The sequence below is a fragment of the Telopea speciosissima genome, chromosome 9, assembly GCF_018873765.1.
Source record: "Telopea speciosissima isolate NSW1024214 ecotype Mountain lineage chromosome 9, Tspe_v1, whole genome shotgun sequence".
NCBI lineage: Eukaryota > Viridiplantae > Streptophyta > Magnoliopsida > Proteales > Proteaceae > Telopea > Telopea speciosissima.
The window spans coordinates 18,220,237-18,292,325 of NC_057924.1; the positions used below are offsets into that span (position 1 = coordinate 18,220,237).

Consider the following 72,089-nt stretch of genomic DNA (forward strand, 5'->3'; position numbering starts at 1 on the left):
ACTTATCACCACAATGAAACCTCAGTTATCACGAGGGAGTCTACGCCGGTAGAAGCCATCAGATCACCAGTGGCAGACCCCGATAGCCATCACTATCCCTGACCTGGCCTCTCTCCCCCATAGGCAACAGGTGCTCAGACTATCCAACACATAGCCCCTGTTGGTAAGGGTCGTTGCATAAGGGAATAAGAATCCTAGCCGCAAATATACTACATGCAAGTCCTATCGTCCCAAGAGGTATTTCGGGTGTATCAACGTCCCATTTCATATAGTACCCGGGTACCACTATGGCACGGCGCATACAAATCAGGATGGCAGATAACAAGTTTTATAATTAAATTCTGGGGTTTCGATACCAGTACACCCGATTCCGTAATCCGATACAATAGTGAGAACATTATCACATCACTTTCATAATAGTTCACATTTGAGATAAATAATGCAATGCACAAAATGCTTATAATTCGTATAATAGCATGATAATGATTGCTTAATATATATATTCAAGCCCAAATAAATCACCCGGCATGGTTGACATGAATCTCACCGGTGCACCAACTATCCATCGAGTTGAGTAGCCTAAGAATGCAAGAGTAAACATCAAAAGATGTACAGAGGGGTGCCATGTTATGCCCCCAAAGTTAAAATTAAGTTTCAACCAAAACAGCACCGACGGACTCGCAGACGGAAGCAACAGGGTGAGTCCATCCCTGACTCCGTTCAGGCCAAAAGGTTAAAACACGAGGGACGGATCCACGGATGAAACTTCCACTTGGATCCGTTCCTGCATCCATTCGAACCCTGAGACATACCCGAGAGCGAACGGAACCATGGACGGAAGCGCCTTATGAATCCGTCCATGCATCCGTTCGATCCCTGAGACATTCCTGAGCTGGAACGAAACCTCGGATGGAGGCAACAGAGTAAATCCATTCCTGCATCCATTCGAATCGAGTCACTGGGATACACTGGATGGACTAACAGACAGAACCACGACGGTGACTCTGTTTGTGCATCCGTTAGAGTTCTTTTTTGAGATTTCTTAGGATTTTTCCTCTAGCTTGGAACCTGGAGTTCACATGGCACTCAGGGTCATGGAGGGGGTGTCCTAGGTCTCCCTAGGGTCACTACAACCTAGGCTTACCTCATGGATCCAAGATCACATAAGGATTTGGCTCCATTTGGTCCAAGGGTAAGGTTTGGTGGTTTAAAACCAAGGAATCAGCAGCAATGGCTGAAATGGTTGATAGGAGTCTACATTAAGGATTGGTCTTCACCATTAGAGCCCCATTTAAGGGTTAAGCCTCACCTTGAGTCTCAAATGGAACCCTAGGTTAGCTCAAGCTCAAGGAATCTACTTCAAATCAAGAATGGGAATGGAGAAGAGGGAGGTACCAAGAGTTAGAGCTTACCTTGGTGAGTGGAGCTCCAATCCCAGCCCTAGCCAGCCTTGAAGATTCACCATCTTTTTCCTCCTTCTTCCCTTTTTCTTCTTTTCTTCAAGCCTTGATCGAACAATAGGAGAAGGGAAGGTAGGGCAGCCAACCCTTTTGGCATGTCTTCCATCTTCTTCCCTTCCCCTCTCATTCCTCTTCCTATTTCTTCTTCTTCTTCTTCCTTCTTCCTTGTCTCTTCTCCTCCACGGTTTGGCTTGGAAAGGAAGAGATAGGAGACTATAAGGCTATGCCTTATCTTTTAAGGACCAAAAGAGGCCTTAGGGCCTGTTTGCCTAAGTGTCCATAAGACACAAAATAATCTTATAGGTTAAATTGAACCTTAGGACCCGTTTGGCTAAGGTCACCACCTAATTAGTCTATTAGTTAGGACATGTTTGGGTCTGCCCTAGGTCTTATATAGGGCATATTAGTTCTAGGATTTGTTTGGTTCAAGCTAAAATAAAAGAACTCATTATTTATTTAAGTTTAGTATTGTGGGCCCACTTTCATGGCCCAACTTGCCAAGTGAAGGTAAGGGTGGGGGTCTATCTTATTTAAAGGTCTAATTGTGGTGTCTGGGACACGGGGACGTGGGTCCCACACTAAAATACTTTAAAAGGGAAAGAAATAGTACGGACGGATCCACGAAAGGAACCAGTCTAGTGAGCCCGTTCGTGACTCCGTTGCTGCTATCAGGGCCCAAACCTGAAGGAAAGTTGCGGGGCTTTAACCCGTACTCTCAGAACTTCGAGGGGACACTTATAATAGTAATTTAAAGTTCGATGTCACAGGTGTTGACCATTGCCATCATGGCATTACCTGTTGGTAAAAGTCTAATTTGATCAGACTATTAGGATATATTTTGGGTACGGGTGTAACAATTATTCTGTTGTATAGGGAATATTATATTTTGTAGACGACATCTTGAAGAACTTGAAAAGGAGTTAAGTCATAAAGTACGGGAACAAGCTAGACTAAATGTGCATGTAGATCATTTCCATATTCGTTAAAGAATCAGGTAAGTGTAATAATAATTGCTTCAAAATGAACTTAATAAATACTTATAAGTAACAATTATCTCAATAACAAGTAAATTTTGAATTGAGTAGATTGAGAATCTATGCCAACGTGGAGAGGTGGTACCTAACAATATTAAATGGCTGGCTAATGGTCCAAGTTGGGAATAAAAAAGATACAGTGGTAATATTATTAATGGCATACGATTTCACACAAAGGATCATGAAACCAATCGAAGAACTCAGAACAGCGGAGTCTCAGTATCAGCAATAACTCATAGTGTCTCTAGTCATAAAGATCCACGACCTATTGAAGGAAACGTTACTTATTATGGCGTGTTGAAGGAAGTCATTGAGATAGAATCTGTGGAAAATCTCAAAGTTGTGCTATTTCGTTATGATTGGGCTGATATTGAGAAGGGAATGATTAAAGATGACCTTGGCTTTTCACTCGTCAACTTTAATCATTTGATGCATTCTTGCAAAAAAGAGATGGATGATCTATTTGTCTTTCTTTCACAAGCAGGGCAAGTGTTTTATGTGCTAGACCCCTTAAAACTAATTGGTTTGTTGCTCTAAAATCATCGATGTGTGATAATTATGATATGGAGTGTGATGCCATTGAAGACAATTTTTTCAAACATACCAACAATTGTCTCTTCTAAATAATCACAATATGGGATGACAAGTGGTTGCAGATGATGCCAATCTTAGTTGAACAAGGATAGATGTGGAGGGAACAATAATTGACACCCCATTGGAACTGATCAATATGAACCAAATTGTTAATTAGAATATTCTAATGTATATATTTTGATTTATATTTTCCCATTAAGGTAAGTTGTTTATTGTGCACAACCTTTTATTTATTTGGTAAGTAACATTTATAAAATTGTAGCTCTTACATATAGAGTATTGTATTATCTTTGCATGTTTTTGTAAATGGATTGCATTCCTTCTTCAAGCTCTGGAACTACGAGTGAGGATGTCATTGATTTTTTTTTTGCTAAAGGTTAGCAAGGAATATATTGATACGAAAAAGGAAAAAAGTAACTATTTAATGTCCAGGCGTACCATGACGAATACAAAAACAATGCGAAGGCCTCATGAACCTTCTGGAAAAGGAATCAAGGGAATTGCCCGCTACTCAAATCTAAATCGAGATCTCCCTAGAGCATCTTCCAACAAGAAAGCATTAACTATGGATGCAAAATTAGACATTACAGGCACTGAAACACCACTTGAAGCAGTAGCCCTAGCCAGATGATCAACAATCAGATTAGCCTCTCGATAACAGTTATCACCACATGGGAGGAATTCACCATTGAATTTTTGAAGAAATTCTTCCCAACGCATAAGACTAACAAAATTAGGAATAATATCCTACAGTTTAGGCAAAAACCCAATGAATCCTTGTCCAAGCTCATGGAAAGATTCATAGATCTTCTCCATGCCCTCACCATGGCCTTGACCAATGGCATTTGTGCCAGATCATCTATAAGGGCATTGATTACCACACCAAGCAAACGTTGGAACTATGTGCCCAACAGGGTTCACATCTTTTACAGACGACAACGAAGCTTGGACCTTTTTGGTCAACCTGGCCGGAAAGACTCGTGAGTGGGAGTCAACTCTGGAGAGTGAAAGAGCTATAACTACCAAAGGATTCTTTGCTGACAGTTTTATGGCAAAAGAAGCCCAATTAGATAGTCTCCTTAAAAGACTAGAAGTCATAGTTGTTAAGGGACCAGCTCTAGTATATCAGATAAACTAGAGTGTCCCTATGTGCAATTACTGCCATGCTCCAACCCATGTTATGGAGGAATGCCCCAATCTTTCTGAGGTGTGCAATGGCAATAAGAATATAAGTATAGTGTACCCAAACAATCCATATAGTAACACTTACAATCCTAGATGGAAGAATCATCCAAACTTTTCCTGGAACCAAGGGAATAACCAAGCCGGACCCTCCAATTTTCAAAATCAAGGTCAGTTTGTTCCCTAAAGGTCCGATCCCCCTTCTAACTTTGTTAGGCCACCATCCCCAATTCCAAATTTGCAACCCCCTGGGTTTCCAAAAGTAGATGAATCAGCTAGGATAAGTTCTTTAGAGAAAAGTATGGAACCATGAGTACCTTCATGATAAGCCAACATAATAGGGAGAAGCAAATCTCCCAACTAGCTATGGCTTTATATGAACGGGAAAAAGGGAAAATGCCAAGTCAACCAGTCCGAATCCCAAGAACTTGAATTTGACTCAGTAAGGACAACCTAATTCACTAAATTCAATTCAAGGGAATTCACAACATGGAGAGCCCTCCAATCACTGTAATGCTATCTACGTATTAAGGAGTGGCCGTGAGTACACACGAGATGCTATTCTTGTATCACCTGAAAATCCCAAGGACCCTTCTATTAAGGTTAGTACTCCATCTCCTTTGCCAGGTTCATTTGAGGAACATGAAACCATTACTGATGAGCAACCTAAACGAGTCTATGTGCCTACTGTTCCATTCCCAAAGAGATTGGTGTATAACAAGAAAATTGCTTCCATAGACAAAATATCTTTAAGAATGTGTAGGTCAACATTCCTTTCTTGGATGTAATCTCTCAGGTCCTCACTTATGCTAAATTCCTCAAAGACTTATGCACTCAAAAGCGAACAACCAATGTGCCCAAGAAAGTCGTCTTAGCTGCAAATGTTAGCTCCATTCTGTCTCACTAGATGGTAGCTAAATATAAGGACCCGAGGTGCCCAACCATATCTTGTGTAATTGGTAACGCGAAGATTGACCATGCTCTTCTTGATCTTGGAGTGAGTGTTAATCTCTTGCCTTTCTCTGTCTACCAATAGTTAGGCTTAGGCGAGCTGAAACCAACTAATGTCAAGCTTCAGCTAGCAGATAGATCAGTCAAGACTCCAATTGGCATGGTTGAGGATGTCTTACTTAAATTCGGGGAATTTTTATTCCCTGTAGATTTCATCGTTTTAGACATCCAACCAGCTGCCAACATTTGGGATCAGATCCCTATCATTCTTGGTAGACCGTTCCTTGCCACTAGCAATGTCATTATCAATTGCAGGAACGGTATCATGAAACTTTCCTTTGGCAGCACCTCTGTGGACTTTAATGTCTTTAGGTTGGGTAGGCAACCAAACCTACATGAGGAGGAAATACATATGCTCCAAGAAATCCTAGAATGCATTCAGATAGACTTTGAGATTGACTTAGATTCTGGATTTCAAGAGTGTTTGGACCAGCTGGGCAATTTTGATGAGGGAATTATATCTGAAGTTTGGAGTTTCCATTGGACCTCTATCTATCTCAATGCCCAAACCTTATATTATTGGGCCTCCTAAGCTTGAGTTAAAGGAGCTACCTGCCAACCTAAAATATGCTTTCCTAGGTGAGGATCGAACTCTCTCAGTTATAATTGCATCTGATTTAACCTCACATCAAGAGGAAGAGTTGATTAGTTTGTTAAAAGAGAACAATGAAGCAATCAGCCGAACGATGGCTGACATCAAAGGAATTAGTCCTTCAATTGTGTAACATCATATAAATCTCATTGATGGTCACAAACCTTCTAGAGATCCCCAAAGAAGAGCTAATCTTGTGATGAAGGAAGCCATCCAAAAAGAAATCCTGAAGTGCATAGATAATGGAATCATTTATCTCATCCTTGACAGCCAATGGGTAAGTCTAGTCCAGGTTGTGCCAAAGAAATATGGTATAACTGTAGTTCAATCTGCTAACAACGAATTGATTCCAACTCGTATTCAAACGGGATGGAGAGTTTGCATTGACTATACCGTAAGCTAAATGCGGCCACTTGGAAGGACCCCTTCCCTTTGCCTTTTATTGATCAGATGTTAGAGCATCTAGTCAGCCATGAGTATTATTGCTTTTTAGATGGATACTCTAGTTACAACCAAATCCCCATTGCCCCTGAGGATCAACATAAAACTATATTCACATGCCTGTTTTGAATATTTGCTTACCGGCGCATGCCCTTTGGGCTATGCAATGCCCCTGCCACTTTCCAACAATGCATGATGAGCATGTTTTCAGATATGGTGGAAAAATTCCTTGAAGTCTTTATGAACGATTTTTCCATTCATGGATCCACCTACTCTGAATGTCTTCATCATCTCCGACTTGTTTTGGAGAGATGTAGACAGATCAATCGGGAGAAATGCCATTTCATGGTGAAAGAGGGCATTGTTCTTGGACATGTGATTTCCAAGGACAGGATTAGAGTTGACAAAGCTAAGATAAATTTGATTGTAGATCTTACACCCCCCTGAAATGTCAAGGACATTCATTCCTTTCTGGGGCATGCAGGTTTTTATCGACATTTCATCAAAGATTTTAGCAAGGTTGCTAGACCTCTGATAACTTTACTGGCTAAGGATCAGCCCATTGAGTTTTCCAAAGACTACATCGAGAGTTTTGAGCATTTGAAAAAGGAGTTGACCACTACGCCCATTATCCAACCACCCATGTGGACTGAGCCCTTTGAGTTGATGTGTGATAAATCCGATTTTGCTATAGGGGCTTAGGGTAAAGGATTAACAAGCTACCCTCCGTCATTTATTATGCCAGTAGTACTCTTAACGATGCACAAATTAACTACACCCCTACTGAAAAGGAATTTTTAGCTATTGTATTCACTGTAGAGAAATTCCGGTCCTACTTGATTGGTTCTCATGTCATCATTTACACAAATCATGCAACTATTGGATATCTCGTGCAAAAGAAGGATGCTAAGGCCCGTCTCATTCGGTGGGTCTTATTGCTTCAGGAGTTTGATCTCTAGATACGGGATAAGAAAGGCACTAAAAATCTAGTTACAGGCCATTTATCCCGACTGCCTAATTCTTTGACTATTGATTCCCCAGTCAACGAGAGCTTCCCTAATGAACAACTTTTGGTGGTCTCTAGTGAACCATGGTTCGCTGATATTGTCAATTATTTAGCTACGGGTGTGACACCTAATCATTGGTCCACCCAGGACAAGTATAGGTTCCATTCCCAAGTCAAGCATTTTTTCTGGGATGACCCTTACTTATTTAAGACATGTTCGGATCAGATTATTCGGCATTGTGTTCTTGATCATGAGCACCTTTCTGCCTTATCTTTTTGCTATGATCAGGTATGTGGAGGCCATTTCGGTCCAAAGAAAACTGCCGCCAAAGTTCTTCAATGCGGTTTCTATTGGCCGACTCTTTTTTAGGATGCCTTTGCTTATTGTAAGGCTTGTATAGCATGTCAGTCTTTAGGTCGTGTGACCAAGAGGAACATGATGCCCCTCAACCCAATTTTGGTAGTTAAAATTTTCAATGTGTGGGGCATTGACTTCATGGGGCCATTCCCTAATTCTTTTGGGAATTTGTATATCCCATTAGCCGCAGATTACGTTTCCAAGTGGATAGAGGCCATAGCATGTAAATCCAATGACCATAAAGTGGTGGTCAAGTTTCTTAAAGAACACATCTTTTCCCACTTTGGTACACCACGTGCTTTGATTAGTGATAGGGGTAAACATTTTTACAATAGACCCTTCGAGGCCCTCAAGAAGAAATATGGGATCACCCATAAGTTGGCTACCCCTTATCATCCCCAAACTAGTGGCCAAATGGAAGTGTCTAATAGGCAAATTAAGCATATCTTAGAGAAAACCGTCAACCCCAATTACAAGGATTGGTCTAACCGATTGGTAGATGCCTTGTGGGCCCATCAGACCGCTTACAAGACCGATCTTAGTCAATCTCCCTACTATTTGGTGTATGGGAAAGCGTGTCATCTACCGGTTGAATTAGAACACCAAGCATTTTGGGACATCTAAAAAATGAATTTTGATCTGTCTGATGCCGGTATACATCGTAGACTCCAACTATCTGAGTTGGAGGAACTTAGAAATGATGCGTATGACAATGCTCGGATTTAAAGGCGAAGACCAAAGCCTACCATGACAAATATATTCTCCGAAAATCATTTCAAATAGGCGATAAAGTCTTGCTTTACAATTCTCGATTACACCTTTTCCCTGGTAAGTTGAGATCCTGTTGGGATGGTCCTACTGTTGTACATAACGTTTTCTCCCATGGTGTAGTAAAACTTTTGAATCTAGAGAATGGTGACATTTTCAAGGTCAATGGTCAACGCCTAAAGCCATTCATTAAGTTGCCTACTGTAACTATGGAAGAGGTCATGGATCTCCATAAGCCTCTTTACTCTGCTGATTGATCGCCTTTAGTATTTTCCATCTCCTTTGTCTTTGTTTTTACTTTCTTTCATGCATTGAGGACACTGCATAGTTTTGGTATGGGGGGAGATAGGTTCTTGAGGGAGTTGTGTTGTGATCCTAACTTAGGACTAGGTGTGTTTATAAATTTTTTTGGAATATTTTTATTTTCTTTTTATTTTTGATTAAGAGAGAGATGACTTTGGTAACCTATGTTTTGAAGTAATAAAGCACTGGTTTCAAGAAGTGGAATTGATATATATATATATATATATATATCAAGGTAGGGGCCAAATCAGAAGCATAACATTGTTTTTTCTAAAAAGGTCGATCTTATGAGTTTTTCTTGTCTACTTGAGTTTTAGTTAGGAGCTGAGACAAAGATTTGAGATTAAAGTGCTATTATTCCTGAAAGAAGTTCCTCCAAAAACAAAAAAAGAGAAAAATAAAAAAATAATAAAAAATTTTGGTTTATTGGTTGTATTAAACTAGGTGCTCCGCCTCATGAAGCGAGGTTCCTAGGATCGAAACACTTTTCAACAATGGATTAGAAAGAAGAAAGTGATTAAAGTTTGAACTCAGATTGCATCAATGTTTGAGTCACAGATATATGCAACAAGAGAATTTTGGCATTGCTTAGTAACTTGGGTGTCTGGTGCAAGCCCTGTATGTCATTCAAGCCAACTGCAGTAGAGAGATAACAAAGTTCAATTCTAAAGAAAGAAAACATTTGAATTTGTGCCTTTGTCTCAGTTATCTATTTAAGTTCTTAGCTGATTCTTTTGTATCCTTGAGGGCATACTTTGATTTGATCCCTAGGGTTGATAGAGTGAAAAATATGAGGAGCTCCCTTATTTAGATGTGTGTTAGTTACATGGATTGGAGCGGATAATAAAGTTCAAGTATGGGGGTCCCTTAGGAATCTTAATCTCTTAAGTTTTTATCATCACTTTTCTTTTTCCAATTTTGAGTGGAGATGGACTTTTCCTTTACCCTTGTTTGGATTACAACTATTTCATGTTTTGAATTTTGTGTGTACATTCACTGCAAACACTCACGAGACACAACTCGTCCACTAGGGTAACCTAGAGGTTTAAAGGCTTGCTGCACATGCTAAGTGCAACCGTGATTCCTATGAAAGTGAGTTAGGGTTTTCTTTTCATTTCTCTTTGTTTTCATTACGTTAGTTTTCTTTTTGTTTGCTCGAGGACTAGCAAACTTTAAGTATGGGGGTATTTGATGAACATATTTATATGTGAATTTAAGCATTTATATTCTTGTATTTTTATGCTTAAACAGAGCTACTCGAGGTGTTTTTATGTGTTTTCAGGTTTTAGGTCCATGCTTGAAAGAGAAGCCCAAATTATGCTAAGAACCTTTTGTGGAGCTGAAATGCAAGGAATCAAGTTTTAAAGAAGCCTGTGTCCATAGGCCTAAAAATCAATTTCATGTATAGGCTGGACCATTGGGCCATGAAGACCCAAGCAAGCAAATTCTAAAATTCCAATGGAATTTTTGTCAAAGTGCATTGTTGGTGACATCTAGCATTTTCAGTTGTGGAGTAGAGCCCAGGTCAAAGCAAGCTACTCAAATCTTGGAAGATTGAAAAGATTTTCTTGGTGATTTAATTGAGATCTTCTATTTTTGGAGTTGTGGATCTAATCTCCACCTCCCTCTCTATTTTTGGAACAAAACCTCAATCTTTCTCTCCCTTTCTTCTTTTAAAAAAAAAAAAAAAAAAAAAATCAAATATTGACCAAGGGAATCTCTGCCTTGGCTGGCTGAATTTGGCAAGAGGGATTGAGGGTTGTGGTTATGAATAGGGGGTCTTCTCCCCCTTGGAAGGCATTCATTCTCTCTTTAGTCTTTTATTTTAGCATTCTTTCTCTTATTTTTCCCTTTTTAGTTTCTTTGTCTAAGCTTAGAACTTTGATGTAATTTTGTCATTTTCATTCCTAGATCTAATGTAATTTAGGATTTTTAATCCTCATCCCCTTCTTGCATTGGTGTAATTCAAGTTGTTGATTCAAGTTTAAGGCTGAAAATTTTTCTTCAATGGTTCAAGTTCAAGTTGCAAACAACCTAGGTTCTTTAATCTTTTGATTTTATTTTTATAGTTTAGTTTTAATGTTCTCTTCATCAACTCCCTTTCCTTCCATCGATTTTTCCATAGCCAACTAAACCCTCAACTCTTGGGGTAGGATGAGTTGATTATTTGCATGCTTGTGTATTAATGGACATGTTCATTATTTGGGCTTACAATTGTTGACTGTCGCATTGTGCTGTCATCCTAATAGACTATATGCAATATTGCCGCCGTAGCCATTGTGACACCTTTCATGTTCATGATTTTTAAGATCTAAGAATGTATACTACTCATAGGATATGTTAGCTGTTTTCGCCGTATCTCCTATAGACCTAGACCATGATATATGCAATGCTTTAATGTGTTGATCATTGACTTACCCTAACCTTGTGGTGGATTCCATCCCCAAGAGCCAATTTCAATTTGAATCTACCCATCTCATTCTCCTACTTTTTGTGTTAAGTCTATTTGCCCTAGTTTAGCTTAGTTTCTTATTTGATAGTTGATCATGTTATTTTTCTTAGTTTAAGTTTAGAGAAATAAATTGCTTGTTGATTACACTTTGCCTAAATTGAGAGTAAAGATTTAAGCAACCCGACCTCCCTGAGTTCGACTTGTAGCTACAGCTGGTACTATGCGCTTGCGGTTATTTTTCTTATCAAACAATTGACATCTTAGGGATCTTTTTCCTATAAGTAATATACCAAATATTACCCATATAATCCAAAAAAAAATAAATTCATTAGCGCCCTGGCACCCCAACCTTCCCCCCTGCCATGAACCTGCCAATTCACTGCCCTTACGAACAAAGATAAACATGCAAGGCCCCCTATTCCTCTAGTCCTTGAGGCCTACGGCCTTTGGAATCAACCCACTTCAGGGTGTCAAAACCAAATAGAAACCGAATATCGAACCTGAAACCGAGTTGAACTTAACTGAATAAATTCGGTTGGGTTTTGGTTCTTGTATATGAGCATTTAATTCGGTTTGATTTGACTTCAATTTCACTTAAAAAACCGTCAGTTTGAACCGAAACCAAACTATATACCAGACTTAAATCCAAAACCCTATAACTTTTTTTTTTGGGTGTTGCCTTTCCTTGTGCAACTATATTTTGATATGTTTCTCTTACTTTATTGATGGGTAAGCTAATAGACAAGATCTGAAAGTGGAGAACTCACTTGGGATTCTTATTTATTTATTAATAGTTCTTGTTCCTTTAAGGTTTTGTGAGCATTTTATTTATATAAATGGAGTTATAAGAACACAACAAGGCAACAACAATTGAAAGCCTAGTATAATGGAATTGTATTGGAGAACCGATTTTGAGAATCCAATTAGACCCGTATTGAAAAACCAAATTAGAACCATAATCAAACCGAGCAGGTTCGGATTCTGTTTTCATTTCTAGAACTGAGTCGATTCTTGGTTTGGTTTTGGATCACACCATCAAGGCATGGAACCGAACCGAATGATCGAAACTGATCCAATCGACACCCTTAAGCCCACTTATGTGACCACGGATCATGCCCTTGTACAAGTACCGTCCAAGACCCTCCAGGGCCTCTCACATGGAATCCACTCCTCCTGTGGGTCCCATAGTAGATTCTATGTGAGTGGCCCTGAAGGACCTTGGACGGTACTTGATATTGCTGGGCACTCCTTACTGGCCGAGCCCATCTTTATTGACTTGGTAAGAATTGAAGAGGTTTACAATCGAAAGAAGCTCTACATACACTATTGACTATTGTTGCCATTGTGTAAGACTAGAGTGATCGAATTGCCCTTCAGTAAGTAGCTAGATCTAAATCATTATCATGATCTCTATGCTTGACATAGCTAGAATATAATCAACAGAATAATAATAGGAGGTGCAATAATATTCATACCTCTCTTATCATTTGCAGTAGATCCAAGCTTTACCTTGTGATTAACAGCCACACGTTCTGACCCACCCTAGATTTCTCCATTCTTTCCCAAAACAATATTATTCCTCTATAACTTCGTGAGTAAAGTCACAAAATTGAATTACGAGACGGCAGGGACCCAGGGTTGCTATAAATAAACCTCAGACCTAATCCATCCCCACAATGGACGGTCTGGATTAAATCCTCTTCAAGTGATTTATATGGGCCCAATAAATCAAGTCATAATAATTGGACCCAAAAACCCAACAATCTCCCACTCGGGCCAAATTATTATAATTATCTCTTTATTGGCATAGGCCATAATAAATCCCCATATTGTTCCATCACTTATAACATCTTTGATCTCTTTATTGGCATAGCCCATAATAAATCCCCATATTGTTCCATCACTTATAACATCTTTGATATGACTAATAAACTTGGGAGAAATTATTATAACTATCTCTTTATTGGCAGAGGCCATAATAAATCCCCATATTGTTCTATCACTTATAACTTCTTTGATATGACTAATAAGTTGCTCACATCGAATATCAACAGAAAATGTGCCTCAATAAACGACATACCACTATTTGATTATCACAGATGCAGGCAACTCATTAATACAAATCACCTTGGGATATAGGCAAGGTAACAAACACAATCTGTGATCACATGCAGTGTTCTTTCCTTGCAGTTCCATTCCTGATAGGAGATCAGACTATCTTGAAAACCTCACAGATAGTGAACTTTGATATTAACCATTATGTTGGCAAACCGCCCATAACTTTGGTAACTAGATTTTGGCATACTGCCCATGACTAACCGCCATAAACTTTTGCTAAATACCACCCATGGCTAACCGCCATAACTTTGGCTAAATATCGCCCATAAACCATGACATGTCAGAAACAAACAATTCACTCAAAGATCAGCAATCACATAAATAATCAATTGAATAGCCAATACAGACTGAAAATAAAACAGCTCAAACTGAATCATAAATAAAGCTCAAACCATGGGTACCAAACACCCACTAAAAGGCATATGGTTACAAAATTCCCACTAACCAAATACATCAAAAGAGTCTACAATACCCATGCTAGACATATGTCCCTTGAAGACTCTCATAGCAAGAGCCTTGGTGAGCAGATCAGCCACCATCTTTTTCGTCGAGATATGCTCAACCTCAACTTCTTTACTGCAGACTTTCTCCCTAACAAGAAAATACTTGATCTCAATATGCTTTGAGCTACTTGTCTTCTTGTTGTTCTTGGAGAAGCAAACTGCCGAGGTGTTATCACACCATACTCTCAAAGGCTTGGAGATTGAGTCCACAACCTTTAGCTCAGAAATGAAATTTCTCAACCACACAGTTTGCTTTATTGCTTCAATAAGTGCCACAAACTCAACCTGCATGGTGGATGAAGCACTGATGGTATGCTTGACACTCTTCCAAGAAATAGCTCCACCTCCTATAAAAAAGATGTAGCCTCAATTAGACTTCATGTCACCAATACAACTATTGTAATTTGAATCAGAATAGCCAAATACCTCAAGATTCTCGCTCCTGCTAAAAATCAACTTGAAGTCCTTTGTTCTCTGTAAGTAAAGCATTACCTTCTTGGCAGCAGTCTAGTGTGCCAATCCTACGTCTGACTGGAACCTCCCAAGAACACCAATTGCGAAAGCAATATCAGGACGGGTGCAGACTTGTGCATACATCCAACTCCCAATAGCAGAAGCATAAGGCTTATCCTTCATGGAGTTTCTCTCAACATCATTCCTCGGATGCTGTCCTTTATTCAACTAGTCCCCTTTACTAATGGGTGCATCACTCCCTGAACATTGGGACATATTAAATCTCTTCAGAACTCTATCAATGTATGCACGCTGGGATAGACCGAGAAGTCCTCGCCTTCTGTCGTAACTAATCTCAATCCTAAGAACATAAGTACTCTTACTCATGTCCTTCATCTCAAAATTTTTTGAAAAAAAAAACGCTTAATCTCCAGGAACAGTGTCATATCACTACTTGACAGTAGAATGTCATCAACATATAGCACTAGGAAGATGATCCTACTCCCACTGACCTTCAGATAAATGGAGTTATCAATGACATTTTTAGTAAAACCAAAAGAAGATACAACCTCATCGAACTTCGAGTACCATTGCCTGGAAGCTTGTTTTAATCCATAGAGAGACTTCTTCAGTCTACACACCATGTGTTCCTTCCCCTCTTCTTCAAAACCTTCTGGCTGCCTTATATAAAGTTCCTTAGCCAGATCCCCATTCAGAACAGCAGTCTTTACATCCATCTAATGTAACTCAAGGTCAAAATGAGCTACAATGGCCATGATGATTCTGAATGAGTCCTTCAAAGAAACAGGAGAAAAAGTTTCCTTGTAGTCAATGCCTTCTCTTTGAGTGAAATCTTTTACTACTAGTCCCTTCTCTTTGAGTGAAATCTTTTACTACTAGTCTAGCCTTGTAGCGTTCCACCTCCCCTTGAGAGTCAATTTTGGTCTTGAAAACCCACTTTGATGCAACAGCCTTGCATCCTTGAGGAATCTCAACCAATTCCCAAACATCATTTCTTTGCATGGACAATAACTCATCCTTCATAGCTTCTAACCATTTGTCAGAGTGTCTATGGTTGGTTGCCTAAAGAAAAGTAACGGGGTCTTCCTCTTGTCCAATATCAAACTCACACTCATTCTGATAACTGACATAATCTGAATGTAGGGTAGACTTATGGGCTCTGGTAGATCTCCTTAAAGGCTCAATATCAATAGCGAAATCAATAGAAACAAGTATCTTAGCCTTTGAATCTGCAACCATCTCTCCAACGGGTAAACCATCAACTGCAGGAATGGTGTCGTCCATAATTACCTCAGACGGTGGCGCTTTAACAAGTAAGATTGTGCCAACAGGTCTAGAAAAAGAAGTCATAGTCTCACCAGAACTCCCAGCACACGGCTCATCAAAAAATAAGTTATGAGAGACAGGTATCTCACCCTCACACTCAAGAAACTTTGCATGGGTAGTCTCAATAATCCTATTTCTCAAGCCTGGATTATAGAACCTGTAACCCTTGGATCTCTCCGGATACCCCACAAAAAAATAACTCACTGTCTTGGGGTCAAAAACCTTCTTATAAGGGTTAAAGAGCTTTGCTTTTGCTTGACATCCCCGAATACGAAGATGTCTATGGCTAGGTTTTCTCCCAGTCCAGAGTTCTGATGGGGTCTTCCTGACTAACTTGCTTGGTACTCTATTGAGAATGTGAGTGACAGTTTTAAGTGCTTCGCCCCATAGAAATTCTGGCAAACTGGAATTGCTCCTCATTGACCTTACCATGTCCTTCAGGGTTCTATTTCTTCTTTCGGCAACCCCGTTATGCTGAGGAGTTCCAGGCATAAAATACTATGAAGCTATCCCATGTTCCTATAAGAACTTGGCAAAAGGCCCAAGTGTTGACCAGCATCACCACTTTTTCCATAGTACTCTCCACCCCTATCAGATCTGACAGATTTGATCTTTCTGGAATGGAAAACTTCCACCTTAGCCTTAAAGATCTTAAAGGCACCCAGGGCACTTGACTTATCACTAAGCCAAAAAACATACATAACGCGACAAGTCATCGATGAAGGTGATAAAGTATTGTTGGTTCCCATGTGTTGGAGTTGGAAAGGATCCACATATGTCTGTGTGGATAAGGTCCAAAACTCCATCACACCGGGAAACATCCTTCTTCCTGGAAAATAGTCATCTTCCCCTTGATGCAGTCAACATATGTGCTCATGTCCTTAAATTCAAGGTTATCCAGTATTCCTTCCTCTACTAGCTTGTCCATTCTCTTCCTAACAATGTGACCAAGCCTTCTATGCTAGAGCATTGAGGACTTCTCATTAAACTGAGGGCGCTTCACTCCAATATTCATAACCATAGAAGAAGCTAAATTTAGTCTATAGAGACCCTCAGACACATAACCACATCCAATAGCAACAGAATCAGTAATGTGAAGCCATTCTTATTGAAATTAACAAAATATCCATCCATAGTCAATCTAGAAACTGAAACCAAGTTCCTCCTTATTGAGGGAATGAAAACTACATTCTTCAAATCAATAAAATGTTCAAAATTCAAAAACAGTCTAATAGTTCCTATGGCTTCCACATCCACTTGTGCTCCGTTTCCCACTAATATGCTCACCTCGCCCTTGCTTGGCACCCTCCTATTTTGAAACCCCCGCAAGGAATGAGTGACATGAACAGATGAGGCAGAGTCCAACCACCAAGAATCCAATGGTGCATCAACTAAAAAGGATTCAAAACAAACACAAGAGAGATTCACACCAATGCCCTTCTTCTTTTCTAAGAAGTTCTTTCTCTTATAACAGTCCTTCTTCATTTGCCCTTTCATCTTACACCAGAAGCACTCAACATCTTGGAAATTCTTCTACCCTGTATTTTCTGTCTTACCCTTGCCTACCTGATGAGTCTTCTCCTTAGCATAAGGAGTGTACCTGCTCTTCTTCGAGAACCTTCTGCCATTTCTGTGAGGTCCCTTTGAAGATGCGCTCTTATGATGATGGATGAAATGGGCATTTTCCACTTTATTTCTGTTAATCATCCCTTCTTCCTAAGTTACCACTTTAATCAGCTCATCAAGATCCCATTTGTTGTGCAAAGCATTATAAGTGGAGCAGAGCGACTTGTATGCTTCAGGGAGCGAGTTTATAGCTAGTGTCACCAAGAAATCATCATCAAACTTGATGTCCAGTCCCCTGATCTTATTTCCCAGAGAGATCATTTCAAGAATGTGCTCCCTGGCACTTCTATTTCCATCAAACTTGGAAGATGTCAACTTTCTCATTAAATCCCCTGCTTGAGCTTTCTTTAAAGAATCAAATTTAGCCCTGATGGCCTGTAAATATTCTATGGCAGTTTCGGGAATATCAACACTGTCCTAGAGTATTTCAGTCAGTGCACTCTTGATTACTGCAATAGACTTCCTATTAGAAGTTTCCCAGGAAGCATATTCATTTTTCTTAGTTGTAGTGCTGGAATCAGTCAGATCTACAGGTTTCTTTTCACTAAGACATAGATCTAAGTCCTTGAGGCATAAGAAGACTTCCATTTCCTCTAACGATCTCTTGAAGTTATCACCAGTCAGTAAGAGGATACCAAGAACACCGGTACTATAGGCTTTGGAAGACTTCTTGGTTGATAAAATTATTTAATTAATTACTAGTGTTTATCAGACCAAAAGGATAATAATAACTTAGATATTTAATTAATATCAAATCCATGCTAAAACAAGAGTTACAGCCATGTCCACATTTCTAACCTATGGATCTTGAAATGTTATGGTGCTCTCAAAACTTTGATGACATCACCTTTGAGTGATCAGCCACCTACTTTGCAAATCCTGCTTGATAACCTTGATGACATCACCTTTGGGTGATCAGTTATCTACTTTGCAAAACTGCTGGACAACTCTAACCTTAAGAGGGACCACCACCTTTGGGTGACTTGTCACTTTTAATATTAGGGTTTTTCCTACCTTGTATGTATTTTAATTTACTTTAATGACATCACCTTTGGGTGATCAACCGTCTACTGTGTTGTCCTTACTTTAAACCTTGGATCATATGTGCTACAGTCGAATTGGACCTTACCACTTTGGTGGGTTTAGTCTTATTCTACCATAACCCAACATGACCCTATAAACCATAGCTAAATGGGGAATTTACATTTATTATAAAAGAATTTATAATTTAACCATACATACATTCAGGTACCGTTTGACAACGTTTTGTTTCTGTTGTTTCTGTGCCAATAATGTTCCCAGCACACAAATGGCACAGAAAAACCGTTTGATAAACCTATTTTGTTTCAGGTGTTTTTGATAACAAAAATCAAAATTTATAACAATTTATGGCTAAAAAAAAGTTTTTGACATAACAACAATTTGTTGTTATTACCACTTTGTGGTCCAAAATCCAAAAGTGTTACCCATGTTTTAAAGAAAAAGCAACATTAAAGAAAGGTCTCTTCTCTCAACTCTCGCTCAACCCTTCCCTGAAAACTCTCCTCTCTCAACCTCATTCTTGAAGAAAAATGCTGAACTCTACCTTCACCACTCTAGGGTTTCCATTGACAACTACTCCAAGCTCTCCTCTCAAGGAAGAGCTCTAGTCGCCATTGCTCTCATCTCTTGCCCCTGCTATTGCCTGATGTCACCGATTTGGTCACCTCTAGCTGTTGCTCTCTTCCCTCGCCGTTGCTCTCACCTAACGCTGCTGAATGGTCACCTCTAGCAGCTGGTTCCACCTCTGCTCTTTGTCTCTATTTCGAAAACCACAGGTAAGTACCTCTCCTCTCTTTGTTATTTATTGGGAGAACGATTACACAGATGCATGATAAGACCATGAATGGATTTCAAAATTCCTAAATATAGTTCGGGTTTTGATTGTTGAAGCTTAAATTTCACTGTTCTCTCATCCCTCTTGCTATGAATGTTTGAAAGAGATGATGATTTGCGACCTCTATTTCCAAGATAGCACAATCTAAAAATCTTATCAGAAGCTTTAGTATTCCAAGAGATCACAGTTTGAGAAGCTTTACATATGTTTAAGCCATCGATTTCTCTTCTCTATGCTTCTGTGAATTGGTTTTGTGAAAATGTATGTTGAAATAGTCATTCTGTTTCTTAAAACATTCATGTCCCACTTCCAAGTTTGAATATAAAAGAACAAAACAGATGAGATGGTAAGGATCACAGTATAGGAAAGGGGGACCCAACGAACGGGATTACCAATTTTTAGAGAGACAGAGAGATAGTGAGAGAGAGAAAGAATGAGAGATTACCTTCTTTGTAATCACTAGTAATTCCCTTGCACTAAGTTGGACTTTTGGAGTAAAATCCCTACATTTACAACATGAAAAGCCCTAAAATCAGGCCTATTACAGTGAATTGAAGATTACAAAACAAAACCCTATAATCAAAAGTGTAAAATCCATACCTTTTCTGGATGGTTTCAACCTACAACTCAATTGAAGAACAGCAGAGAGTAGCTGTCTCATGTTACCTAACAAAATATGTTGGTTTTTTGTGAGATTTTACCATCTTATGCCCAACCTTACTATCACTTCTAGTTACTTCAAGTAGTACAAATGGGTTAAAACATTCAACAAATCCTGCTTTGTTCACCTTTAAACCCAGATGGGTTCAATAGTGAATGGATATTAAATCTCTCATCTTGTTAATGGATCTCAATATGCTCTAAAGATGGCAAGGCATGCTGTTCGGACTGAACAAATCCTTAAATGAGTGGAGAAATCTAGTGCTGTCTCCTTTCATTAAAGTTAGGAAGTTGATCCTGTGTCATAACCTATTCATGCAAAAATAGATAGTATCAGTGATCTTGTTGGTCCTGGACTGGATTGGAACATAGCATGCTCAAGTGTCACTCATGCTAAAACCTGAGAGACATCCCATTAGTAGTAATCCCTTGTCTTGCTGGATTACCATGAGTACTGGTTTACTACAATTATTCCATCAAAAGAAATACTTTATTTTTGGTACAGATTCTGAATTTATTAAGTAATTTCTTGCTATTATGATCTTTCATTATTAGGGGAAGAAGAACCAAGTGAAAGACCATGGTTTTTAGTCTAGAAGTGAGTAAATAGGTGTTGGTGATTGCAGGGTTTCAAGTGTTAGATGGTGAAGGCCAAGTGATGCAAAGAGAGACAATGTGAGAGACAGAGAGAGAGTGAAGTGGGGTGAGAGGGGTCGCCAGCTGGCCTGGTAAACCCCCTGTGCATTTGTGTATGGTCCTAATGGGGGTTGCCATTGTGGCTTCATGCCACTGTTTTCAAAGAGAGAGAGAGAGAGAGAGAGAGAGAGAAGGATGCAGGTAGAAGGTGATAGACAGAAACAGAGATCTTCAAGGGTTAGGGGTGCCATTGCCAGTGTGAGGTTGAGGTGTGAAGTGGCAAAAGAATGAGAGGATGAAAAGAAAGGGTAGCTGCACTATTAACACTGGACAGGCATTTGGGGTCAAAAGTCACACTTGACTTGATAGGCTTTTGGATCATATTTCCATAATTAATCGACTGTTCTCAAGGCCCCTCAGATTCTAATTAAAAGAAAGAAATAGAGAAGGAAAATGATCCTCATAAAGGAGTTTTTTCTTCTTCCCTGAAGTAATCAACTACCATAGTTTGATCCCTAAGACATAGAAGTGTAAGCAGTTTTGGAAGAATTAAAGTGATATATGTACGTGGATCTGTTTTTGGAAGAATTAAAGCAGTTTTGGAAGAATTAAAGTGGTAAACTCCCACCCTCCCTTCCTTCTTTCCTTCACCAAATTTTTATAGTTTCCAAAGCATTTCATTTCGTTGCATTTCATTTCAGATTTCATGTCATGTAATCATATCATATTAAAGTGGTATATGTACATGGATCTGTTTCTATCGTGCCGTGTCTTATTTTAGGTGGCATCTTTGATTTGATATTTAAGAATTAAGAGGAGGAAGTAGTAGTAGAAGTGGCCTACAATTTCTATGAAACTCTTTAATGCTGTTTCACATTTTTTTGATGGTTACACTTAGCAATTGCGATTAGTAGTAGTCTATGGCACTTGAGATTTGACATCACAATTAGTACAGCTTTCACATGTGTGAGACATGTGTGAGATTGGACTAGGACTGGAGCCACCCACCATCTGAGAAATCCACAAGTTCCCTAAAAAACAAAACACAAATTGGCTGACCCAAAGTGAGGGCAAGGGAGGGCAAGGGAGGGCCAGTAAATTTTGTTAGAAACTATCCACAATAGATTGGCTAACCCAAAGTGAGGGCAAGGGAGGGCCAGTAAATTCTGTTAGACACTATCCACTTTCTGACCTGAGAGGATCAAAGGATCCCAATTACTAAATGAAGAGAGTGGGGAAACTGTAATTGGTTTCCCTAATTTAAAGAATTTATTGTTAGAAAGAAACTATTGGAAGTACAATCAGCATCTGTAGTCTCAATTTGTTTTGTATTTATCCACGTATCCTCAAAACACACATACCCCGGTCATCTTCAGCCTTTCCCTTGTCATTTTTGCACCTCCAGCATTCCTAATTAACCTTTATAGCCCCAAATTGTTGTATTTGTTGGTCTTTGTTGCACATGGCAGAACCTTCTTAATCAATTTTGCCCCTTGTCTTAATAACTTTTTCCTAATGTAACCATCTTATCACTTATTGGTGAAACTACAATGGTACCCTTCACCTGCAACTGTCATGTTATATAATCTTTCTAACCTTCAGCTCTTCTGCAGCCTGTCACTGCACCTAGAAGAGGTGAAGGCATGTGCTGGTCATCATGGTGGATCACTGGATTACATACAAAATGTTGAGTCATGATATGAATTGGCTACAACACAGCTAATTAATTTGGATAAGTGTTGACAAAATTCTGTTGCTTCTATTGGATTGCCACTTGTGATCTATAAATGTTTGCTTTGTTATATTTTTTTCTTTTCTTTTCTTTTATTTGTTTATTTTGGCTTTGTTTGACATGTAGAATGAAATGGTTGATTGTGTTTAGTATTATCATTGAAGCATGGTTTGTGGCATGGTCTCATGGTAAATTTCAAACTTTACTTGTTGGGTCTATAGCTTAAATTGGTAGAGCACTTGGAACATGAGGATGTCTCAAGCATGTTCCAAGGGGATGGTGGTTCGAATCCACCAAGACCCCTTTTTTCATATTTTTTTTAAAATTTTTTTTATTAAAAATAATTTTTAATGTCCTACCATCCATGACTTTACATGTATTTTAGTAAAAATGGTAATTTTATAATTTATATTAATCAATACAAAATTAACTGTTATAGAAATAGGTTTTATCAAACACCTTTCAGTATTAAAAGTGTTTTGGATACGCTTCTGGAACAAGTTTATCAAACATTTTTTAGGAAGCCAGTAACGTTATTCTGGTAACAGTAACACCAAAATACGTTATTGATCAGAAACGGCACAGAAACACTAGTAATGTTGTCAAACGGTACCTCAATTTTGTACTCTACACTATGTATCATATCAGCCTAGCTACTGTTCCATGTTCATTAATGTTAATGAAATGATCCATAACAAGCATTAAAGTACTAGAAATGACAAAAAAACATCGATATAGAGCAAAACTGGAATAAAAAACGATGCTTTAATAGTCCCAAAACAGTTCTGAAATGTTTTTGTGTTTTGGAAATAGAAATCTGTTTTGAAACAGAAACAGAAATAATAAAACAGAAACATAAATCTGTTTCGGAACAGAAACAGAAACACTGAAACAGAAATAGATTTCTGTTTTGGAACAGAAACAGAAATAGAAACATAAATCTGTTTCGAAACAGAAACAGTTGCTTTTTTTTTTTTTTTTTTTTTAAAAAAAAAAAAACTTTGACCCTTGCTGATCTACGACCGGAGATGCTGCCGCCGTCAAAGATTCCGGTGGTCGCCGGTCAACCCGATGGGTCAAACTTGCGGGTTTAAAACCAGGTATTTGGGTTGGCCCACCGGGTAAAAATTTTGGGTGAAAGCAACGGGTTTGGATCTCATGTCGGGTCACCATTGACTAGGTCAGAAAATGGGTCGAGTAGACTGACCGGGTCGGGTCAACTTAGACTTGGCCCACAAATTAAGGGATATTTTAACGGAATATTCAAAAGTAACCGTTAGCTACCAGCCACTACCGCCTATGCTACCTCACCTAAACGGCCCCCTTATTTATTTATTTATTATTAAATAATCAAGAAAACCATATTTTCAGCACTGGGTGGAAACGATAGCTTTGCTGCCTGCGGTGGGTGGGTTTTTGTTTTTTTTTGTTAATCAAAGCCGTAGCAAAATAGTGACATGGTTCACTGTCCTTGACAAGAAAAAAGGCTTCTCCAGACAGCCAAAACCAAAACAAACCATGTAACAGTGACCTTTCCTATTGTCTGTTAATGGTAGCCTTGGCTGCCCATTAATGGTAGCTTTGGTTGCCCTTACCACTTGTTAGATCATTCAACCATGTAATTGAGAACAATCAAAATAAAACATCGATCCTAGCATGTGAAGGTTTGGCTCTGATACCATTGTCAGATCTAAATCATTATCATGATCTCTATGCTTCACATGCCTAGAATACAATCAACAGGATAATAATAGGAGATGGAATAATATTCATACCTCTCCAATCGTTTGCAGTAGATCCAAGCTATACCTTGTGATTAACAGCCACACGCTCTGACCCGCCCTAGATTATTCCCGTCTTTCTCAAAACAATATTATTCCTCTGTAACTCCGTGAGTAAAGTCACAAAAGGAGATGGCAGGGACCCAAGGTTGCTATAAATAAACCGCAGGCCTAATCCATCCCCACAATGGACGGTCTGGATTAAATCCCTTTTAAGTGATTTATATGGGCCCAATAAATCAAGTCATAATAATTGGGCAAAAAAACCCAACAGTATACACCAAGTTCAAGTTTGTATTTTTAAGCATTCCAATTCCACACGATGAGGACTCTTTCGGACTGAATTGCAGTTTACCACCACATGTTTGATTTTTTGTCTCTTTCATGCATGCATTCCTAGTCCACACAGCGGGGAAGACTCTTCTTCTTCTTTTGGACTGTATTGCAATTTACCACATGTTTGATTTTTTGTTTCTTTCCTGCATGCATTCCCACTCCACACAATGGTGATGACTCTTCTTCTTCTTTCGGACCGTATTGCAGTTTACCACATGTTTGATTTTTTGTCTCTTTAATGCTTAAATTTCTGGTCTGAGATGCATTGACCAATTGCAACAAGAAGTCATCCATCTACCAGTCATCCATTTGCATTAATTCTACATCCAACAGTCCACAGTGGCAATGCATGAGAAACAGAGTAAACACTAGAGAATAGAAGAGCTAAAAGATTCTAGACGAATGCCTAAAATTGAAAGAGCTAAAAGATTTGATTCAAATTGGTTTGTCTTCCCATCAATTGCTTCATTATATTAATGTTAAATTTAGAGGGAAAAAAAACTCAGCAATAATCGGAAAGAAAAAAAAAATTCTCATGAAACACATAACATCCAAATTTTGAAATGAGCATACCCTTTTTCTACTTTGAACATACATACGAGCTTGGGAGAACTAAACCCTATAAACCGGCTTATAAGGTGAGGGAATCCAAAAAATTATCAACCCACATTAAGTTTCTCATATAATTGATGTGGGATAAATGTGATCGTAAAATTCCACCACGTTTCGCAGGTCTGGCTTTACACTAGCCACTAGTCCCAGCCAAACACTGCAATATCGACGTCACCACCCGCGCCGTACGATTGCACCTGAGAGACGTGGTGTTAGTTCTAATACCATTGGTACGAGCTTTAGAGAACTCAACCCTATAAACTGGCTTACAAGGTGAGGGAACCCAAGAACTTATCAATCCACATTAAGTTTCTCATACAATCGATGTGGCATAAATGTGATCGTAACAAACTGCTATAAATTTATATAGTTTAGCATCAATCTCAATTCTCAACAGAGCCTAGATTTGAGTAAGAACTTGGATTTCTTGAAATTGTTAGGAAATCAATGGATCTCATTGAGAAAGAGACTGGGGAGGAGTTGTTCCATGCTCAAGCTCATATATGGAACCATATATTTTGCTTCATAAACTCTATGTCACTTAGATGTGCAGTTCAACTAGGCATACCAGACATTGTTCACAACCATCAACAACCCATCACCCTCTCTGAACTGGTCATGAAGCTTGCCATCCCAAAGACCAAGACTGACTATCTGTTTCGCCTCATGCGCTTATTGGTGCACTCTGGCTTCTTTGCAAGTCGACCAGTCTGCAAATATCAAGAAGAAGAAGAAGGATATGTGCTCACACCCTCTTCTAGGCTTCTCCTTAAGGATAATTCCAAGAGTATCTCACCCTTCTTGCGAGCAATGCTTGATTCGATATTGTTGACACCTTGGAATGTCCTTAGTGCATGGCTCCAGGGTGATGGTCTCAATCCATTCGAGATGGCATATGGGAGGAACTTGTGGGACTATGCCGGTGAAGACAGTGAGTTCAACAATTCTTCAACGAAGCAATGGCAAGTGATGCTAGATTGGTGATGAGTGTGGTTGTTACAGAGTGCAAGTTTGTGTTTGAAGGGTTAAAGTCATTGATTGATGTTGGAGGTGGGACTTGCACTTTGGCTAAGACCATTGCTGAAACCTACCCAGGCTTGAACTGTACAGTGTTTGACCTACCACATGTGGTTGCTACTTTGGAAGGGAATGAGAACCTAAATTATATTGCAGGTGACATGTTTGAGTCCATCCCTAGTGCAGATGCAGTACTGCTCAAGGCAAGTGAATTCCCTCTTCTTTTTATTTTTTATTTTATTTTTCTTTTGAAGGCAATGATGTTTGGTTCCTAACTTCATATGGACTTTGAAATGATAGTGGATTCTGCATGACTGGAAAGATGAGCAATGCATAAAGATATTGAAGGGATGCAAAGAAGCGATCTCTAGAGGGGACATGGAAGGAAACTCGGGGAAGGTGATCATCATAGACATGGTGGTTGAGGATAGGAAGGTAGATCATAAGTCAACAGAAACCCAGCTCTTCTTTGATATGTTAATGATGACTTTGAATGATGGAAAAGAGAGGACCGAGAAAGAATGGGAGAAGCTTTTCTTGGAGTCTGGATTTACTCGCTATAAGATCACTCCTCTCTTAGGTTTAAGGTCTCTCATTGAAGTCTACCCTTAGTAGGGCCTACATGAATTCCAATTTGTGGTTAATTATAAGGTTCATCGGTCAAATCATTTAGATGTTTGTCTCGTTTAATTTTAGATTCTTAATGCAAGTGTGGTGATCTATGGTCAGTCTTTAGTGGTAGCCACCTTCAATAATGGACTAACCCTTCTAGCTTTTGTTTTTTGGATTTGGTGGGAGTTTTGTTGGCTTGTAAAATTTTATAGTTCAAGGAGTGGATAATGATGTGCTTTATCATCGACAACAAAAGATATTGTTACCAGAATCGGGTAAAAACCGATCCGTGCACCCAATTGGAGTTGATGTGGGGCCCATGGCCCATTAGGGTTTGGAGGTCGACTAGGTGGTCCCTCCCTCATTATATGAAGATGGAGATAGGGAGGTAGCCATATACATGAGTAAGCAGCCTCTCTTCCCTAACTCTAACTCTCGTCTCTCTGTCTCTCCTTCTTTGATTACGTCAAGGATTGTGTATCTCTTAGGGATTCCATATTGTTTCCTTGGACTTAGAGTGTGGAATCTCCATTGAAGAAACCTATTGAAATTCCTACGACGGAGTGCACGTGAATCGTCTGAAGGCTTGTGACGTTAGAGTTCGTGTGGATCCATCTGCTTACACTCTGCAAACAAACCCATTTTGTGTACTCTGTCATGAATAATTATTTTGTCCTAGTAGCATCCAATACAAAAAAATGAAAACAAACTCATTTTGTATTCAAAAGAAATGAAAGACTATGAGATGAAACAAAGAAGATCATGACACAACCAGGTAACAACACATTCCAACAAAAACCAACTCAAATCAACAGGACCCATCTCCGAATATTTTTCTCGTTCTGTTGCACTCGAAATTCAGAACAAACACTAGTAAATGAAAGAAAAAATAAGCCAACTAACCCACACCCACTAGAACAAAACATATTTTGACAAAAAAAGAAAATGGCAAACATAAACTCAACTCCCCAGATCTCATTTTCTTACATTCGATTTTGGAATTAAATTTTGATCTGTTGGACTCAATGTTGGAGAGTATAGGATACTCTCTAATCATTTGCTGCCTCATGGAGCATGGCTTTGGGTATTCAGCATATACCCTCTCCAAAGCCTCAACCTGCTCAAGGGTATATCTAACATACTTGTTGGAATCCATCTGCTTACACTCCTTTTGAATCGAGAGCGCGATATATATCCAACCCACAAAAACCTAAAAATCAAAGTTAAAAAAAACAAAGTAAGTAGAGCAAAGGGGCAACAAGTAGAACCTTGGGCAATTCTATAGGCACTAGAATGACACTTCCAAGTCCTCTTAGGTAGGCTCTCTCTTCCAAGGCCATATATTTGCTTAGGTGATTGATGTCCAGAGGAACACCAAGTTGGAAGAACCGTACGTGTTTTGGACCCTTGTCTCACCCATTATAGCAAACGGGTTTAGCCCCCAGGAAATTATCTTTTTAATTGCTTAGTTTATTTATGGCTTCCTTTCCCCCTTGTTTTTGTGATGACCCGCTCATCCCTTATGACCACAGTATTCATGCACAGCACGATCGCACTAGCAATAGCGGTGCTATAAATTTTTTAATAGATCTCACGTTAGAACATAATGAAAAAATATCAAAAAAATTAGATAATACCCTCACTCTCCTGTCTGATCTGGTTGAACAACAACAACCACAGACCCCTCCTGAGTACCCTAGTCGGGCTACTTTTCTTGCTATAAGCATCCTTACTGAGGATACCCCTTCTTCAGACCTTCCTCAGAATGATAACTTTGTTTATCACAAAGAAATTATGGACTATTGGAAAGATCGGTATAAAGATTCAACAGATAAAAATGAACAATCCCGACTCCTTTCTATGATGCAACAATTCTATGTTGACAACCAACAGAGTTTTGTCGTACATAATTTTGTGCTCTTCTCTGACGATGACGAAGACGAAATCCACGAAGGATCGTCCTCTGACTCTGACTCTGACTCCTTTGAGTCTCCTCCTGAGTCTAACCCCGACTCACCCTATTCCCACAGTACCCCAACTGTCGGTGAAACTTCTTCTAAACGTAAGGTGGACCCCAAAGACCATCTTGACACTGATGCGGATTTCCAACCCCAAATGGGTACCCGCACTTCTTTTGGTACTGACGACGTCTTTACCACCAACCCCGATGTAAACATCTATACTCGTAAGGATGACCTCCACAAGTACGGATTAGCATCGTATGGCACATATTTGGACCTCACCAATATAGCCATAAAAGACTATGATAAGGCAATCACGGAATGGGCTCAAACATTTTCCTTGTTGATTACCAACAACAAAGCCACATGGAAAGTTGACCAATTTTTGGACTACTTATGTGGATCCCTGCAAGGTGATGTCTTGCAATTTATTAAAAAATTTGACCAAACCGATGAAGGAAAAGCCACCAAAACTCTCCTTCTCACATATACGTTTGAGAAACTTCTGGTCGAATTTACCAAATTACTCAAATCTGAGTTTTGTGGTTACCATTACCCTGACAAGCTTGCAGAAGATGTCAGTTTCAACCTCACCAAGATTAAGCTTAACAATTTAAATGAATTTGAAGCTTTTTCTAAGAAGTACATGTCTCTTTTCCAATTATTAGACCCAACCAAATCTGATTACTGGAAAGAACAGTTCTTCCCCAAACTTCCTCCTCCATGGGATGAATTATGTCATACAACCTATCCCGGCTTCATCAACGATTCCAAATCAGTTGATACCCTTGGCAACCGAATCAATTTCTTGTTTCGCCATATCCTTGATCACTGCTTAAAGGCACATGCTGCCAAACAGTTGAAACAAAAGGTCTCCCCTGGCCTTTGCAAGGATCTCCTCAACAATGAATTTGAGTTTGGTACTAAGCCAACTCTTGTTCCAAAATTCAAGTCCAAGTCTTCACATTCTTTCCCTTCTCACAAGAAGACCAAAAGATACCATTGGAAGAAATTCCATTCCAAAGACTTTCCTTCTAAAGAGTTTTCTTCTAAGAACAAACGCTTTTTCAATAAACGTTTTGTTTCAAAACGTTTTCCTTCAAAACGTTCTCCTTACACTGGTAAAAAGGACAAATCTCAATGTACCTGCTACCTCTGTAATGAAAAGGGCCATTTTGCCAATGAATGCCCTAACAAATCCAAGAATGCCCGTAAGATGATTCGTTACCGCAACGAATGTGACTACGAGATTCTTTTCTTCTCCGAAGTTTCTGACCCCACAAAACTTCTCTATGAGCTCTTCTCAGAATCAGACACCTCTGATACTAATGATGACTCATCTGATTTCATCTTTATGGAACACGAGTCTACAACCGACTCAACTCCAATTGAAATCCAACCGATTCTCTCACCAGAACGTGACTCGGTTTCTCTTAACAATCTCCTCCGTGAAGATGTCTCTTTTGACCCTAATCTCTTCTCAAAGCTTAAGTCCATTTAGCACGATGAGGTATACAAGCTCTCCAAGCTTAACCTCTGGTCTCGGAGTTTCTTTGACCAAGCTTGTGGTAATACCACTGCTCAGTCTACTGATGACGCAACCCTTAAAATCTCTCTGTTTAATCCGGCTCAAATCCAACGATTAGTAGCCAAACACCCACGTTTGAGATACATTCACATTGGTCTCATTCAGATTGAACTCACGGCGCTCTTTCGCCATGGCATAGACACTCCTGTTGTCATTGCCATCTTTGACAAACGATTCCTTGCCGACCCAATTAATGCATTAATCGGTGGAATTGAGTCAAATCTCATTCATGGTTCAGTTTGGTTCAAACTGCGAACCAATTTCTTTCTCTCTGTCCAAGATCCAAATCTTTGTGATTCGGTGGTTCTTAAAATTAAGACGCAATGGACTGGCATGAAGGCTGACAGCCACAATCTTGCTGTTAGTTGGAAATGTTTGCACGAGTTAACCAACGTTACCTCTACCAAACTTTTGCCTCTTCCGGATAAACGGTTCGTTGAACTTTTCGAACCAAAACCTTTCGAACACGAAATACAACCTCGTTTACTCGATTGGCAAGATATCCAACTCCCTAAGGAATGGATGCTTTTTGATATTCTTGATACCCCTCAAAATATCACTGCTCCTCCTCCTCCTACCTTTGAACTCCAAGCTTCTGGTAACAACCTTTACTTCAGAAGACGTTCTACTGGTTCTAGTCCTTCTTTATCCCGGACTGCCAGCACTCCTTCGATTAGAACAGCTTCAGCAACCTCCTCTGTCGCTAGATCTTCTTCTCGATTTTCTACTTCCTCTTATGTTCCTCGAAATATCCCTGGAACTAATCCTCCTCCAAATTGGATACCTCCTTCTGCTCGAGCATTCAAAGCTCCCCTTGCTAAAGATTTTTATGACACAGATTCTACTGCTGTCATCAATATCTTTCATCGTTATGTCACTCAAGACGACGATATCTTCTTCCAAAATAAGGAATTTGTAATTCCCAAAATTACTTGTTTTCCCAATATGCATGGTGATTTCATTCTCGGTAATAACTTTCCCCATAAGTATTTACCTTTCATCCTGCACTCCTCCTCTGTTCAAATTCACCACCCTACTGGTGATATTTCTCTTCCTTTATTGACTTCACACAAATCTATCTGTGATGATTCGGCCTTCACTCCCCAACGGATCAATTCCTCCGTAATTCAACAAATTACACAATCCGTAGCTTGGCCAATATCTGTGAAAACAGCCGTTCTCCATTGGCTTCTTGACTTGTTAACCCCAAACTTCAGTGAAGAACCCCTTCTCTGGTGGGATAAGAGCCCTCATTGGTGCTCCATCCAACTCAACGCTCCAAACAAGATCATTCGAGTTAAACCCATCCTCTACATCAAAGCCGATATAGAAGAATTTGATAAACAAATTTCCGAATTATTGGCACTCCGACTTATTGAACCTTCAACAAGTCCCCACTCTTGCCCAGCTTTTATGGTTCGCAATCATGCGGAAATAAAACGTGGCAAAGCCCGTATGGTTATAAACTACAAACGTTTAAACCAGAACATTGTCTTCGATGGATACTTTATTCCTCGTAAAGACGTTCTTATCCACCGTGCCAAATAGGCTAAGATTTACAGTAAATTTGACTTAAAATCTGGCTTCTGGCAGATCAAGCTCACTGAGGAATCCAAACCTCTCACAGCTTTCTCCACCCCTTTTAATCGCCATTTCCAATGGACGGTTATGCCCTTCGGACTTTGTACTGCCCCTCAGATTTTTCAACGCTGGATTGACTCCATCTTTGGTGATCTTCCTTTTTGTGTGGCGTGTATAGACGATATTCTTGTCTTCTCTTCTTCTCCTACTGAACATACGGAACACCTTCGTATAATCGTTAATTTATTCCTCAAGCATGGAATAATCCTCTCCCCTAAGAAAATCGAACTCGAGAAAACTCGAATCGAATTTTTAGGTCTCATCTTAACTGATCACGGACTCCAACTCCAAGATCATATCCTGATTAAAATCAAGGATTTTCCCTCTGTCTTACGAGACAAACAACATCTCCAACAATTCCTCAAAATTTTAAATTATGGATGAAATTACATAAAAGACCTCTCTTCGAAAGAACAAAGTCTTTTATTAAAATTAAAAAAGGATGTTGACTTCACTTGGACCCAGTCTGACCCACAGACAGTCCTCTCTATCCAGGCCGAGAATACAAAATCTTGTCCCTCGGTTTACTTTCCTCTTGCTGGTGATCTCCTAATTTTGGAAACAGATGCTAGCAATGAACACTGGGGATGTGCCCTTAAAGCACGACCCCTTAAAAACCCTTCTGACAAGCAAATTTGCGGATATAATTCTGGCAAATTCACTTCTGCTCAACTTAATTATAATATATATGAGAAAGAAATTCTAGCCATTGTTAATGCAATTCAACGGTTTAGAATATATCTTTTACCTGAGAAGTTTCTGATTCGTACTGATAATCAAGCTGTACGTGATTTTTTGAAAATAAAATCTAAAGAAACTAATTCTCGTCGGATTAATTGGGCCAATTTAATTAATCAATATCAATATGAAATTGTACATGTTAAAGGCACTAACAATTTCTTGGCTGATTATCTTAGCAGGCCATGAATCCCCGGCATCCTCCAGATAAAGGTAAAGGTAAAGCTCACGCGACACCACATCGCAAGAGCAAGAAAAAACAAGCCTCTTCTCTTGGCTTACTCCCTACCCCCCGTGGTGGTATTCTCATAAGAGAACCCCAAGAAATAGCAACGATACCCACCCAAGGATCGCCTATTGGTTTCATTCGAGTTCCTGCCACAACAGCGGAATTCTCTCCCTCTCTTTCTCAGCCTTTTAGTCCCTATTTCCTCCCCGGGAATAGTAAAGAACAGGACAGTCAGGACCCCTTTTATTTGTGGAATATGACCCCAGCTAGCTACTCCTAGATTGTACAAAAACAATCAGCTGTAAATATTTCGCCTTCAGTTTTTGGTCAGACGGTGACAAACACCACTGACTTCTTTCATCATGATGGCACACCTACCAACTGGTACCATCAGATTAACACTTTGTGGAAGACGCAGGTTGCCGGCCAGAAAAAGCCGTTTCGTACTGCTCTTACCGCCTTCTGTAAAGCTCTTGGCATCTTCTACGCCAAACAGCTTAGCCTTTAGTCTATTGTACTCGACTCAATTAGACAAACTGATTGGGAAGATGTTACCTCCCCCGAGAAAGTACACAGCTTTCTTCGGATTGCAGATTATATTGAAGACCATTTAAAAGATGCGCTCTTCCATAAAACATATAAAATTTGCTTATATTTAAAAGCTAAAGAAATCCTCCCCCGGGAAATATTTCCGATGATACAACATCATTGTGAAGAAGAACAATACCAGCGTTATAAAAATTTCTTGCTGGAATTTCCCAAAAACATCTTGAGAACTGCAACCCACAATAGGTACAGACTTATTTTCTACCCTGGCTCCGAACCTTGGAGTATTTCTGCTGTTGAATGGGGCCTAGTCGAACACCTTGTCCTTTCTAGTGACAATACCTTTGTCCTCGATCAACTACCCATGATGATCCGAACGATGGTCTCTCACTCCGTCGGTCATTGGAGATTCTCTGGTGGCCTCCTCTTCACCATCTACAGCACCCTTGGTTGGCGTGAACGCGAACGCTTCTACCAACCCTATCAGATCTGGATCCTTGAGCTTGCTGTTTGCTACACAACTCAGGAACCAACCCTCATTACAGATGAAGACGAAGCCCTTCGAGTGGCCAATCTTGCCGGTCTCCACGCCGAAGATCTGTACAAGCAGTCCCTCATGGCTTTGCGTAATGAAGCCTTACTGCTCACCTACCCTAACGGATGCCCCCGCTACCGTTACATGGTCTCTGACGGAAGACGAATCTTCGTCACTCAGTTCACGATGGATTATGAAGTCCCTCTTGAAGTTGCTACCGATACCTACCAGCTTATCGACCAGCTCCAGACGTTCTCTCCTCTCCTGGACATCCCTGGTACCCTCCTTGCCGATGTCGCTGAAGCTGTCGAAACTTTAGCCACCGCTCAAGCCGCTGAAGACACCGCCGTAGAAGCCACCGCTGATGCCTTCATCAATGCCCCTGATCACGCCGATTCAGATGTCGACATCAGCTCTGATTAGCGTCATCCCTGACGTTATCGGTCCCACATGAATAGTGTGCCACCCTACGTCATCAGACATCATCCAACAGTGCAGCCGCCCTACGTCACCCCTGACGTCATCTGGACCCATGAACAGTGTTGAATAGTACCAGCCGCCCTACGTCAGCACACGTCAGTAGTTACTGTTCCGGATTTGAAATAAAATTTTGGAATCCGTAACCGACCTCTCCCTCTATATAAGGCAGCTCATTTCTTCAGAGAAACAAGACCTAGCTCAGCTAGCTCTCGAGCTCCGCCTCTCTCGCCCCTCTCTGATCTTCTCCTTCCCTTCTATCCCCATTTCGATACCTTCTCTAAGGATCGACCCCCTGCATGAGGGATTGCTTGTACAGATCTTCGGCGTGGAGACCGGCAAGATTGGCCACTCGAAGGGCTTCGTCTTCATCTGTAATGAGGGCTGGTTCCTGAGTTGTATAGCAAACAGCAGGCTCAAGGATCCAGATCTGATAGGGTTGGTAGAAGCGTTCGCGTTCACGCTAACCAAGGGTGCTGTAGATGATGAAGAGGAGGCCACCAGAGAATCTCCAATGAGCGACGGAATGAGAGACCATCGTTCGGATCATCATGGGTAGTTGGTCGAGGACAGAGGTATTGTCACTAAAAAAGATAAGGTGTCCGACTAGGCCCCATTCAACAGCAGAAATACTCCAAGGTTCGGAGCCAGGGTAGAAAATGAGTCTGTACCTGTTGTGGGTTGCAGTTCTCAAGATGTTTTTGGGAAATTCCAGCACGAAATTTTTATAACGCTGGTATTGTTCTTCTTCACAATGATGTTATAATCATAATACATATATGATATGGACCAGTCTTAATCGGTAGACATGTCCATGGCCTCCTATTGAAGATAAATGTAGAGATTGTGTGACATGCCTCGCATACGCCGACAGGACATTGCCAGGACCACTGTCACATTTATCTATATTTACCTCTATCTAGATACGTTAGGGTATGGATAGTGAGAGGGCACTGCGATAGTGGGCCATCTTTCATGATTCCATGATTCTAACTAATGCAATAGGTAAGTACATGACTTGGGTGTATGTCAGCCGACAGGATCTGGACATGACACCCAGGTGGCCAAAAATATTGGAAGCCCATGAGACGGACAGCTTAGTCCACACTACCATGGTGTGTATAATGACTCCCAACAGGGTAAGTTATGCATGCAAGGGTTGTAGGTATCCAATTCATCTTTTGGGTTATGAGGAAAACCCAAATCATGAAAGACCATTGATGTGTGTGTGCTCAATTTATTATTTTCAATGGTCATTAATTAGCATGTGGTTATTTACTTGTGCATATGTAGATTAATATACGATGGTTGCCATTAATTCAAACCTATTAACACTCATTAACAAATACAAACTTAATGGTACAAACTATGTCGATTGGTACCGGAGCATTAAGTTGCTCCTGACTACTGAAGGACTGTACACAGTTCTAGATGAACAAGTTCCTCCTCAACCCGACCCGAACAATTTTGAGACAAATGAAGAGATGCAAGAGTTCCTTATGAGGGATTCCAAGGCATTACTCTATATCCTAGGATCGTTGGAAAAGTCAGTTGTAGACTCAGTCAAGGATATACGCACTGCTGGGGGTAAAATGGATAAGCTTGCTAAATTGTTCAACATGCAGTTGACACACGCACATTCTGATGCGGTGAGTCAAATCCATAACTCCAAGATGTCCCAGGGGACTCCAGTGATGGATCATATAATGAAAATAATCAATCTGTTTGAAAAACTAGAATCCATGGGGACTGATTTTAGCCTGTGATACAAGACTGATGTGATCTTAGCGTCACTCACTTTTGCCTACGCACCTTTTAAGATGTCCTACAAGATGTTCGAGAAGGAGATGGAGCTCACCGAGCTTGCTAATGCACTGGTAGAGGCTGAAGCATCCTTGAAAAAGGATAAGGCTGAGGTCAATGCAACTGAGGCAAAACCTTCTTCAAATGGGAAGAAGAAGAAAAAGGGAAGTAAGGGCAAGACCCTGAAAGCCAAGGGTGGGAAGTCTGGCAATAAAGGCAAATGCAAGTGCTTCTATTGCAAGGAGGGTCACTGGAAAAGAAACTGTCGTGCTTACCTGGCAACTTTAAAAGACAAGAAGTCGGATGAAACAGAGGTTGCTAAAGAAGGTACATGTGATGTTCACGTTCTTTATGAGTCTAATTTATCTTTTGAACCGACCAATTCTTGGTTGGTGGATAGTGGATCCACTATTCACATTTGCAATGATTTGCAGGGGTTCAAGGAGACAAGGAACCTCAAAAGAAATGAAGTGCATCTTCGGATGGGCACTGGAGCTGAGACCATGGCATTGGCTGTGGGAACTTTTATTTTAAATTTTAGTTCTGCTAGTTTAGTTTTAAAGGATTGCTATTATGTACCCTCTTTCAAGAGGAAGATAATTTCAGTTTCAAAACTTGTTTTGGACGGATATAGTTTTTTCTTTAATTCTAAATTGATTATTCGTTTTAATAATTCCTTTGTGGCATCCGGATATATGCAAAGTGGTTTGTATTTTCTAGATTGCCTTATTAGAACGAATGTTGTTTCAAATGTTGATTTGAAACAGAAAGCAGCTCCAGTGAACTCAACATATCTATGGCATCTAAGATTGGGTCATATAAATGTGGACCGAATCAGTAGATTGGTGAGGGATGGGCCCTTAGAGAGTCTGAGGGTGGAACCATTCCCCACCTGTGAGTCATGCCTTCAAGGTAAAATGACCAAGAAACCCTTTAGCAATAAAGGTGCTAGAGCCACAGATCTGTTGGAGTTGATACACACTGACGTGTGTGGACCCATAAACATACAAGCAAGATATGGGTATGAGTACTTTATCACGTTCACCGATGATTACTCTAGATATGGTGACATATACTTGATGCGTAGGAAATCGGAAGCCTTTGATAAATTCAAAGAATTCCAAGCCGAGGTCGAAAGACAGCTTGATAAATGCGTCAAGTCCTTACAATCAGATCGTGGAGGGGAGTATCTATTGGATGAGTTTAAAGAACATCTCGTATCCCAAGGGATAGTTAGTCAGCTAACTAATCCAGGCACACCACAACAAAATGGTGTATCCAAACGATGCAATCGGACCCTATTAGATATGGTCAGGACGATGTTCACTTATAGTGAGTTGCCTCTTTCTTTCTGGGGGTACGCTTTAGAGACGACGATATATATCTTGAATAGGGTTCCATCTAAGTCTGTAGCCAAGACACCCTTTGAGTTGTGGAAGGGCCGAAAGACCAGTATTCAGCACCTTAGGGTATGGGGTTGCATAGCACATGTGCGAAAGCAACAGACAGACAAGTTGGAATCCAAGACTTTGAGATGCTATTTCTTAGGCTACCCCAAAGGCACGATAGACTATTATTTCTATGACCCAGTTGACCAAAAGGTCATTGTAAGTAAACATGTCACATTTTTGGAGGAAGAAATAATGACCCAGAGGTCCGAACCAGTAGTCATAAAAGAGCTATCAGATGGCTCAGAAACGTCACTTCCGGAAGTGAGACCAACTGACATACCCGCTGAAATACCAACACCTGAGGAACCTCGACGCAGTGGGAGGACTATTAGACCACCCACCAGGCTAACTCTTCTAACCGAAGAGGAAACTGTGGAAGAGTTCCACATGGTATCAGTTGAATCGGATGATGATCCGATGACATACATTGAGGCTCTAAAGGATGTTGATGCCACTAGGTGGCTGGAGGCAATGCGCTCTGAAATTGATTCAATGCATTCCAACAAGGTCTGGACTCTAATCGATCCACCACTTGGCATCAAGCCAATTGGATGCAAATGGATCTTCAAGAGGAAGAAGGGCGCAGATGGAAAGGTTGAAAGATTCAAAGCGAGATTGGTAGCAAAGGGCTATACCCAGAAAGAGGGTATAAACTATGAGGAAACCTTTTCACCAGTAGCGATAATGAAATCCATCAGGATTTTATTGGCTATCGCAGCACACTTTGATTATGAGATCGGCGAGATGGATGCATCGCATTTCTAAATGGGTTCCTTCAAGAGGAAATCTACATGGAACAGCCAGAGGGGTTCTCTTTCTTGTAGGAAGAAAGAAAGGTGTGCAAATTGCAGAGGTCCATTTATGGGCTGAAGCAGGCTTCCAGGAGCTGGAACATCAGGTTTGATCAATCAATCAAATCGTTTGGTTTTGATCCAAACATGGATGAACCATGTGTTTACAAGAAGATCATTGGGAGGGCAATATGTTTTCTTATTTTATACGTAAATGACATATTGCTGATTGGTAACGATGTAGGATTCCTTTCATCAGTAAAATAGTGGTTATCCACAACGTTTTTGATGAAAGACCTTGGTGAAGCTAGCTATATCCTTGGGATCAAACTCGTAAGAGATCGCCAAAAAAGGATGATAGGCTTGTCACAGGTGACCTATATAGACAAAGTCCTGGCCAGATTTAGTATAGAGAACTCCAAGAGGGGAAGTGTTCCTTCGGCACTGAGTCAGTCTTTTTCAGATCTCAATGTCCTCGGCCTCGATGCATTGAAGAGATGAAGAGGATTCCCTATGCCTTAGCAGTGGGGAGTCTTATGTACGCTATGTTGTGTACGAGGCCGGACATTTGCTATGCAGTAGGTATGGTAAGTCATTATCAATCTAACCCTGGACAAGAGCATTGGAGTGCTGTCAAGAATATCCTCAAGTACCTGAGAAGGACTAAGGAATATTTCTTGGTTTTTGGATCTGATCAGTTGTCAGTATTGGGATACACAGATTTGGATTTCCAAACTAACAAGGATGACAGAAAATTCACGTCCGGGATGGTATATCTAATGGGTGGAGGTGCCATTGTGTGGTGAAGTGCGAAACAAAAGTCTACAGCCGATTCTACTACCGAAGCAGAATACCTTATAGCTTGTGATGCAGCAAAAGAAGGTGTTTGGCTGAGGAAATTCCTATCAGATTTGGAGGTAGTCCCTGATCTTGTCAAGGGCCATATTCCCCTATTATGTGACAACAGAGGGGCCATTGCACAAGCTAAGGAGCCTAGGGCTCATCAGAGGAACAAGCACGTGCAGCGGAAGTATCACCTCATCAGAGAGATTATCCAGTAGGGTGACGTGAGTATCTCCAAAGTGGACACAATTGAAAATGTGTCTGATGCCATGACAAAGGATTTGTCACCAGGAGTGTTTGAGAAACACATGGAGGGCATGGGTTTAAAATGTATGGGGAATTGGCTTTGATGTACAAGTGAGAGATTGTTGGACAAGTGTGTGTCCATCAAACCTAGTTCGGTCCGGTTCAACCCAGTTCACCTTTGTATTGAACATTTATACATTTTAGTTTAATATTTTCACATGCGATATAAACTTTTTGAGCATTATGTGTCCGTAAGTTATACTTAAAATGGTAGTCACGACTAGGGTTTGGGCTGGGCACCCTTATCATATGGTCGTCGCATTGGGTATGCCTAGACATGTGATGTCAGGGTACAAATGCAAGTGCTCACATGTTTGATGTGTGCATTGGTGAAGAATCTACTTTGTTGATTCCCTCATGTATTACTGCCAGATGTAGGAAGGGATAGACATGTGTCACCGACACCCTGTACCTGAGGGAACCCTGCCACTAGAAAGTGTGATCGCATTCTTTGGTTCATCAATGATTGAGACTCAAGTGAGTTAAAGCCGGTGTTCTGGGAATGCGTAAACACTTTGTGAGTGAAGGAGTTATCCAACACGGTCACCACTGCCCGATTGGGGAACACCAAGATAGAGACTGTCTGTGCATGGTCGGGTCAGAATCTGGATCCAGTACCGTTTTGGAAATGATTTTGCAAAATTTATTTTACATAAAATGATACATTATTTATAGTTATTTCAAATAAAGTGTTTTATCGAGTTTTGCGGGACCCGATCAGATGCACAGATGCTCTTATATGGACATGTACTATGGATTGGGGTTTGGCAGTACATGTGTACATGCCCTAGATTCCATAATGATGGTGTTGATTAGTGGGGGGATTGTATATGATAAATTTTTATCATGTAGGGAGTTATTTAGAATTTGCTAATTTAATTGGCTCTTTATTTAATTAATGGATTGGGTGCTAATTGTAATTATCCATTAATATTTAAATAAAGAATCTAATTAATACTTTCTCTTTTAGATTCTGCTTCTTCACCTGTGTAGCACTTTAAGTTTAAACAGAACTGCCAGACTGAGAGAGAAAGAGTCAGACTCTCACTAGGGCTCTATTAAATCTATCTAGGATTTAATTAAACCCTATTATTATAAATAGGGGACCATAAAACACAGAAGAGGAAGCTCTCCACGTTTTTGGAGCAGACACTCTCTCTCCTATGTTTTTGGTTTCTCTCTCTCCCTCTTGTGATCTCTCTTCTTCTTCTTGCTTCTCTCACCTGTGTTTGAGAGTTAGGGTTTATGAAACCCTAGATATGTGCTGAGGAGTTTGAGGGCATCTAGGATTGGCGTGTAGAACCTTGGTAGCACCATTGGAGGTTCAGATCTGTTTGCTTGGAGCGCTCATTGGAGGAAGAACCACTGTCTATTGGAGGAGCAACACTTGAGGCTCACCAAGTTAGTAGTTCTTTATTAATTCCTTCTGTTCATTGATTATTAATATTTATGGGATGCAAAAGAAACTCAAATCAATTAATTTCCGCTGCGCATTCGAGTATGGGATGGATCCCTCTTGCCATGTGATGGACTAGAGAAGAATTTTTCCGTCCCTATTGTGATAATTAATTTTATGGGACGCAATAGGGAAGGAGAAACCCTAATAGGGATGCACCAGGGTTCCCATGGGCGACCATGGGAAACCCTAAAATTTAATGGGGCACCCATGGGACACCATGGGATAACCCAGGGTGTGCAAAACCCTAATTTTTCTATATATTGGTTTCCCTAGGGAACCATGGTTTGATCCCTGGACCGTTGTTTGACCAACAGACTTCTCACAAACCTGTTTGTTTTTACCCTTCTTCTTACCCCCACATTTCTTTTTCTTTGGAGTTGATGGAGGGACAAAAGTCTCTTGGCAACCCACTACATTATTCACACTAGGGCGGTGGCTAGCAAAGCTTATTGGAAGCACTTCCTGCAACGTGTCAGTACTTTTTGAATAGAAGTTGGTTTGCATTTGACTCTCTAAGCCACATAAATCCCCATTGGTTTGAGTCACAACAGCCATGCCCAACCCCTCCTCTCCTTGGTTGTTGTTTAGTGACTGCAGAGTTATAAAGGGATTTCCTATACCTCGACGAAGCAAATCAGCAACAGGCAAGCTATCCTTATCCGACCTTACATATATTAGGAAGGAAACCTTCAAGAACCATGCCATCAAACTGTGCATGGGTGTTTCCCCTAAAATTCACAGCTCAGGAACTGGAACAGGGAAGAGCCAGATTCTCAGTGCGGGTTCTACTCTCGCCCCGATAATTCGAGGACTTCACAATGATAAACAGTAAAATAAAGTTAGAGAAAACGTGTATTCCCTGTGACTTTTGTCTGGGATGAAAATCTACAATGTAAAGCATAAGAATACAGGGAATGAATACCCTTAAGATCACAGCATCGCTGAAACTAAAGCTACTAAAGTAAAGATAAATAAAAAGTGCAAGTTTTTGGGTATTTGATTGATCTTCTCTTTACATCCCTCCCTTGCTATTTATCTGATGAGCCGAATAACCAATCGGTCGGTTACGATGCTAGATCCATCAAGGCCACTAAGTCCCACGCTTTATGATTCTGCTCTAACTGTTTGCATGAAGATAACCACCTGGCTGATTGTAACCATTGGCGCTGACCGATCGCAACTGTAACTCCCTCTTGGCTGAGCACAGTAGACACGCATCTTCTGACCGAGCGTTGCTATGTAATCTTTGATCATAGTCCCCCCTTTGGCTCGTGATCGATGATCCTGGGTGAAATTTGGGTGTAAACAATGCCCTTCATAAGTTTCATGGACGAATTCACCTATAGTCCTCTATACTCGTGTTAATTTGAATTTTCGATGATAAAAAATATCTTCTATGGCATTAACCATTAGACGGTACGACTTCTACAAAGCACGTTTTAAGTGATATGTGGGCCAATAAAAAACTAGCGCTCGAGGTTGTAATTATCTTTCGTTGTTCCCCTAGGAAGTAATCATTCATCCTTTTTGGTTGAAGAATTAACAACCTTTCTGCTTAAAGACCCTTCCTCTACTCATCCTCTTCACTTTCTTCTTCTTCATCTCCCTCCGTCCTCTTCCTGCTCAAGTTGAAGTCGAGAAAATGAATCAATCTGGACTTGGTGCAAGTAGCTCCAAATCCGTTGCAGAGCATCTTCAGGAGACACGGGATGCGCTTCACACCGTTGTGAACTTAGAGGTACTTACCTCTCGAGCCGGTCATTTTTCCCTGGGTCCTGTCTTTGAAGACCCCACTGCCACTAACTCTCTCCTACGATTTTCGTTTCACCCAGATGACCAACCTTACTTTAGGAAGGGAATCCTAACCACCCTGAAATACAAATTCAACGTTGTGAAGCGGCATTGACCTTCTAGATTCACCGAGTGGAACAACTGAGCAGAATGCATGTCTGCTGCCAAGAGGGAGTCTTGGCAAAAGTTAGGGATTTACGAAGCCATTCATATGTTGACCATCCATTACCCCTGTGATGCTGACCTCCTTCATGCTGCCCTTCATTTTTGGTCTCGGTCAACCAATTCCTTCCACTTTAGCTTTAGGATGCTGAGTCCCACCGTGTTTGATATTGGTACTCTCCTAGGCCTCAAAGCTGAAGGAGAGGAATTTAATGGCAGCACTGATAGTTCCCAAGTTGGCTGGGACCTAAACTTCAACAAGAAGTCCAGTTACACTTTGAACTTGGCCCACTACCAAAAATTGAATGGTCCGGTCAACAGACAGGAGTATGTAGCCTTTCTGCTATCTTGGATATGTCGTTGTTTGATTTGCACTCAGGCCGATAAGATTACCAAGGCCTACCTTAGTCTTGCCAATGCTTTGGCCACTGATTGGCCTGCCAATCTTCCTGCCTTCGTGCTTTCCTCCCTGTATCGAGGTTGTAATGACCTAGTTGAGTCTGGTTTTGCTCATGGTGGGGGACCCTTTGGGTTCTTTAGTTGTGGTTGAGCACCTACTTTCCTGAGTTCAGTCCTCGTCCTCAAGCTAATGAGTTCTCTACAGTTGGGTTTAAGTTACTCTGTCCACCCATAGTCCGGTCTCTTATAGATTGCTTTCAGTTTTTCTTCTCATTTTTAGAGGACCGCCCCTCTACTTCTTTCATCCCTTTTCATCATTCAGTGAGTCTACCCCTTGGCTATGAGAAGCTATCCAAGATCCTGCCTGCCATGCGGCGTTATGGGCCTCATACTTGATGTGCCGGGATCTTCATTTTGGAGTATATCTTGAGCCCACCAAAAATAACATGTGTAGCTCAGAGCCCTATAATCCCCAATTCTGGGCTCGATAGTTTGGCCTTGTTTAGGCCATCCCTGTTCCCTGTTTCTTCTCGATCTTCGAAGGTGGACCTGACCATTCAGTTTTGAAAGATTATAAAAGTATTGAGGATATCACCCTTATGAGCGAGCTAGCCCTTTCTTCTTTTAAGCCTTGTCACTTCGTCCCTTTCCCTGTGGTAACCGAGGACTTCATTTCCTGGTGGTCGAAGTACTTCTTTTCAGTTAGAGATGATGCTTCTGATTCCTTTGATGACTGCCAATCTTCTACATTTAGTCGAGATACCTCTAACAAATCTTCTGACTTGCCACAGAAAGTAAGGAAATGACCGGCCAAAGGCGAAGGTAATTCTATCTCTCCCTTATACCAATCCATCGTAGACTATGAAAAGTTTTTTTGTATCAAGTATCATCCAGACTGGCTAACTATGAATGAGAGGCATCGCGAGGCCATCCAACGCCTGAGAGACAGGCAATTACATGACTACATGTCTCGACTAGAGATTGCAAGTCGTACGCTGAAGGGCTTGCGAGTAGACTTAAGGCATTTCGAAAGAGAATTTGCTAAAACACTGGATCGACAACCTCCCTAGCCAAAGGCCCATTTTTCCATAGCTGACGTTGTTTGACCGATGTCTTTTATTACCACTCGAGACGTGACTTTCTCTGGTCTCTACGCCTTAGAGCATGCAACCAGAAAAACTGTGTTAAAATCCTTTAATACCGCAATTATCTAGGTATCTTTAAAGTTTTATTTTTGTGAATTCTTCTGACGCTTGATCCCTCTCTCTTCTTTCATTTTTTAGATGCACTGCCGCTAACAAAGTAGTCCAGCAAGACCCCCACTGACTCAGAAGTGGCAAAGGAAGAAGAGGAAGAGCAATCCTTGAAGCAGCTCCGACAGGGACCAGCCAGTAGCTCCCAAAAAATCATTGATGTTGAGGCCATTAAAAGCGATGATTTGGACGCCCAGCCTATCGCCAACCTTCAGCGCCCCTCTGTTAAATCTGGCACCCGTCCTGCCTGATTGGTCATGATCAGGAGAAAACAAGACGAGGAGGCTGATAAGGTGACTATCTCTAAATTCTCTCGATCTAGCTCCAGCAAGTCTACCTCCTCTATTCTCGAGACCGATGCTCCCAAAATATGTCTTTTTGGGCATGCGACACCTTCGTCGCCCTCCATCAAATTCAGTTTTGTCCCAGCTTCACCTACTCCCTCGTCCAAGCTGACGAGCCTCGAGAAAGAGATTCCCCTAGAACAAGTACTCTAGTAGACGAAGAATATTCATGCCGACTCCCTTGCTATTGTAATTCATTCGTCTGTGTTGGAGACCGTTGCTGCGACCGTCTCTCTGACTTCTAAGTCCTCTATACCCTTGGAGAAGGAACAACTCCCCCATCTTCCTTCAATTCAGGAAGATGGGCAATCCTTAAAGACACCTCAGCAAGAGGTAACTTTACTTTCCTTCTCTTTTTCAAAAAATGACTGAGTTTTTCCTCAGTCCGAGGATTTGCTTCTGTAGGAGGGAAGCCATGACCCAGTGACCGAGCTACTTGATTCTTTGGAGGACCTTGTTGCTGTAGAGGCCCCTAATGTTTCTGTCATAGAGGATGTTGTGCTTACTCCCCCCAGTTCTCCTATCGTGGCCACAGCGTGGCACTCTCTAGATGAGACCCATGAACTCTCTGTGGTTGAGATTCTTGATAAAGACAAAGCACTTGAAATGATCAATGCCCTGCAAACTGTCACATAGCCTATCCTAAGACCAACTATAATCACAGAGCTGCTCTAATCTTTGTCGATCTGCTACGTCTTATGATCAACAGTCTCCCTCCGGCCCTTCAGACCATTAAGGACAAAGAGGAGAACTCAAAACTAAAGGCTGAGAAGAGAGAGAAGCTTCGATTGATGGCCACACGAGAAAGGTCTGGTGGCCAAATTGGCAGAACTAGAAGCTAAGAGAAAGGCCATTTTTGAGAAGCTAGCTATGACTCGGGAGACCTTTGCTAAGGCAGTTGCGCTCGGGGCGACTGAGAAGGAGGCATATAGCATAGTCTTGGCCATGGAGGGGAAGCTATCGTGGTAGGTTACGGTTGCTCGGATGGCAATTGGTAAGGTCCAGAAAGAACTTAATTTAGTGAGGAGTGACCTGAGGGGAAACTCAGGTGAACTTTACGAACATTTGATTTGGCCGTCTTTTCTTTGGGCTTGGCCTTCTGTAATTTGTAGCCGACATGTTTCGGCTAGGATGATTTTCCTTTTTTTCTTTTTTTTTTTTGGTCAGCCATGTAGACGGCTGTTTGTTGCTTAATGCACTGCTTTTGGTTTAAGCTAGACCGTTCTGGATTCCCACATGGTAGGATAGTATTGCTTTAAGTACTTCCCGTTCAATGGTCTCAGGTGGACCTGACCATCTAAAGTCCAAAGGCGGTATGCCCCCCCCCCCCTTTTAGCACTTGATGAACCATAAATGGTCCTTCCCAGGTAGATTACCATTTTCCATACTTGGGGTCCTTGTGACTGATTGACAGTATGGTCTTGAGGACTAGGTCTAATTCCTTGAATGCCTTTAACTTCACCTTTTTGTTATATGCTTTTGCCACTTTGGCCTTCTGGGCCTGGATGCGGTCAAGAGCTAACAATCTCTCATCGTCTAAGCCTTCCAATTCGGTCATCATGGCTTCGGTATACTCTTGAGGGGTTAGCTCGTATGGCCTTGATATTCTTAAGGACTTCACAATTACCTCCATTGGAAGAACCGCGTCGTGACCGAAAGTTAAAGCATAAGGGTTGGTCCCTTTTGCCATCCTCTTGAAGGTCCTAAACGCCCATAATACTTCAACTAACATTTCTGCCCAAGTTCTTGGGTTGTCATCAATGATTTTGGATAAGTTCGCTTTGATCACTTTTTTGCTAGCCTCTGCTTGGCCATTGCCTTGAGCATAATATGGGGTTGAGAAGGTTATAGTTATACCGTATTCCTGCTCGATATATCCCCTCCCGAGAACATGGTCCTGTTGTCGCATGTAAGCATTTCAGGCAGACCAAACCGATGTATTATCTCGTGTTTAAGGAACCTGATAACATCGGTCTGATTGATCGACTTCATGGGTATAGCCTCCACCCATTGTGTAAAATAATCTGTTGCGACAACCACGAATCCATGTCCTTGGGTTGAGAGGGGGTAACTTTCCCTATCAAATCCAAAGCCCAACCCCGGAATGGCCATGGTTTTACTATGGGTTGGAACTGAGTTGCTGGACTCCCCTATATCGACACATGTCTCTGACAAGCCTGACACCCTTTAGCATTCCTAATGCAATCCTGGAGGATGGTAGGCAAGTAATACCCATGTCGCCTTATTAGCCATCTCATTTTCAACCCAGCTTGATGAGCACTTCAAATGCCTTTGTGTGCTACAGACATGACAAGCATTACTTCATTCAAACCCAGGCACTTGAGGAGTAGATCATCCTGCCCGCGTTTAAACAAATCATCTCCCAGTAAAACATAGTTCAAAGCTTGGAATTTTATCTTTCAATCAAACTTCGCGCTAGGATCTTGTAAAAATTGTATGACTGGGGATCTCTAATAAGGTTGCACCTTGTCCAGGTTGTTGACCTCTAATGCCTCTTCACCCGAATTGGTAGGGGCACCCTCTCCTAATCCTTCGTCTAGGGTAGACGAGAAAATTTTCTGCTGAAAGGTTACAGTCTTTTCCATCACTCCCTCTGGTATCATAGCACTTGAGGCTGCCTGGGCCAGACAGTTGGCCAAGCTGTTCTCCCCCCGTGGGACGTGTTTGACCGATGAATCATCGAATCGGTCTAAATATCATTGGGCCATAGAAAATTAAGGGAGCAGAGTTTCACTCTCACAACGGTACTCTTTGGCTAACTACTTGATCACCAGCTGGGAATCGCCAATGATTTCAACAATTCTGACACCCATCGAGCTAAGTGTCTTTAGACCGATTAGCAAGGCCTCGTATTCGGCTTGGTTGTTTGAGTAAGGAAAATAGAGCTGGAAGGTAAGATGGGTCTCCACACCCCCCGGAGATAACAACACCAACCCTGCTCCAGTCAAAACGCTGGTTCGGGAACCATCGACCCATAGTTTCCAAGGTGATTGAGCAGCATTCCCAACCGTACTGTCCTCATCCATCTCCAACGGAGGGTGAGTGATGATGAAGTCGGCCAAAACTTGCCCCTTGACCAACTTCTAAGGCATATAAAGCAATGCAAACTCGATCAAAGCCATCATCCATTTCCCTATGTGCCCCCTCATGATCGGTTTGGTGAGAGCATGTACTTAATGTCGTCGGTCTGACACAGGACGTGGACCATCATGGGTAAAAGATAATACCTAAGCTTAGTACATGTAAAGTATAATGCCAGGTAAAGTTTTTCAATATGTAGATATTTCTTTTCAACATCGGTCAGGTGCGGTTCAGGTAATAGATTGCCTGTTCAAAACTAGCCTCATTGTCTTAGGCAAGTAGACTTCTAATTGAATCCACGACCGCTGAGATGTACAACTTGAGAGGTGCACCTCTCCGAGTTGGCATCAAAACTGGTGGCTCGGTCAGGTACCTTTTTATCTCGTCAAAAGCCTGCTAATGTTTGGCTTCCCATAGAAACTCTTCACTCGGCCGGAGGCACAACAGTGGAGAAAATGCTCTACTCCGGTCAACAGCATTCGAGATGAACCTTCTAAGAAAGTTGACCTGCCCCAAAAACCTCTGGAGCTCCTTATTTTTGGGAGCCGGTGTCTACATGATTGCCCTAGTCTTATTTTTATCTACCTCGATCCCTTTCTGATGTACAAGGAAGCCAAGGAAATTCCCTGCAAACACTCCAAAGGCATATTTGAGGGGGTTCATTTTCAGGCCATGCTTCCTCATTCTCTAAAAGGATCTGCGGAGGTGGTCGAGATGCTCGGTCTAGCTTTTGGATTTGACCACCATGTCATCTATGTATACCTCCATAAATTTCCTTATCATATCATGGAAGATAAGGTTCATGGCCCTCTGGTATGTGGCTCCCACATTCTTCAGACCAAAAGGCATGACAATCCATTCAAATGTCCCTAAAGCTCCAGGACACCTAAAGGCCGTCTTGGGCACATCATCCTCTGCTATAAAAATCTGGTTGTAACCAGTGTGCCCATTCATAAACGATAAAATCTGGTGTTTTGAGGCCGAGTCGATTAGCAGGTCTGCCATCAGCATTGGGTACTCGTCTTTGAGAGTAGTTGTGTTTAAATCCCTGAAATCGACACAAACCCTCAGTTTTCCATTCTTTTTCAGGACAGGTACCACATCGGCCTACCACCTGACATAGCGAGCCGGCCTAATAAAGCTTGCCTGCAAAAGTCTCTCCACTTCATCCTTGATTTTGGTCACAACCTCAGGCGCCATGCACCTTGGAAGTTGTTTGACGGGCTTGTATCCGTCAATTATGGGCAACTGGTGTTCTACAAGATTTCTGTCTAGACCAGGCAACTCGGAGTAGTCCCAAGTAAAGTAGTCTTTGTATTCATATAACAAACTTACAATTGCACCTCAAAAATCAGGATCCAAAAGGCTACTAACAAATATTGACCGTTTCATGTTTCTACAGCCTAAATTGACCTCTTCAAGAGGGTCCTGAACTTCGACCAACGTTTCTTCCATCTTAAGTGGCGTCGGTCGCAGGTCCTTCAATCCTATGCCCTTGCCAGTGACTTTGTTGCAGAATTTTTGGCCACATAAGCCGTTATTGGGGCATCCGCTACTCCAGGCTATATGGAATACCGAGTCATCGGTGTACTCTTGTTCTAAGTAGTTGGACGTTCCCTTTTTAAGAGACGACATCTCAGACTCGGTCAAGACCCTCTCTTTTGAGCCGAACGCTCCCACAGCTAACTGTTGCTCAATCTTAAAACTTCCTTCTGGCTCCTTTCTCTGCTCAGAGGATGAGCACTCTGCCTTGGATAAACTCTTCGCTTTCCCTTCTGGAGAGGGCCTTCTCTTTGCTGTGTCTTCAACACCAGCATCGCTCCTTGGGACACCATTCTTTGCCTGCTGATGTCCCGCTGGCAAATCCAGTTTGGGTTTTGGCCTTTGTTGTCCATATGGCTAGCCTTGACTTCCTCTAGGCGAAGAGACCCTTCTGTGATCAGGTACCTCTTCACGCTGGTGGTGGGCAGCCGCCTGTTGCCTTTGCCATTTGTGTCTTGGTCATCCCGATTCCCTAATCGAAAGGAAACTTCAGATGCCTAGCGATATTCCAGGGACGGATCCCCCTGCCCTCGATTTTGGGTATCACCATCTGGGGTTGACCCTGGGCCCGCGGCTCTTTCAACCAACCTGCTTGTACCCTATTTTCTGGGACAACAACATCAGACTACAACCGTGCCGTGGCAAACATAAGAGGCCATGCTAGACGGTCATTTATTGAAGGACTTGATTCACCCTTCCCTTTTGGCCGACTTATTGGGCTAAGGCTCCGCTGGCAACCCGTCTGCCGTCCAATCTCTCATTCTTCTAACCGGTGTCCTGATCTCATAAGATCGCCACTTAGACCTTGTAACCAAGGACATCGCGTTGGTCCGCCCTACCTTGGCTGCCTTGCAGTGGCCCGTGCTATCTTCGCATTTCTCCGCTTTAGTTGAGAGTCCATTGGTAAGACAGCACCTTCTGCTGGGGGCTTATTTTTGTACAACTGCTTACAGTGCACGCACAGTCCCCATTGGAATTGTTGGCCTGACAATGGCTCAATAGCATCTATGCTGGCAACTCCTTTCTTTTTCTCTTCGTCTAACCATTGCAAGTGATGCACTGTGACGATCGACTCCTTCCTCTTGAGTAGGCGTAGTTTGGACAGATCCATGTATACCATGTTGATCGGCGAGAATGGATTCTCATCGACCAACATAACTCCCTTTCCTTTGTCTGGGAACTTTAAGCGACCATCATTAATTGCTCTCTGGAGTGCCATTTGAAGAACAATATATCCGTTAGTATTATGAGTGTAATAGTTATGCCATTTACAATACCTCTTGTCTTTGACCTCCTCAGCGGGTGGTATATGGTACCCCTCAGACAACTTAATTTGTTTGTCTTTTAAAAGGTGGTCGAAGATCAACTCGGCCTTTGATGTATCATATGAGTATCGATTCCTGACATCAAAATTCTTAGCTAGCATAGGTCTTGGCGGTGGATTTCTCCTTGACCGATTGTTGGCCGGGGCCAAAGCTTTGCAAATATAGGGCTTGCCAAAAATGATCTCAATGATGCTAATCTCATACTCTTCATCAGCCTCTATATTCGAAAGGTTGTTTGGTTTAGGGTCGACTACTCTCATTACCGCCAAGGCCGACTGCTTATAGTAGGTACCTAAGGACGATGCTTTCCGCTCATCCTCTTCCCTAAGCAGTATTTCATAACTAGTGGCCTGGGTGACCAACTGGCCTAGGTCAGGGAACTCTTGGCCGGCGAAGCATTTTCGTAACTTAAACAAAAGCCCGCCCAAGGCCATTTTTGCATACTCAGCCTCCTATAGGACGGTCAAGCATTTATATCAGGCCTTCTTAAATCTATTAACAAACTTTGTAACCGATTCGTCTGGTAGTTGGCACATGTGCGCCAAATCGGCTATAGATACCGTTGGTTCAGTTCAGTAAAACTGGGCATGAAATTAATCCTCCGTCCCTCTCCAAGTTTGGATAGAGTTGGCCGACAGGTTTATATACCATGTGAAGGCCGACCCCATCAAGTAATTTGGGAACAACCGAAGCTTCATAACCTCGTTGGCCCCTAAATTCCCACACTAGACAATAAATCTTGCTACGTGCTCCACGGTGGACATGTTGTCCTCCCTAGGGAACTTGGCAAATTTAGGGATTTTATGTTTCGGCTGAAATCAAAGGCATCATAATGCTCGGGGTAAGGCATTTTGTACACTGGTAGAGTGATAGGCCTAAATAAAGGATTTATTTGCTCCTGAATTAACCAAATATATTTGGTTCACGAGTACCTGATTAGCTTGATCTACAATGACGGGCTGTCTTTGTCTAGCTTTCTCTTGCCCATCGTTGGGTGGTAGAGGATGTTGACCGACGTACGGCCACTCCAGCTCTGGTAGGTTTACCCTGGGGACTACCGGCCTTTGGTAAAAGCTTGAGGTCACTCGTCCCCCCGGCTCTCCTCCTACGGCCTATTGTCCTGCTAAGGATCTTGAACCTGTTGTAGGGACGGCCGGGTTACCAGCCTTCGTTGCTGGCATTGCGGCTCCATTCTGAGGCTGTGCATTCTAGGCTGAGCCACTGTTACTTGTCAGTTGGCCCAGTGACCCGAGAGTCCCGACCTAAGCAGAGGCTGAACCACTTCCAACCCCGGCCATTAGGGTCTGATCGATACGTAGCTGAGTAGCCGGTATCGACTGTTGCTGGGTCAAAACCACAAAAATCAACTGCTCGAAACAGGCCTGAGTTCCGTTGTAGGTTTGGACCATTGTAGCAGCAAGATTCCGCATGTCGTCCATTCCTGTATTCACAGAGGCCTGAGTTTTAGCGGCCACACGGGCCTGCTCCTGTAGGATCAAGGTTATGTAAGAAGGTATGCCACCTTTGTGTCACTCCTCCCTACGCACCACCAACTGATCCTCATTTTTGCCATCAGATTCTACTTCCTTATCCTTGTTGCGTTGACTCGCTCTCATGTCTAGCATCATGTATTGAGTGTCCCACCGGGAATGCCAAATTGTTTCCCCTAAAATTCACAGCTTAGGAATTGGAACAAGTAAGAGCCAGATTCTGACTACAGGTTCTACTATCGCCCCGGTAATCTGAGGACTTCACAAAGATAAATGGTAAAACGAAGATAGAGAAAATGTGTATTCATTGTGACTTTTGTCCGGGATGAACAATCTACACTGTACAGCATAAGGATACAGGGAATGAAATTCCTTAAGATCACACCATCGCTGAAACTAAAGCTACTAAAGTAAAGATAAATAAAAAGTGCAAGTTTTTTGGTATTTGATTGATCCTCTCTTTACATCCCTCCCTTGCTATTTATGTGATGAGCCAAATAACCAATCGGTTGGTTACTGCGCTAGATCCATCAAGGCTACTAACTCCCACGCTTCCTGATTCTACTCTAACTGTTTGCACGAAGATAACCACCTGGCTGATTGTGACCATTGGCGCTGACCGATCGCAACTACAACTCCCTCTTGGCCAAGCACAGTAGACATGCATCTTTTGACCGAGAGTTGCTACATAATCTTTGGTCATAGTACTCCCTTTGGCTCGTGACCGAAGATCCTTGGCGAAATTTGGGTGTAAACAATGGGTCTCATTCCCCTTTTGGTAACCCCTGTCAGTACCTCCAACGTTTTTCTCTCTCAAAATCGAGGCAGCCTTAGCCCCAACTCCCACTGGCCGACGAGCAACTCCGACCACCTCCTGCGAGGAGCAGCCATGGTCACCAGCGGGTATTCCACCTTGAGCAAAGACCCTTCTTGAAGCTAAGTCCTTTGCTAGCTTTCTCTATTGCACCTCCAACACACCCTTTTTAATCCAGTGTCTCTGAGAACCACTAGTTCCAAATTTTGGGGCCTTTGAGAGGGATCTAGCTCCTGTCCTGCAGTGGCGGGAGCTGGAGTGTCCAGCCCATGGAAACCACCCAAAAACAGGGGGTGGGGTGGTCATTTCACATGTGGGGCCTAGGTGGGACCCACCTATGAAATGACCACCCAACCCCTGTTTTTGCTGCCGTTTAGTTGGGCTGGACGCTCCAGCTCCAGCCACTGCAGGACAGGAGCCAAATCGCTTTGAGAGAGAGCATAAATGATCGGAGTGCCCATAAACCTTGCACTTTCTACAAGATGGAGGAGCCCACTCGTAATGAACTGCTTGGATGAACTCATTGCCCTCTTCATCTCCAACCCATATATGCTGCGGTAAGGGATCATCTGCAGATATTTCGATGCATACCCGAGGAAAGGCAAGCCGATCTTGGAGCTTAGTTCTTCTGTCTGTAAAGAGTGGAACACCCAACACAGAGCACACTAAGCTAAGGCCATCCTCTCCCCAAAAATGCAGCGGCAAGCTCGGCAACGATACCCAGATGGGAATGGTTGAAAGATGCAGCCGTTTGAGGTGCATCGATCTCTCCCAAGGCCTTAAGATAATGAGTTTACGGGTTACAAGCCACAGACCTGATTACAAGATACGCACCTTATCCTCTTCTTCAGAGAACCTGAAGATGAAGATCCCGTTTTCAAGTAAGAACGAATCCACTAATCCGTTGGGCTTCCACTGACGTTCAAGAGCAGCTTTCACAATGGAAAAAGGTGGACGTTGACCTATAAAATGCCCAACAATGGCATTCTTCCACTTCAATGCTTCCACTTCTAGGGATTGGGCTGCGCATCTCGCAACCTTGGTGTTTTCATGCAGAATGCGAGGCACAAAATGTAGTTGTAAGCCCTCCCCTCCACCATTCCGATGGGCCAAAGAGTGAGCTCCATTAAACTCCAGGTTTTCGAACATTCTACTGGCCGCTACCCACAAGAGAAGGACAAGGCGACCAATCAAGATCCTGCACCCACCCTCCATTTCAGTCCCAAAACTCTCCCCCTCGATTTCCCCTTCCTCAAGGTCAGAAAATACCCCAGCGACAGAACTCCTTAACCTTGATTGCTTTTGCTATCTTTTGTTGCAGATGGTAAAGCTCACCATTATCCATGCCTTCAAATATAAAATTAGGCTGATGTTTTCTATGCCACAAGGTAGGATACACCCAGACACATGGGGTGGGTATTTCTGTCATTCAGGGGGCAAGGTGGTCATTTTGCCTACCCCCATGTGTTTGGGCGCAGCAACCTGGGCTATGGCAGAGAACATTTGGCCTATAAAATTTTACAAGCCAACAAAACTCCCACCAAATCCAAAAAAAAAAGCTGGAACGGTCAGTCCATTGTAACGAATAAGGGAAATTTTGAACCCAAGCTCAACGTTATCACATATGGACTAAGTCCAAGTAATCCCATGCAAAGCTAAGGACGTTCCTATTGTTCTCTCTTGTAGATGAGTTGAGATAAACTAAAACTCTTGGATGTATTATGAATTTCAAACATAACGTGTAAATCTCAATACATTATATATACACATCTCAAATCACTAAAGTGATTAAGGAGAATTCCTCAAGATAAAGTTCAAGAGTACTCAAACTCTAACTTGGTATCACTCGCCAAAGACTACGAGTCCACGATCCTCATGGACAATTCCAATAACTCCACTTCTTCCGCAAACACCCCCTCTACCTTCGTCTCCCTCACTAATATCGTCTATCTCTTACTTGTTAAACTGGATAGAACCAACTACCTCCTATGGAAATCCCAGTTCCTTCCCCTACTCCACGCCCATGACCTGTATGGTTATGTAGATGGAAGCATTCCCAGTCCTCCCCAATCTCTACCTCCTTCATCTGAATCACCACCCGTGACTGAGCCGTCCTTCAATCAAGCATACCTCAACTGGCACAAGCAAGACCAGATAATTCTCTCATGGATTATCTCCTTAACTGAAGGGGCCCTTGCCCAAATTGTGGGATTGGCATCAACCTATCCTACCTGGTCCATGCTCGAACACACATCTGCGTCTTAATCCCAAGCCCGCATTATGCAACTCAAATATCAATTGTTCCAATTGAAGAAAGGAATCCAAACTATGGCCGAGTACCTGCAGCATGTTAAAGGTCTTGTGGACAACCTAGCTGCAGCAGCACACCCCGTCTTTGAAGCTGATACAATTCTATCCATTCTGAAGGGTTTAGGTGCTGACTATGAATCCTTCGCAACCTCAATCACATCTCATTTGGATCCTCTGCATCTATATGATTTCATTGGCCTTCTCCTAAACCAAGAAATCCTCAAAGATTAGAGATCTACCCCACTTGATCTACCATCCATTGAAGCCAATGTCGTTGCCAAGAGTCCAACCACACATCAACGTGGTCATGGCTACTCCAACAACTACCGTGGTCGTGGTCGCAACACCTATAAAACATATCGTGGACGTGGTGGCTCCCATCAGCAGCAACAAGGGCCGCTCCTACCCACACCACCCACCTCATGCCAAATCTGCCATCGATCAAACCACATAGCAGCCACATGCTACAATAGGTTCAATCCGAACTACCAACCATCTACACAACCAGCAGCTCCTGCACCTGCAGAGGCACTCATGGCCACACCCTCTGCTTTGTTCGATTTGGCTTGGTATCCAGACTCGGGTGCATCGCATCACATGATCTCCGACATGGCAAATTTGAATATCAGCAATCCTTACACTGGCATGGATCAAGTGAGAGTTGGTAACGGGGCAAGTTTGACAATCGAAAAACATTGGCACCTCTACTATTAAATCTCCTTCTCATAATTTATCACTTATTGATGTCTTGCATGTTTCCAAAATTACAAAGAATTTATTTTCTGTTAGCAAGTTTACATCAGATAATAATGTATTTATAGAATTTCATCCAAATCTTTCCTATGTGAAGGATCCACAAACGGGGATCATCCTTATGCAAGGAACAATTGATGCTGGTCTCTATCGCCTATCTCAGGTGCCATCTAAATCCATCACCCGCATGCCGCAGCCAACCGTACACATTGGAGAAAAAGTAGCCAAATCGATATGGCATGATCAATTGGGCCACCCTTCATTAAAGTGCATGGAGTATATTCTTTGCCAATCATCACTTCCATTTATTGGGACATCTTCACCAACCGTCTGTGCCTCCTACCAAATGGGGAAAGCTCACAAACTCCCATTTGCAGTAAATAAATCAAGAGCACTATTTTCTTATCAGTTGGTGCACTCAGACATATGGGGCCCATCTCCATCTCCCTCAGTGCATCGTTTTTAATATTATATTTCATTTTTGGATGACTATAGTTGTTTTAGTTGGATTTTTCCTATTTTACGCCACTCTAAGGCTTTCAGTATTTTTATGAAGTTCAATGCTCACATTCATAATATCTTTAATTGCAAAATCAAAGTGTTTCAGTCTGATGGAGCAAAGGAGTATCAAGCCTTTGATGGCTATTTCAGGGAATAAGGAATTACACATCAATATTTTTGCCCTCACACTTCAGAGCAAAATGGGAGAGTGGAGAGAAAGCATCGTCATATAGTTGAGACCGAACTCACCCTTCTAGCAAGGGCATCAGCACCGTTATTGTTCTGGTCTCTAGCTTTTGAAACGGCTGTATACCTGATCAATCGGCTGCCTACACCAACTCTGGATAATCAAAGTCCATTCAAAATATTATTCCAGAGGGAACCGGATTATTCTATGCTATGCACATTCGGCTGTGCTTGCTACCCATGGTTACGGCCATACAACAGGAACAAGCTAGAGTTCCGGTCCCAACAATGTATCTTTTCGGGTTATAGCAACAGCCACAAAGGGTACCGATGCTACAATCCGCTGAACATATATCTCAAGGCATGTGACATTTGATGAGGCTACATTTCCATTTGCGACACAGACTGCCAAATCACCCACCAATGCTCCTCCATCCTCATCCGATCCAGTGGTCATCAAAAGTGATAATATTTTATCATCAGCCCATCCAAATTACCCAGCCCATAATAACCCAATTCCACCATCAATTAGTGATCCAGCATCAAACAATAACCCATCTCAATGTCTACCCACCGTACCACCACCCATAGCTCCATTAAATATTCAAAACCCACCATCTACAGAACCTGCAGTTCCACAAATCCTACCACCTACAGCTCCACAAGCAGAAGCCGTTCAACACCCCATGATGACTCGGTCCCGTACTGGGTCCATCAGACCCATTACCAAATTAAACCTAATGGCTACAAAACACCCCCTTCCCACCACCTTTTTATCCAATATTTCGATCACTGATGAGGAACCAACCTCATTGACTTCAGCGAATAAAGATCCCAAATGGAGAGCAGCGATGAGTGAAGAGTTTAATGCTCTACTCCGCAATGGAACATGGCAGCTAGTTCCAAAACACCCCTCTATGAATCTAGTGGGCAACAAATGGGTGTTTATCGGATTAAAAGCCATTCCGATGGAACCATTTCTCGATACAAAGCTTGTCTGGTAGCCAAAGGATTCCACCAACGAGAAGGAATTGACTATTTTGATACGTTCAGTCCGGTTGTCAAACCCACTACAATCCGGACTGTTCTTTCAATAGCCGTTTCACGAGGGTGGTTGCTTCGTCAATTGGATGTTCAAAACGCGTTCCTTAATGGCAATTTAGAGGAACAAGTTTTTATGCCACAGCCTCAAGGATTTATTGATCCAGCTTACCCAAATCATGTATGCCACCTCAAGCGTGCTCTCTACGGTCTCAAACAGGCACCAAGAGCATGGTCGCACAGATTGGGGAATTTCCTAATAACTCTTGGCTTTCAATAAACCATGCCAATTGGACACAGCCTTGTTTGTCCATTGTTGGAATAAGTACTTAGTGTATGTCTTGGTCTATGTAGACGACATCATAGTCACTAGATCAAGCCCATCAATGGTCCAAGATTTAATCTCCAAGCTTGGTGATGAATTTGCGATAAAAGACCTTGGAGACTTAAATTTTTTCCTTGGGGTTGAGGTTGTAAAAACACCGAATGGACTCCACTTGTCTCAAGCGAAGTACACTCTGGACATCCTTTGCAAAACCAATATGGTTGCAGCCAAACCCATGCCCACACCAAGCTCGACAGCTACATTGAATCGAGATGTTGGACCAGCATTTGAAGATGTTACCCAATACAGGAGTACAGTAGGAGCACTACAATATCTGACCTTAACAAGGCCTGACATTGCCTTTTCGGTCAATAGGGTAGGTCAATTTATGCACAATCCAACAGAAGATCACTGGGGCGCAGTAAAGCGTATATTACACTATCTCAAGGACAAAATTGAATTTGGACTTCAAATTCAAAAATCACAGACCATTCAACTAAGTGCCTTCACAGATGCTAATTGGGCAGGATGTCTTCAAGATAGACGTTCCACAAGTGGCCACTGCATCTATCTTGGCTCAAATTTGATTTCTTGGAGCTCCAAGAAGTAGCATATAGTGGGAATATCGTCCACAGAATTAGAATATAAAGGGCTTGCCAATATTGCTGCAGAGTTACTCTGGATCCAACAATTGCTTAAGGATCTTGGCATCCATACTGCAGCACCAATGCTGTACTGCGACAACATTGGCGCAACATACCTTGCGGCTAATCCATTATTTCATGCGTGCACGAAACATATAGAAATTGACTATCATTTTGTGCATGAATAGGTAGCTGTAAATCAGTTGTGCTTATTCGGTTTGTACCAAGCTGTGATCAGGTTGCAGATATTTTCACAAAGGGGTTCTCAGGTTTACGGTTTCGTGCTCTACGAACCAAGCTCACCATCTGTAGCCGCCTGCTTCGCTTGAGGGGGAGTGTAATGGATAAAGGAAATTTTGAACCCAAGCTCAACGTTATCACATGTGGACTAAGTCCAAGTAATCCCATGCAAAGCTGAGGACGTTCCTATTTCTTCTTTCTTGTAGATGAGTTGAGCTAAACTCAAACTCTTGGATGTATGTTGAATTTCAAACATAACGTGTAAATCTCAATGCATTATATATACACATCTCCAATCACCAAAGTGATTAAGGAGAATTCCTCAAGATAAAGTTCAAGAGTACTCAAACTCTAACTTCCATTATTGAAGGTGGCCACCCCCAAGACTGACCATAGATTACCACACATGCATTAAGAATTTCAAATTAAATAAGACAAACATCTAAAATGATTTCACCGATGAACCCTATAATTAACCACAAATTGCAATTCATGTAGCCCCTACTAAGGGTAGACTTCAATGAGAGACCTCAAACCCAAGAAAGGAGTGATCTTATAGCAAGTAAATCCAGACTCCAAGAAAAGCTTCTCCCATTCTTTCTCGGTCCTCTCTTTTCCATCATTCAAAGTCATCATTAACATATCAAAGAAGAGCTGGGTTTCTGTTGACTTGTGATCTACCTCCCTATCTTCAACCACCATGTCTATGATGATCACCTTCCCCGAGTTTCCTTTCATGTCCCCTCTAGAGATCGCTTCTTTGCATCCCTTCAATATCTTTATGCATTGCTCATCATTCCAGTCATGTAGAATCCACTGTGATCATGTCAAAGTCCAAATAAATTAATTTAGGAACCACTTAAAAATCTTTGCTTTGCCTTCAAAAGAAGAAAACAAAAAAGGAAAAACAAAAAAAAAAAGAAGAGGGAATTGACTTGCCTTGAGCAAAATTGCATCTGCATGAGGGATGGATTCAAACATGTCACCTGCAATATAATTTAGGTTCGCATTGCCTTCCAAAGTAGCAACCACATGTGGTAGGTCAAACACTGAACATTTCAAGCTTGGGAAGGTTTCAGCAATGGTCTTAGCCACAGTTCCTGTCCCACCTCCTACATCAATCAATGACTTTAACCCTTCAAACACAACCTTACACTCTGTAACAACCACACTCATCACCAATCTAGCATCGCTTTCCATTCCTTCGTTGAAGAATTTGTTGAACTCAATGTCTTCTCTGGCATACTCCCACAAGTTCCTTCCATGTGCGGTCTCGAATGCATTGAGATCATCCCCCCTGGAACCATGCACTGAGGAAATTCCAAGGTGTCAACAATACCGGATCAAGCATTGCTCGCAAGAAGGGTGACATACTCTTGATATTATCTTTAAGGAGAAGCCTAGAAGAATGTGTGAGCACATATCCTTCTTCTTCTTCTTCCTGATATTTGCAGACTTCTCGAGTTGCAAAGAAACCAGAGTGCACCAATAAGCGCATGAGGCGAAACAGACAAGCAGTCTTGGTCTTTGGGATGGCAAGTTTCATGACAAGTTCAGAGAGGGTGATGGGTTGGTGATGGTTATGAACAATGTCTGGTATACCTAGCTGAACTGCACATCTAAGAGACATGGAGTTTATGAAACCAAATATATGGTTCCATATATGAGCTTGAGCATGGAACAACTCCTCCCCACTCTCTTTCTGAAAGAGATCCATTGATTTCCTTCCTATTTATTTCAAGAAATCTAAGCTCTTACTCAAATCTAGGCTCTGTTGAGAATTGAGACTGATGCTATATAAATTTATAGGAGTTTAAAGTGATGGGAAATGCGTTCCTTTCCATTATAAACAAGTTTCACATTAATATAATGACAAGGGATGGGAAATGCCTTTGTTTCCGTGGCCACGTACTTTTCCACTAATGTAAGACAAGGGGGGAAAGCGCAATTTGCTCATGTGTCTTTCTTGCTTAGGTGTAGTTATTTGTTATTGTGGTTAATTATTATCTTATTAATTGTATGTATGTATGGGATTGTGGTTAGTTATTATATATAGTTATTAAAAGTGGGACATAGATTCATTCTCTATTGATAGTAAAGCAAATCTCATCTCACCCATGATATAGATAATCTTATTGAACCACGTAAATTCTTGTATTTTTTTTTTTCCACTAACGATCAGATTATATTAGCGAAAAGGAGAAGAATATACAAGAAAGCTTCAACTTAGTCATGAGGACCCCTCAACCAACGAATCTGAGCTTTTCCTGCAATTCCAGGGCCTTGTATTCATTATATATGCTTTTCTACAATATATATTTTTTTTTATGTTTTTTCTACAATATATTTTCCTGTACATCATTCTTTCATTATTAATATACTCTTTTTCTGACCTTTACCAAAAAAAATAGAAAAAAAAGATGTGGGTATTCTTGTAAATTACTTATAGGAAAGAGATCCCCACGACGCCAATGCCCAGGCCTAAACTGCACGCCCCCCCCCCCCACCCGAAACACTATAGCACCTCTTCTAGAAAGTTCTAAACATCCCCCTATTTGACAAATTTCCCTATTCTACCCCCTCCTTCACCCAAAACTGCAAACGGGTGTCGGAGGGGACCTTCGATCTCCTATTACTCGTATAGTTGTTTACCATAAATGTGTAGTGAAGCTTCTTTCTCTATAATCACTCTTAGAGAGGTGTGAGGACGTGTAACTGTAGCTCTATTCTCTATTGATAGTAAAGCAAATCTCATCTCATCATGGACATAGACAATCTTATCGAACCACGTAAATTCTTGTATTCATTATGTGATTGTTTGTTTATGATTTTCATTCTTTTATGTATTGTTTTATTTTTACATTTTTTTTTTTGGAACAAGAGGTATCCAGCCTTTGGCCCCCCAGGGTTCGTGTATGATTCCACAACACCACGAACCGTGAACTACTGGGGCTCCCATGTTCTATAATATACTTGTAAGACAGCAGTACAACTCTTAGATCATTTTTTTTGTACATCATTCTTTCATTGTTATTATACTCTTTTGCTGACCTTTAGCAAAAAACAAAAAATGCAGTGCAGCTCTTAGATGTATCAGAAGGTGGTAAACACTAACCATATTTAGTGTGTTACTTAGGCCATCGTAGCCAATGTAATGAAATGCTCATGGCTGTTGCAAATCGCAATATATTTCACTCCGCATATAAGTTGTGTGAGTCACGTTTTAGTATAAAAAGTTGAGGGTCAAGACCTATTAATAATTGTTTACATTCTATAAAGGGATAGTGGAAAGGTATTATAATTTAAAAGAGGGGCATTCCAGAAACATGCAACTTCTTTTGGGTCGTCAATGCATTGTCGATTACCTATTATAACAGCCTTAAAAACTATGATTAAAGGTGTTTTTTTAGGTTTGCTAAATTTAATTATACTACAGGTCTTTGTCAATTGGATTTGCAAAAATTCAATTATATTGCATGTCTTAGTCATTAGATTTGCTAAATCTAACTGTACATTTGCAAGTTTATAATTTGAGGAATCAGAATCCGATCAGGTGAATCACCCAATTCGAATCAGAATCAGTGGCACGGGATCCCAATTCCATCCAATCTCTACAATCAACTTTTGAATTTCTTGATTTCATGTTTGGCTTTTATTTTTTTAGTCAGTAAAATGGCAGAAAATCAATAAAATTTATGTCGACCAACACTCCCCAAATTTATTGAATCAAAAACTCCCAAAAAAGATAGACTTTGTAAAATCTTTGTTTTTTCTTCCTGATTTTAATTGATACCAACGATCAGAATTGTGGCAGTACATATGGAGAAATGGTGCCCATTATCGCCTCACACGTTATCAATGGTTGTAACTAGTTTTAAAGGTTTAACACACATCACCATCATGTAAGCTAGGAAGCTCACTTGGATAGAAAGTGGGAACTTTCCTCCATTTTCTTAGGATCTGTTTGGTTGCAAAAAAGGAAAATGAAATTAATTTTGAAAATATGAAAGAGAAGTCTGTAATCATGATTGTATAACCTACCTATAATTCTTACTATGTTTAGAAATTATACTTTTTAAATGTAATATTTATTTTACTTTTCAAATCAAACCCAATTGCTTGCCCTATTCAAGAAGGATTTATGATATTAAAGTGGATACCCATACTGCTTTGGCTACCATTCCAACTCTACTATTGTTTTTTTCATCTCCCACGGATATTTTTGAAATATCCTTTTGTCTTGTGGGTTAAGTTTACAGCAATGATTCTAGGGAATCTATTGGAGTTACCAATCCCCTAGTTTAGAAGGCCGTGTCGATGACGTTTGAGACATTTTGGCCATATTTCAATTCTTGATTTTTAATACTTTGTATTCAAACCTTGTGTAAATCATATCATTTATTTGAATAGAACTACTTCTTAACCAAAAAAAAGGTAAAGTTAGTAATAATATGTTTAATATATGTGAGATAATGATTATAACAAATTTCACTTTAATATTGATTTGATTTCACTTCCCTTGCAACTGAACGAAACCTTTTGGATATCTGATGCTACTACATTCAGTTTCCGTCTCAAATACAGAATACCCTCAATTCAAGACTTTTGGTATCAGCACTCAAGATTGATCAAACTTATAAATTGGAATCGTATATCATGTTTTTGGGGTAAAACTATAATCTTCGAATCATTAACCATTGCTAGTAGAGTTCATGCAACAGTGACCTCTATGTTACTTACAAAATGAAAAAAAATAAAAGTCTTCGTATCACAAAGCTTTATAACTTACATGGTCAATCTTAACGCATTGTTTAATTTGAACAGGCGTCAGTGGGTCCATGTGATAAATGATCCCATGCCCAAGCCCATCTTATCTTTAAAATTTCCCTGTGACAAATTATTGTATGCCCAATTCAATGATAAAATTTCAACCTAGAAAAAGCATGAGAAATAATTGATAGGTGAGTTCAAATTTCAGAGTTTCATAAATTTTAAAAATGTCATTTCACTCTTAAGGAATCTTAGAGGCATTTCGGTAATTTTTCATTTTGAACCTAATTTAACCTACTTTCCTTGTTGGTTTTGAGCTAAAATTTGGTCAATGAAATGGGCATGGGATTCTCTATAAGATAGACCATCAATGTTTGTTTAATTTCATAATTTGTTAATTGGATCTCAAAATGTGTAGTCATAATGTTCACATCACTCATGATTAGTGTGGCAAGTCTCAATCTAAATGCATTTGCCCTGTGCTAAGGTCAATCTTAGTTAAGATTGGAGGATTATGAAAAATTTTAATAAACATAGGGAGTAAGAATGCCACCCGGTCGCGCCAGACACGCTACCCCTATGTCTTGATACAGTGGCATGCAAAATGACCGCCGCAGCCCTGATCATTTCCGGGGTTCTAGGGGGTGCGATGGTCATTTTGCACGCCCCTATGTTAGGGCTCAGGGGTGGCATGCGAAATGACCGCCGCACCCTTGGTCATTTCCGGGGTTCTAGGGGGTGCGACGGTCATTTTGTGTGCCCCTATGTTAGGGCTTAGGGGTGGCGTGTGTTGTGCGACCGGAAGGCATTCTCTATCTCTCTCTCTCTATATATATCTATCTATCAATATATATATCATTTATCAGCATAGTTCCTTCCATGGTTACAACACTAGTATCCCCATACAAACCGGTGCATAATGAGGAGACGCAAAGTCTATAAATCAAATTGGTCAAAACTTAATATCTTACTTCGTTTTTTTGCTAAAGGTCAGCAATGTATTGAATAAATGAAGTGTAAAAGAATCAAAATACAATTGTAGCGAAAAAAAACCAAACTGAATCCAAGGTGAGAGCTAAAGAGCACTCAACCTGGCTGACCCAATCAATCCGCCCCTGCTAATAGAAACAAAGAAGAAGGTTCTAGGTGAATCTATAATAAGGCCGGCCAGAAGCTTCCCAGGAAACTGCATGAGGAAGGAAACTTGGAGGAGAAGTCCAGAAGCTGGTTGTTTGCTCTTTTGCTGCACAGTTCGCAAGCTTATCTGCCGCCACATTCGCTTCTCTGTAGCAGTGAGTTATGCACCAATGGATAGTGTCTAGGAACAAGGACACTGACCACCAATTTTGCAGCAAACTCCAAGGGATGTTTCGTGGGAGAATACATGTAATCATCGCAGCTGAGTCGCTCTCAATCCAAATTCTATCAATATTCATTTCTTGAGCTTGTTTCACCCCAACAAAAAAGGCTTCCATTTCTGCCATATAATTGGTACCCACTCCTTGGAAAGCCACAAAGCACCTTGCTACTGTACCCCTGTGATCGCGAAAAATTCCTCCTGCCCCTGCTGGTCCTGGGTTACCCCTTGATGATCCATCTACGTTGAGTTTCCACCAGCCCATGGGTGGTTGCTTCCAATGAACTTCAATGATTCTCCTTGCTGCTGGTCTTTTGATGGAGAGCTGCATGCTTCTTGCCATAACCAGAGCTTGAATCGAATTGACTTGCACCCCATGGATAGTGCTGCTGTCCGTGGCTTCAATAAAGCATTATTTTACCACATGGTTAGGGCTTTTCTCAGAGCCTTCGTACCTTCTTCTGTTGCACTCCAGCCATACCTGGTAACATAAGATGACCAGCAAAATTTCCCAAGTGCTGGGTAAGCAGACTACCTTTGCTTTTCTCCTCCACCATGAAAATAGGAGTTCCATGGCTGGAAAACCTCCCCAGCTCTCATTGAAGTAGTAGAGGCATTCTCCCCAAACTTGGGTCGTGAAAGCACATTCCAGAAAGAGATGTGTATTTGTTTCGCAGGCAGCCCTACAAAGTTCACATCTTGACACAATGGGTATTGTTTTGCGCCTAACCTTGTCATCTGTAGGGAGTGCGCACTGCACCATGCGCCATCTCTCAAAATGTAAATGTGTACACGTAATGAAACATTCAGAAACATTAAGAGAAATGTGATCACTTTAATAAATAAAATGTCTTAGTGCAAGGGCTTAATTTGGTCATCAGATTCACAATCATGACCATAGAAAATTCTTGTTTCTGACTAATATCTTTCACAAAATTGTATTTAATTAACTCCAATATGTTTCACTCCACAGGAATGTTTATTATTTTTTGAAGTAATACACTACTATAATATTGTCAAAATACATTCTTAGCTGCCCCTAATGGTGGCGACAATCTGAAGTCTTGAGATGAAGTTTCGTAACCATATCCCCATGGATGTAGCTCAGCTCAAAGCATGTCACAAATTCTGATTCTAGTGAAAGTAGAAACGCAAGTCTGCTTCTTAAATGTTCAAAAAGTTGTCTAACCAGTAAGTAGAAAGACATATCTAAATGTTGATTTTCTATTGTCGAGGCATCCAACCTACTCTTGATGCAGGCCCAAGCCTATCAAGTCCACAAGGCCTGGGGCCTAGTCAAGACCAAGAACCAAATAGAAGAGAATCAAGGGGAGAATGCATGTACAAGGAAAGAGAATAATCTTCTCTCCTTTCCTTCTTGGCAAGATTTGAGATTATACATTTGAATCGTTTCCTTCTTGCGGATTCGTTTGAATTTTTTCCTCTTATACGCTACTAAAAGTTTTACTATACATGTTGATTATTATAATAAAAAATAAACCAATTTTCGAAGGCTAAATAATAATGCTGACCTTAAAGAACACTTTTAGCAGCGGTTTTAATTTACTGCCGGAAAAAGGGTACCCTTATTTATTACTATTGGTAATTTTACTACGGTTAAAATTTGGAGTATTAAAGGTGGAATAAAAAATTGATGCATAATATCTAGGTCGTGTCTATTTATTGGAAAAAAAAAATTACTGATGTTAAAATCACACTTTTAGTGGTCTTGCTACAGGTGATGCATTGCAACACCGCCATATTGCTATTGATCCTCTTCGTGGTCATTGTGGATCAACAGAGACTATATTTCATATTTTGCTTGGTTGTAATTTTACTAAGGCGGTTTGGTTTGGCAATGGTATGGGCTATGTTGTTCCAACTCAAGATGACTTACAAATTTCATCTTTTATTCTTGAATGGAAGTCATTCTCTGTTTATGGTAAGGTGGAAAATAGGCAGCTGATTACCCTTGCATCCTTTATCTTATGGTATATTTGATTATCAAGATGCGAATTTATTTTTGGGCAGAAAACTTGGAGTCCTCAAGATGTTATTCTATCATCCGCCAAAGCCTATGAAGAATACAGAAGATCAGTGCTTGATATTCATGGTGGAAGTGTTGTGACACCAACCACACAACCTTTGGACCGGTCAGTGCAATGGGAGCCCCCACTACCGAATTGGGTGAAAATGAACTGTGATGCTAGTCTAAAGCATAGTTTTGATTCAGGTGGTTTAGGATTGATCTATAGAAACCATCATGGTGATATTTTACTTGCTGTGTCTATGCCTTATCACTTTCATACTGCAATTGAAGGTGAAGCCATTGCTATACGGTCTGCGTTATTGGAAGGAATTTCTAAAGATTATAATCATTTGATAGTAGAATCGGACCAGCAGGCAATTGTGACTTAGACTTCAACTCAGTGATGCTTCTCCTCCTTTAACTCTCAAGACTATTTTGGATGATATTCATCATTTATCATCCTTTTTTACTGATTGTATTTTGTATTTTATTCCAAAGGAGCAAAATAGCTTGGCTAACTCCCTGGTAAGGAAGGCACTATCCATTTCGTGTACGACAGTATTGTTGGCCAAACAACGGTCCAGGGATCAAACCATGGTTCCCTAGGGAGACCAAGATATTTATCTTTAGGGTTTTGCAAGCCCTGGGTTAGCCCATGGTGTCCCATGGGTGCCCCATTTTAATTTTAGGGTTTCCCATGGTGGCCCATGGGAACCCTGGTGCATCCCTATTAGGGTTTCTCCTTCCCTATTGCATTCTATAAAATTAATTATCACAATAGGGATGGAGAAATTCATCTCTAGTCCATCACATGGCAAGAGGGATCCATCCCATACTCGAATGCGCAGCGGAAATTAATCAATTCGAGTTTCTTTCGCATCCCATAAATATTAATAATCAATGAACAGAAGGAATTAATAAAGAACTGCTAACCTGGTGAGACTCAAGTGTTGCTCCTCCAATAGACAGTGATTCTTCCTCCAATGAGCGCTCCAAGCAAACAGATCTGAACCTCCAATGGTGCTACCAAGGTTCTACACACTAATCCCAGATGCCCTCAAACTTCTCAGCACAGATCTAGGGTTTCACAAACCCTAACTCTCAAACACAGGTGAGAGAAGCAAGAAGAAGAACAGAGATCACAAGAGGGAGAGAGAGAAACCAAAAACGTAGGAGAGAGAGTGTCTGCTCCAAAAACGTGGAGAGCTGCTCTCTTCTGCGTTTTATGGTTCCCTATTTATAATAATAGGGTTTAATTAAATCCTAGATAGATTTAATAGAGCCTTAGTGAGAGTCTGACTCTCTCTCTCTCAGTCTGGCAGTTCTGTTTAAACTCAAAGTGCTAAACAAGTGAAGAAGCAGAATCTAATAGGGAAAATATTAATTAGATTCATTATTTAATTATTAATGGATAATTACAATTAGCACCAAATCCATTAATTAAATAAAGAGCCAATTAAATTAGTAAATTCCAAATAATTCCCTATATGATAACAATTTATCATATACAACCCCCCCACTAATCAACACCATCATTATGGAATCTAGGGCATGTACACATGTACTGCCAAACCCCAATCCATAGTACATGTCCATATAAGAGCGTCTGTGCATCCGATCAGGTCCCGCAAAACTCGATAAAACACTTTATTTGAAATAACTATAAATAATGTATCATTTTATATAAAATAAATTTTGCAAAACCATTTCCAAAATGGTACTGGATCCAGATTCTGATCCGACCATGCACAAACAGTCTCTATCTTGGTGTTCCCCAATCGGGCAATGGTGACCATGTTGGATAACTCCTTCACTCACAAAGTATTCACGCATTCCCAAAACACCAGCTTTAACTCGCTTGAGTCTCAGTCATTGATGAACCAAAGAATACGATCATACTTTGCAGTGACAGGGTTCCCTCAAGCACAGGGTGTCGGTGACACATGTCTATCCCTTCCTACATCTGACAGTAATACATGAGGGAATCGACAAAGTAGATTCTTCGCCAATGCACACATCAAACATGTGAGCACTCGCATTCGTACCCTGACATCACATGTCTAGGTATACCCAATGCGACGACCATATGATAAGGGTGCCCAGCCCAAACCCTAGTCGTGACTACTATTTTAAGTAAAACTTAGGGACACAATGCTCAAAAAGTTTATATCGCATGTGACAATATCAAACTAAAATGTATAAATGTTCAATACAAAGGTGAACCGGGTTGAACCAGGTTTGATGGACACACACTTGTCCAACAAGTATGGCCTGTTTCTGATCCGTGGATATTGGAGTTGGTTTCTTCTCCATCCATGTGTAATATACGATAGTATTAATAAATCTACCAATTTCTACCCAAAAAAAAATTCACACTTTTAGTGACGGTAATAAATATCACTGCTTAAAGTCTCATGGAAACACTTCCTTGGGTGCTTTACTTGTAATACAAATAGTAATCTCTTGGCATCAACTTTATTAAGCCATCCCAATTAAAATCACACTCCTAGCAATGCTATCTTTTGTTGTAGATTGTAAAACACACCATTATCCATGCCTTCAAATATAAAATTTTACAAGCCAACAAAACTCCCACGAAATCCAAAAACAAAAGCTGGAACAGTCAGTCCATTATTGAAGGTGGCCGCCAATAAAAACTGACCATAGATCACCACCACACTTGCATTAAGAATCTCAAATTATACGAGACAACATCTAAAATGTTTTGACCAAAAAACCTTATAACCACCAATTCATGTAGAGCCTACTAAGGGTAGACTTCAATGAGAGACTTCAAGCCCAAGAGAGGAGTGATCTTATAATGAGTAAATCCAGACTCCAAGAAAAGCTTCTCCCATTCTTTCTCGGTCCTTTCTTTTCCAACGTTAAGAGTCATCATTAACATATCCAAGAACAGCTGGGTTTCTGTTGCCTTGTGATCTACCTTCCTATCCTCCACCACCGTTTCTATGATGATCACCTTCCCCGAGTTTCCTTCCATGTCCCCTCTAGAGATCGCTTCTTTGCATCCCTTCAATATCTTTATGCATTGCTCATCATTTCAGTCATGCAGAATCGACTGTGATCATGTCAAAGTCCATATAAAGTTAGGAACCATTTAAACATCTTTGCTTTGCCTTCAAAAGAAGAAAATAAAAAAGAAGGAGGGGGAATTCACTTGCCTTGAGCAGAACTGCATCTGCATGAGGGATGGACTCAAACATGTCACCTGCAATATAATTTAGGTTCTCATTCCCTTCCAAAGTAGCAACCACATGTGGTAGGTCAAACACTGTACATTTCAAGCTTGGGAAGGTTTCAGCAATGGTCTTAGCCACAGTTCCAGTCCCACCTCCAACATCAATCAATGACTTTAATCCTTCAAACACAACCTTGCACTCTGTAACAACCACACTCATCACCAATCTAGCTTCGCTTGCCATTACTTCGTTAAAGAATTTGTTGAGCTCATTGTCTTGGCTTGCATATTCAAATAAGTTCCTCCCATGTGCGGTCTCGAATGGACTGAGACCATCACCCTGGAACCATGCACTAAGGAAATTCCAAGGTGTCACCATTATCGGATCAAGAACTGCTCGCAATATGGGTGACATACTCTTGGCATTATCCTTAAGGAGAAGCCTAGAAGAAGGTGTGAGCACATATCCTTCTTCTTCTTCTTCTTCTTCTTCCTGATATTTGCAGAATTCTCGACTTGCAATAAAGAAGCCAGACTGCACCAATAAGCGCATGAGGCGAAACAGACAAGAAGTCTTGGTCTTTGGGATGGCAAGCTTCACGACCAGTTCAGAGAGGGTGATGGGTTGGTGATGGTTGTGAACAATGTCTGGTATACCTAGTTGAACTGCACATCTAAGTGACATAGAGTTTATGAAGCTAAATATATGGTTCCATACATGAGCTTGAGCATGGAACAACTCCTCCCCACTCTCATTCCTAATGAGATCCATTGATTTCCTTACTATACTATTTCAAGAAATCCAAGCTCTTCTTATTCAAATCTAGGCTCTGTTGAGAGTTTGAGACTGATGCTATCTATATATATAGGAGTTTAAAGTGGAAAAATGGTATGCTAGCTCAAGTCAAAGCTTGGATATATGTCATGTTTCATGAGATTTTTTCTTTTCCATTATAGACAAGTTTCACATTAATATAATGACAAGGGATGGGAAATGACATCTTCTACTTGGCCACGTATTTTTCCACTAATGTAGGACAACGGGGCACAGCGCAAATGCTCATGGGGTGGATCAGGTTGCATTAGTTTAGCTTGGATTTAATTAAGCTTGGTATATATATATGTTGCGGTACTATGTCTTGTATTCCATCGTTTGCAATGGGTATATATACATGTTGGGGTTGGGGTTAAGGTGACAAGCACCGAGAAAATTTTTTTTAGGATTATATGGGTATTTTGGTAAATTACTTAGAGAAAAGATCCCTAAGACGCCAGTGTCCAAACCTAAACTGCACACCCCCCACCCGAAACTTTATAGTACCTCTTCTAAAAAGTCCTAAACATACCCCTCCTTTTTGACAGAATTTCATATTCTACTTATGCAGAGGAGATATCAGCACAACGGCAAAAGGTGACCCAGTCCGACAGAAAGTTTTAAATTTTCAAGGGCCAACTTATGAGAGGCATAACTTTGTCCATACTCATGTGATTCACAAGTGAACCGAGCAGAGCATGGGCGTTCCTTCGAAATTCCCTTCGTTTTCAAGGTCATCCGGTGTTCCGAAGTTTTGGTACCATCTTTTGAATCTTGAATTATGGCACACTATTTGAATTGTAAAGTTTGGCACATTGTT

The 72,089-nt window shown here is 41.1% G+C and overlaps 2 protein-coding genes and 2 pseudogenes across 2 annotated transcripts in view; 1 reads left to right on the top strand and 3 right to left on the bottom strand.

Annotated features, from left to right (window-relative positions):
- The first annotated feature begins 25,261 nt into the window (after positions 1–25,261).
- LOC122639599 lies at positions 25,262–34,809 on the top strand (annotated as a pseudogene).
- A 24,783-nt stretch (positions 34,810–59,592) lies between these two features.
- Positions 59,593–60,851, bottom strand: LOC122641040 (annotated as a pseudogene).
- A 9,113-nt stretch (positions 60,852–69,964) lies between these two features.
- LOC122641039 (trans-resveratrol di-O-methyltransferase-like) overlaps positions 69,965–72,089 on the bottom strand; it is a 12,945-nt gene continuing 10,820 nt past the window's right edge. Inside the window, exon 3 of the mRNA XM_043834356.1 lies at positions 69,965–70,071. Coding sequence (XP_043690291.1) covers positions 70,024–70,071 — 48 coding nt within the window. The 3' untranslated portion in view covers positions 69,965–70,023. The remainder of the gene's footprint in view (positions 70,072–72,089) is intronic.
- Positions 70,259–71,123, bottom strand: LOC122641042 (probable O-methyltransferase 3). The gene is made up of 3 exons (XM_043834358.1): positions 70,976–71,123; positions 70,439–70,935; positions 70,259–70,335 (listed from the first exon to the last, which is right to left on the bottom strand). The coding sequence occupies exons 2-3, from the start codon at positions 70,868–70,870 to the stop codon at positions 70,318–70,320; spliced, it is 450 nt and encodes a 149-aa protein (XP_043690293.1). The 5' UTR covers positions 70,871–70,935; positions 70,976–71,123; the 3' UTR covers positions 70,259–70,317.

Coding starts and splice junctions, on each gene's coding strand:
- LOC122641042 (XM_043834358.1), bottom strand. CDS start 70,870: ATGTCACCCATATTGCGAGCAGTTCTTGATCCGATAATGGTGACACCT.